The 60,948-nt window shown below is 36.9% G+C and overlaps 2 long non-coding RNA genes across 12 annotated transcripts; both read right to left on the bottom strand.

The window, feature by feature from the left end:
• Positions 1-1,643: 1,643 nt before the first annotated feature.
• On the bottom strand, positions 1,644-32,105 carry LOC123538457 (uncharacterized). Of its 9 annotated transcripts, none has more exons than XR_008368506.1 (11): positions 31,881-32,105; positions 27,539-27,683; positions 26,728-26,821; positions 26,124-26,184; positions 18,275-18,360; positions 17,504-17,578; positions 16,954-17,066; positions 14,325-14,424; positions 12,279-12,392; positions 4,637-4,769; positions 1,644-3,209 (listed from the first exon to the last, which is right to left on the bottom strand). It is a non-coding gene; the product is annotated as an uncharacterized LOC123538457 (long non-coding RNA). The 9 variants fall into 9 exon arrangements; XR_008368509.1 differs by lacking the exon at positions 12,279-12,392 and adding an exon at positions 3,568-3,711; XR_008368510.1 differs by lacking the exon at positions 12,279-12,392 and adding an exon at positions 3,322-3,458.
• A 6,991-nt stretch (positions 32,106-39,096) lies between these two features.
• On the bottom strand, positions 39,097-53,075 carry LOC123538430 (uncharacterized). 3 transcript variants are annotated; one of them, XR_008368272.1, is made up of 8 exons: positions 52,724-53,075; positions 51,981-52,066; positions 48,586-48,731; positions 47,225-47,393; positions 45,723-46,148; positions 43,884-43,988; positions 42,776-42,890; positions 39,097-41,292 (listed from the first exon to the last, which is right to left on the bottom strand). It is a non-coding gene; the product is annotated as an uncharacterized LOC123538430 (long non-coding RNA). The 3 variants fall into 3 exon arrangements; XR_006683712.2 differs by having other exon boundaries at positions 48,590-48,731; XR_006683713.2 differs by lacking the exon at positions 51,981-52,066 and having other exon boundaries at positions 48,590-48,733.
• Between the last annotated feature and the right edge of the window lie 7,873 nt (positions 53,076-60,948).

The following is a 60,948-nucleotide window of genomic DNA, read 5'->3' as shown; positions in this document are numbered from 1 at the left end:
GCCTCTAAATAAGGTGGGAGACACTCAAGAGCACCTCAGAAATTTCCAGTGTTTTGACTGGGATTCGAACCCAGGACCTCTGGATTGACAGTCAAGCATTCTGGTTCAGGTGGTTCTCAGGTTTTTAATCAGAAACAGCTTTCCATGTTCAGGCTCCTGTACCCTTGACCTTCGATCTACATACCCAAAAATGTTATGGCTCATATACTCTGTAAGCCCTGTCATCCTATGAAGATATAAGATTCAACGTCAAATATGGTTCTCCAGTTATTGAACAAAAATTAAGTGTGGCGAAGAGATGGTCACTGTGACCTTGACCTCTGATTAAGTGACCTCAAAACAGATAGAGGTCATTTACTCTGTAAGTCCTATCACCTTATGAAGTTGTAGGCTCTAGGTTAAATGGTTCCCAAGTTACTGACAGGAAATGGATTTCCATTTTCTGGCTGTTGTGACCTTGAGTTTTAATAGTGACCCCAAAATCAATAAGAGTCATCTATGCTACATGTCCAATCATCCTATGAAGTTTAAACATTCTTGGTCAAGCGGTTCTCAAATTAGTGATTGTAAATGGTTTCTATGTTCAGGCCCCTGTGACCTTGACCTTTAAATCTAAATGGGTCATCTGCTCTGCATGTCCAATCATCCTATGAAGTTTTGACATTATTTTGGTGGAAAAAAAAAACCTAGTATTTTCCTTGTTAAACCAGAACTTTCAACAAGAACTTGAAATGTACATGTACTTTCTAGTAACTCACTACAACATTGATATATACAGCAAATCTGTTACTTTTTCCAGTTTTCAATACTAAAATGTATACCATTTTAAAGACTGACTATCAGCTATTACATTAATTTTGACAAAATTTCTGACCTTTTGGTATAACACAGTTCAATACAATGCTTTCAAATAATAAAAGTATTCATGTATTTAATTTTGTATCATTGATTTAAAACATTTTGAAAAATTGCCTTATGTGATACAATAATTCAATTATATGTCTGAAAAAAATATACATGTCAAAAATTACAATACATAGTAATGATAATACAATCTTCTTCATCTTTTTATACAGTGCATCTTCTGTTTTCCTGAAAGTGAAAAATGTCTTTCTCTTTCTCCAAGATTATAATATAATGTTCCAGATATTTCTTTATCTTAAAATATATCGAGGGATTATTATGCCCTCCACACGCGAAATAATCTTAGAGGGATTATTATGTCCTCCACATGCAGAATTATTTTTGAGGGATTATTATGCCCTCCACACACGAAATCATTTTTGAGGCATTATTATGCCCTCCACACACAACATTATTTTTTAGGGATAATTATGCCCTCCACACGAGACTTTTTTGAGGGATTACTATGCCCTCCACACACAAAATTATTTTTAAAGGATTATATGCCCTCAACATGCTGAATTATTTTTGAGGGAGTATTATGCCCTCCACAAGCAATATTATTTTTGAGGGATTATTATGCCCTCCACACACGAAATCATTTGAGGCATTATTATGCCTCCACACACAACATTATTTTTAGGGATAATTATGCCTCCCACGAGACTTTTTTGAGGGATTACTATGCCCTCCACACACAAATTATTTTTAAAGATTATTGCCTCAACATGCTGATTATTTTTGAGGGAGTATTATGCCCTCCACAAGCAATATTATTTTTGAGGGATTATTATGCCCTCCACACACAGAATTATTTTTGAGGGATTATTATGCCCTCCACACACGAAATCATTTTGAGGGATTATTATGCCCTCCACATGCGAGAATATTTACGCTATTTGCCATATAAAATGCAATATTTCTGCATAACACATTACTGTTAATCACTGTTGTTAATTTCTAATGGGCATAACTTTGTAATGGGCTGTGTTTTTTCTTTACCATTTACTAAAATGTTTACTGCTCTCACATGAACATCGTGACTTGTATGAGCGTGTGTAACACAACCTAAAGGCAAATGTGCTCGACGCACGCCAGGTTATACCATAATAACGACTTCTCCAACTTTCAGATCTGGTCAAACTCTGTTCCATTTCTTGGAGGTACATAGGTTTGGCAACCACTCACGAATCCAACAACCCCAAAAGTTTCGCACTAACTCTTGAACTCGCACCATTTCTAGGGCTGAAATCATTTGTATCAAGGCTCTCAGGAGCGAACTCTCCTCCTATTTGTCCATCTTGGAAATGATTTGGAGTAAGAGGAATGCAATCAGCAGGGTTAGCTGACTGATAAATAAGCGGTTTCAAACTGATAAGAGCTTCTGCTCCTACAAATGCGGTCATAAATTCCTCATCTGACACTGAAGCATTCTGTAACATGTAATTCATGGCTCGTTTAGCACTTTTCACAATGATTTCATGTACACCTCCCCAATGTGGCGCTAATGTAGGAATGAAATGCCACTGAACTCCTTTATTTGCTGTCTTTTCTTTTATCTGATCATGATTCAGTGCGTTTACTAATTATCTGAGTTCCTTTTCACTATCGACAAAGTTTGTTCCATTATCCGACAGAACTGTTCCTGGAAGACCTCTACGACCAGCAAACTGATAAAATGAATTTGAAATGCATCAGTATCTATTCCAAATGAGATTTCAAGATGAACAGTCCATGTGTTCAGACAAGTAAACAGACATAAATATCTTATTTCAGACTGTTTTCCTCGACCTTGGACAGTAATGAAAGGTCCCACATAATCCAATGCTAAATGGACAAATGCTTTTAATGGCACACTACAACAAATACTAGTTAATGGTGCCATAATCTGTTCAGCAGGTCAAGCTCAGTCGTCGACTCGTTCAGGACAAGACAGTAACTTTTTTTTATGTGGTGGCCCAAAGGACCAGGAACTTTGCAAACTGCTGGTCCGACAAGATTTCAAGTGGTTCTACTGCCTGTTGAGCAATTTAAGTAAACTTAGTCATATTATTCAACTTTACTCAAGTATCATTCCATGTATATTTTTAGTAATTATTATTCAACAAGGTCCATCATAAGTCTATAAGCTCTGTTTTGACAGCAATGAAGTCTTGTCTGTGCATGTAGTCCTCATCATCAGTGGCATCGTCGTCATTGTCACCATCATCATCACATACACCTTTCCTAGCCACGTCAAGTTCTCCGGCAATTAGAAACACATCATCTGTGTCGATACTCAGACTGCGATTGGTGAATTTGGCAGGCTGTAATAAAAAGACAGTATTAATTATTAGATAGTTATTCCATTGTGTCCGTCTGTCAGAAATTTACATACAATATTCAGTGGCTGCATGAGGATAGTGTAAATTTCTTTACATTTACTTTTTTATCATTGTAGAATGGTCTCCTGGCCCTACTACCACTGGAATTCCATACTGAATGGATTAACATGGAATCACTCAGAGAGCTAGAACTAAGCAAAGACCTCCAGTCATTTTCATGTAATTTTCATCCTAAAAAATAGAGAAAATAAAACAATTTTATCTAAGTGCAATACAAGAAGACTAGGAGTATTTCAACTAATAATGACTAAAAAAGAAAGAACTTTAAACACTGAAATACCTTGAGAATCCTAGCTCTGCATCCACAGAGCTAGAAGGGAGAGTAAACAGCATTCAATTAAGGTGAATAGGTTTGGATATTTGGGCTGCATACAGTCCTACAGGTCTTGCCAGGTCAGTTTTTGCAATGGCATCAACTTTTCTGCTAAAAAAAACAACAACAACAAGAGGGCCATAATGGGATCCGAGATCTTATGGTGACACAAGATTTGTGCAAGTTTGATTAAATTCAAATCATAAATGAAGCTCTATTGTGCAGACAAGGTTAAAATAGCTAATTCTGGCCCTTTCAGGGGCCTTCACTCTGGAACCCAATATGGGATCTGGCCAGTTAAAGAAAGGAACCAAGATCTTATGGTGACACAAGTTTTGTGCAAGTTTGATTAATTTCAAATCATAAATGAAGCTGTTATTGTGCAGACAAGGTCAAAATAGCTAACTCTGGCCCTTTCAGGGGCCTTTACTCTGGAACCCATTATGGAATCTGGCCAGTTCAAGAAAGGAACCAAGATCTTATGGTGATACAAGTTTTGTGCAAGTCTGCTTAAAATAAAACCTTAAATAAAGCTGCAATTGTGCAGAAAAGGTCAAAATAGCTAGTTCTGGCCCTTTCCAGGGCCATAAATCTGGAACCCATAATGGAATGTGGCCATTTCAAAAAAGAGCCAAGATCTTATGGTGATACAAGTTGTGTGCAAGTTTGGTAAAAATCATATAAAAAATAAAGCTGCTATTGTGCAGACAAGGTCAAAGTAGCTAATTTTGGAACCGATAATGGGATCTGGCCAGTTCAAGAAAGGAACCAAGATCTTATGGTGATACAAGTTGTGTGTAAGTTTGGTTAAAATCATAAATGAAACCAGTATTGTGCAGACAAAAAAATGCTGATGCATGGATGGACGGACTGGCGACAGACAACAGATGAAGGGTGATCATGAAAGCTTACCATGTCACTATGTGACAGGGGAGCTAACAAAAATACATTTAATACAATTATTATAATACAGCTGAAGACTTAATGGATTATCATTTTATATTATAAATATATGTGTGTACATAAGTGATATTACCTGTGGTAAATTTCCCTCTTACACCTGATCCACTCTAATTGTATGGATTCAACCGCCAAATCGCTATCATATGCCTTGAGAGCAGGCTCACAACTCTGAGCTATGTCCACCAGCTCCATGTCTGGGAAATCTTCTAAAATTTTAAACAAGAGGGTCATGATGACCTTGGCTCACTCACCTGAGTAATATGAGCTACATCTTTCAAATGCCAAACTTATGATTTTTAGAAATTTTTTGAAAGATTTTCCGATGTACAATCAAGTAACCCCTGGGGTGGGACCAATTTTACCCCGGGGGTCATGATTTGAACAAAGTTTGTAGAAGTCTACTAGGCAATGTTACATATCAAATATCTAAGATCTGGGCCTTCTGGTTTTTTTTTTAGAAATTTATAAAGTTTTCCCTATGTACAATCAGGTAACCCCTGGGGCTGGGCCAATTTGACCATGGGTGGGGGTGGGGGTGTCAAGATTTGAACAAATTTTGTAGAGGTCCAATACGCAATGCTACATGTCAAATATCTAAGCTCTACACCTTCTGGTTTATTTTTAGAAAATTTTGAAGATTTTTCTATGTACAATCAAGTAACCCCATGGGGCGGGGTCATGATTTGAACAAATTTTGTAGAAGTCTACCTGGCAATGCTACATGTCAAATATCTAAGATCTTTTGTTTGTTTGTTTTGGGTTTAATGCCGTTTTTCAACAGTATTTCAGTCATGTAACGGCGGGCAGTTAACCTAACCAGTGTTCCTGGATTCTGTACCAGTACAAACCTGTTCTCCGCAAGTAACTACCAACTTCCCCACATGAATCAGAGGTGGAGGACTAATGATTTCAGACACAATGTCGTTTATCAAATAGTCACGGAGAACATACCGAGGATCGAACTCGCAACCCCAAGATCCGTAGACCAACGCTCTTACCTACTGAGCTAAGCGGGCGGGCTAATAATATCTAAGATCTAGACCTTCTGGTTTATTTTTAGAAAAAAATTGAAGATTTTCCGATGTAAAATCAAGTGACCCCTGGGGCGGGGTCAATTTTGACCCCGGAGGACATGATTTGAACAAATTTTGTGGAGGTCTACTAGGCAATGCTACATGTAAAATATCTAAGCTCAAGGCCTTCTGGTTTATTTTTAGAAAATTTTTGAAGATTTTTCCTACGTAAAATCAAGTGACCCCTTGGGCGGGGTCAATTTTGATGCAAGTGGTCATGATTTGAACAAATTTTGTAGAGGTCCACTAGGCAATACTACATGTCAAATATCTAAGCTCTACGCCTTCTGGTATATTTTTTTTGAATTTTTGAAGGTTTTCCTATAGAAATCTATGTAAAATCAAGTGACCGCTGGGGCGGGGTCAATTTTGACCCCAGGGTCATGATTTGAACAATTTTAGTAGAGGTCCACTAGGCAATGCTACATGTCAAATGTCTAAGCTCTAGGGCTTCTTGTTTTTTTAGAAGATTTTTAGTTTTTCCTTTCGGTTGCAAACCAGAATTCTGCATGGAATTCAATTCTTTGAACAAAGTAACATTCCTGTGAAGTTTGGATGAAATTGGCCTAGCGGTTTATGAGGCGATGTTGTTTAAAGTAAAAGTTTACAGATGACTGACGCCGGGTGTTTAGAATAACTCACCCTGAGCCTTTTTTGTGAGCTAAAAAATACAGAAGGCCATGTTTGCATTTCATCAGCATGTGTTTGCACTGACAAAAACACTTCTCTCTTTTAATTTGAATTAGGATTAAAGTATTTGATAATTACGACAGGAAGTTATTAGTAAATGTTTGTAAAAAAAAAATCTTTTTTTTTAGATGATAGAGCTACCTAATTCTTCATTAAGACTACTTGGAAAGTTCTTAAAACTGTCAAAGTGGTAATTGGGTGCAAGAGTTATGCACCTTGTGTCATATGATGAGGGTGATGATGTAGAACAACTACTTCAAGTTTGAATCAAATCCATTCAGTAATAACTGAAATATAGTGAAAATGCATCACCCACATCATATGACACAAGGTGCATCACTCTGGCACCAATTTCATAATAATTAGTGCCAGAGTTATGCACCTTGTGTCATATGATGTGGGTGATGATGTTGAACAACTACTTCAAGTATGAATCAAATCCATTCAGTAATAACAGAGATAGAGTAAAAGTGCATCAAAACTTTAACCTGAAATTCTAAGTAAAAAGGGGGAAGAATTCATGAAAATTTGTTCCAGAGTTATGAACCTTGTGTCATATGATGTTGGTGATGATGTTGAACAATTACTTTAAGTATGAATCAAATCCATTCAGTAATAACAGGGATAGAGTGAAAGTGCAGCACAACTTTAACCTGAAATTCTTAGGAAAAAGGGGGCATAATTCATGAAAAATTGGTGCCAGAGTTATGCACCTTGTGTCATATGATGTGGGTGATGACATTAAAAAATTATTTTAAGTCTGAATCAAATCCTTATTACTGACAGAGATAAGAGTGAAAATGCATCAAAACTTTTACCAACAATTCTAAGTAACAAGAGGGTAAAGATGACCCAGAATCGCTCACCTGAGTATACTGAACTGCATGTTTCAAATAGCAAACTGATGCTAAAATATTAGAAAGTAGATCAGTAGGTCACATTTATGGTCACTGAAAGACAGTTTAAAGATTGGTGTGCAAAACTGTACATGGCATCCAAAGTTCAAGGCTGGATCTTAAACTAGAGTGGTCACAAGCAAACATTTACCCACAGACACACGGACAACGTAGTCCAACTGACCTAGTTTTTGACCGCAGTTGACCCAGTTTCAAACTTGACCTAGATCTCATCAAGATGAATATTCAGACCAACTTTCATACAGACCCAATGAAAAATATCACTTCTAGAGGTCACAAGGTTTTTCTATTATTTGGCCTACTGACCTAGTTTTTGAAGGCACATGACCCAGTTTCAAAGCTGACCTAGATATCATCAAAGTGAACATTCTGACCAATTTTCATTAAGATCCATTGAAAAGTATGGACTCGAGAGAGGTCATAAGGTTTTTCTATTTTTAGACCTACTGACCTAGTTTTTTGACCGTATGTGACCCAGTTTCGAATCTGACCTTCTGACTAATTTTCATGAAGATCCATTGGAAAATATGGCCTCTAAGGGAGGTCAAAAGGTTTTTCTATTTTTAGACCAACTGACCTAGTTTTTGAACGCAGTTGATCCAGTTTTAGAACTGACCTAGATATCATCAAGATGAATATTCAGACCAACTTTCATACAGATCCCATAATAAATATCGCCTCTTGAGAGGTTACAAGGTTTTTCTACTATCTGACCTAATGACCTAGTTTTTGAAAGCATGTGACCCAGCTTCAATCTTATCCTAGACATCATCAAGGTGAACGTTTTGACCAATTTTCATGAAGATCCATTGAAAAGTATGGCCCCTAGAGAGGTCATAAAGTTTTTCTATTTTTAGACCTACCAACCTAGTTTTTGACCGCACGTGACCCAGTTTCAAACTTGACCTAGATATCATCAAGGTGAACATTCTGACCAATTTTCATGAAGATCCACTGAAAAATATGGCCTCTAGAGAGGTCACAAGGTTTTTCTATTTTTAGACCTACTGACCTAAATTTTGACCTCAGTTGACCCAGTTTCAAGCTTGACCTAGACATCATCCAGATGAACATTTTGACTAATTTTCATGACAATCAATTGAAAAATATGGCCTCTAGGGAGGTCAAAAGGTTTTAGACTTACTGACCTAGTTTTTGACCACAGTTGATCCGGTTTCAAATCTGACCTAGATAACATCAAGATGAATATTCAGACCAACTTTCACACAGATCCCATGATAAATATAGCCTCTAGAGAGGTCACAAGGTTTTCTACTATTTGACCTAATGACCTAGTTTTTGACAGCACGTGACCCAGTTTCGAACTTGACCTAGATATTATCATTTCTGACCAACTTTCATAAAGATCTCATGAAAAATGTGACCTCTAGAGTGATCACAAGCAAAAATTTACGGACGCACGGACGACGAACGCTGCGCAATCACAAAAGCTTTGTGACAGGTGAGCTAAAAAGGGGGAATAATTCATGAAAAATTTGTGTCTGAGTTATGCAGCTTGTGTCATATAATGTGGGTGATGATGCTGAACAACTATTTCAAGTTTGAATCAAATCCATTCAGTAATGACAGAGATAAAGTGAAAGTGCATCAAACCTATAACCTGAAAATCTAAGTGAAAATCATGAAATACTGAAGCAAGAGTTATGGCCCTATGTCAGATGATTGTGGATGACGATGAGGAATAACTATTTAAAGTTTGAATCAAATCCATCAAGTAACTAGAGATGCTTTTGAGAAAAGCGCATGTCTCCCACAACTGCCCCTTAGATGATGAAAAATGTTAGTTTCTCTAGATGTTTTAGACGAGTGGATCCAATTAGATGGTCTAGATGAGTGGATCCAATCAGTAATTCAAGGGCCATAAATGAAAAGTGCCTAGGCGGATTTGGCTAGTTATCGAACTTGGGTAAGGTCTTATGGCCAAACACACTTTGTTCAAGTTTGGTGAAGATAGGATGAGCAATGTTCGACTTAGAGAGTGGACAAGAGTAAACAGACGGATTTTTTCGGTAATTCAAGGGCCGTAACTCTAAAATGCCTGGACCGATTTGGCTAGTTATCGAACTTGGCCAAGGTCTCATGGTCAAACACATTTTGTTCAAGTTTGGTGAAGATCGGATGAGAAATGTTCGACTTACGTAGATTGCGGACAATAGTAAAAAGACCGATTTTTCGATAATTCAAGGGCCGTAACTCCAAAATACCTGGACCGATTTGGCTAGTTATCGAACTTGGCCAAGGTCTCATGGTCAAACACATTTTGTTCAAGTTTGGGGAAGATCGGATGAGCAATGTTCGATTAAGAGTGCAGACATGAGTAAAATTGCCAATTTTTCGATAATTCAAGGGCCGTAACTCCAAAATGCCTGGACCGATTTGGCTAGTTATCGAACTTGGCCTAGGTCTCATGGTCAAACACATTTTGTTTAAGTTTGGTGAAGATTGGATGAGAAATATTCGAATTAGAGTGCGGACAAGAGTAAAAAGACCGATTTTTGGTAATTCAAGGACCATAACTCCAAGACGCCTGAAACGATTTGGCTAGTTATCGAACTTGGCCGAGGTCTTATGGTCAAACACATTTTGTTCAAGTTTGGTGAAAATCGGATGAGAAAAGCCCGACTTACAGTGCGTACAAGCTTTGTGACAGACACACACACACACACAGACAGACTGGAGTAAATCAATATGTCTCCCACACCACTGTGTGGTGGGAGACATAATTACAGAGATATGATGAAACAAGAGTGCTAGAATGCCACAATATATGCCCGTCACAGCAAATTTCTTTACTCTAGCACCTGTATTTGCAAATGGAATTTTATTTTGTGGTTGTTTACAATGTTTTATTAGTAATTATTGTAATTCTTTTGTTTTTCTTAATCTACAATAAAACTCCTTACCAGGTAGAGATACCTTAAAATACACCTAAAATTTGAAAGGAACATCTATTTTGTACCATAGAAAAGTGGTCTTGGTTTTTCCCTATGGTCATTTATTAAAAAATTACAATGTAAGTTATTTATAGTAACAACTAAAGGAAGTTAATCTTTAAAAAAAAAGGAAAAAAAATCCCCCCGCCCCCACCCCACAAAAGTCCACACAAAAATCTTACCAGGTAGAGATAGGTCAAAATACACCTCAGAATGGGGTGTAACATGCATGTTGTACTACAGAAAAGTGGTCTTGACTTTTCCCTACGACTAGTAAAGAAAAAGTTACAATATAAGCTGTTTATAGTAACAACAAAGGGAAGTACACTCGAAACCCGTTATAACGCTTCTCGATATACCGCGGTCCTCGGTATAACGCTGTATGGCCTTGGCGCCCAAATTTTAGAGGGTAAAAAAAAAAAAAAAAAAATCCGCGGATGTTACTTAATTTGATCATAACCAGCGTTAAAACTACAAGTACCTGTGTACTTTAACACCTTTCCATGACAACTGTCACAAAAATCAATAATCGTCTGCTAGCTTACTTGTTTGCGTATCGCCTTTGTTTAAGTTTCAATACATGTAGACATGTGACAATTATGCAATCAGTACCGTGTCAATATTAGATTGTTTGAATAACAAGCGTGTAACATTGGTCAGTCAACTATCAAACCGTTTAAGTTTGCACCAATTAAGCAGATGACGAGATCACTTGAGTGAATAAAAAATCGAATTTTGTAATAAACTGCGACCGTTTTTCGTAATCATCACACTCAATTCATCGGAAATAACGAAGATTCGAGGCACTGAAAGCCTTACTGAGAATGTGCTCCCTTTTTAATATCGTATATCAACGACGCTGATTTAAAAAATTTCTATCTTATTTATCGATTTCCTTCATGTAAATCTATTCAAAATTATTTTTTTAAGACTGTCCGCGTTTCTCTTTTAGTTACATAAACCCCCAGTGCAATTGCAGTGCATATGTAATTCTCACGACCGCGCATTCCTCACACAGCGTTATATATGTTTACTTCCGGGATACACAAATCAAATTTTCTTTTATAATCACGACAAAATGAGAAGATGACACAGCGTTATAATTCTTTTAATGTATTTTTCAGTAGCATCTAAGGTAAATAAATGTCCCTTTTATACGATTCTTATTTCTTATTAACATAAAACAGCGTCCAAAATACGTTACCGGTGGGTGGGGTATTGCATATACCGCTGATATGATCAACCCGCGTTATAAATTTAACCCCGCTAGATCCGCGGGTCTCGAACCTTGAACCCCGACGACAGCGTTGTAACGGGGTCCCAGTGTAATTTTGAAGCCGGGACCTGCACATGACACTCCGTCTCATGATGGTGTACAATTGTGCCAAGTCAAAATCTCTCAATGAATGAAGAAGAAATGCTCCGGACAAAGTTATTGTTGTATCTGACCTTTGGCCTTAGACCTAGGGTCCTGGTTCTTGCACATGACACTTCGTCTTGTGGTGGTGAACATTTGTGTCAAGTTATATCAAAATCCCTCCATGCATGAAGAAGAAATGCACCGGACAAAGTTTTCATTCTTGTATCCTTTGACCTCTAAGTGTGACCTTGACCTTAAACCTAGGGACCTGGTTCTTGCTTATGACACTGCCTCATGATGGTGAACAATTGTGCCAAGCTACATCAAAATCCCTCCATGCAAGAAGATATGCGCCTGACAAAGTCATTCTTGAATTTGACCTTTGACCTCTAAGTGTGATCTTGACCTTAGACCTAGGGATCTGGTTCTTGGCATGACACTCCATCTTATGATGGTGAAGAATTGTGCCAAGTTTCGTAAAAATCTCTCCATGCATGAAGAAGACATGCTCCGGACAAAGTATGTGGACGCTGCCCGCCCATCTGCCCGCCCGCCAGGGGCGTTCCCATAATACGTCCCGTTTTTTAAACATGCGTATAAAAAGAGAAAGTGTAAAAAAACCAAGGTGGGGACACTGAAAGACCCCGACACCAGGTCAAATGGGATAGCTCTCTTTACACTTCATATAGCTGAGCTAAAAACTTAAGCATAAGTTACTTACATGTATGTGTTTGTGTGCTTGTTTTGGGTTTAACGCAGTTCTTCAATAGTTTTTCAGTTACGTGACGGCGGGCAGTTAACCTAACTGGATTCTGTACCAGTACAAACCTGTTCTCTGAAAGACAGGAGGAAAATGAAGGCCCTGTATCACTCACCTGACCTATTGACCTAAAGATCATCAAGATTAACATTCTGACCAAGTTTCATTAAGATATGGTCATAAATGTGGTCTCTAAAGTGTTAACTAGCTGTTTCTCTGATTTGACTCGGTGACCTACTTTTTGAACCCACATGACCCAGATTCAGACCTGACCTAAAGATCATCAACATTAACATTCTGACTAAGTTTCATGTAGATAAAGTTTTAAATGTGGCCTCTAGTGTTAAAAAGCTTTTCCTTTGATTTGACCTAGTAACCTAGTTTTTGACCTCACCTGACCCAGATTAAAACTTGACCTATAGATCATCAAGATTAACATTTTGACCAAGTTTCATTACCATACGGTCGTACAGTTTTAACTAGCTTTTCCTTTGATTTGACCTGGTGATCCTAAATGACCCAGATTCAAACCAGACCTCATGTGGGGAAGTTGGCAGTTACTTGCGGAGAACAGGTTTGTACTGATACAGAATCCAGGAACACTGGTTAGGTTAACTGCCCGCCGTTACATGACTGAAATACTGTTGAAAAACGGCGTTAAACCCAAAACAAACAAACAAACAAATCAAACCAGACCTTGAGACTATCAAGATTAACATTCTGACCAAGATTCATGAAGATACAGTCATAAATGTGGCCCCTACAGTGTTAAAAAGCTTTTCCTTTGATTTGACCTGGTGACCTAGTTTTTGACACGAGACGACCCAATATCAAACCCGTCAAAGATTTTATTGAGGATAACATTCTGACCAAGTTTCAATAAGATTAGGCCAAAATTGTGACCTCTAGAGTGTTAACAAGCTTTTCCTTTGAATTGTCCTTGTGACCTAGATTTTGACCCCAGATGACCCAATATCAAACTCATTCAAGATTTAAATGCGAATAATATTCTGACCAAGTTTCATTAAGATTGAGCCAAAATTGTGACCTCTAGAGTGTTAACAAGCTTTTCCTCTGATCTGACCTGGTGACCTAGTTTTTAACCAAAGATGACCCAATATCAAATTCGTCCAAGACTTAATTGAGAGTAACATTCTGACCAAGTTTCATTAAGATTGGGCCAAAATTAGGACCTCTAGAGTGTTAACAAGCTTTTCCTTTTATTTGACCTTGTGACCTAGTTTTTGACCCAAGATGACCAAATATCGAACTTGTCCAAGACTGTATTGAGGGTAACATTCAAACTAAGTTTCATTAAGATTGGGCCAAAATTGTGACCTCTAGAGTGTTAACCGTCAAATTGGTGATGACCGATGGACGACGACAGACACAGGGCGATCACAAAAGCTCACATTTGAGCACTTTGTGCTCAGGAGATCTAAAAATTGCTAATTTTCCCACATGAATATGAGGTGAAGTAAGAATGACTTCAGACACAATGTCTTTTATCAAATTGTCATGGAGAACATGCAAAAAGCCAGGGGACTGAACTTATAACCTCACTATACATAGATCTGCACTCTTCTTATTGAGCTAAGTGGGCAGCCATAACTTATTAAAAACCCAAAAGGGAGTTATGTTACCCGAGTTCCGCATGTCAGATTATCACAGTGAACAGTGTGCAAAGTATTATCAATTCCCAAATGTGACATCAGCTTACATATAAAATCTTCACTAAATCTAAGATATGGACACAGAAGCTGTCAAGTAAATTGATGGATAGGTCAGTGAAACAGCTTTATTGCCAAGCTAAAAACTAGTTGACTAACATATCAAATTAGCAAGAGGATTTTAGTGTTCTTTTTCAAAATTGGGTTACCTCCCTTCAATTGTAAAATGGGTTCTATATAAAATTTTACTTGTTTTTTTTTTTAAGTTTACTTTTTTCTTAGTGCAGATGAATTAGTGAAAAATGATTCTAAATACAAAATTTAATGATCTACTTACCTAATACATGTTTTCCAAAAATGCCATACACTGTTTCCCTCACCATGTAGGTCAAAGACCTGCATCTCATTACCATTACAACTGAACTTCATACATTTCACTTCAAAAGAAGAGACATTTTTTCCAGTGTTTATTAAAGCCTAAAAAGTTCTAGATGTACAGGGATAATGTGGGTACAGGGAATGATAATGTGGGTACAGGGAATGATAATGTGGTAATTATAGACAATGTCAAGGTTCTGTGTTACCACATTGTATATACATCCTTTGTAAATATTGTAATATATCAAGTACTGATATCTTTAGGCCAAAATGGAATATTAGATAATCCAAATGTGAAGCCTCATAAAAAAAGTTGTTATTATTATTAAAAACATAATAAACTAAAAGTAAAAAAACAAGAGCTGTCAGTTGACAGCACGCTAAACTATTCTCAGTGCTTGATAGTATAATATAAGCTATGAGTAAAACTTTAACATCACAATAAGCATATTCTAAGTTGAAAAGGGGCCATAATTCAGTCAAAATGCTTGGTAGAGTTGCCTCCTCCTTTTTACAGACTGGGGTCATGATGGCTAACAAGTATGACAAAGATATCCAATGACTTGAAAATATTTGGGGTGTACGCAAACTTTAACATTTATTCTAAGTGAAAAGGCCATAATTCAGTCAAAATGCTTGATAGAGTTGCCTCCTCCTTTTTACAGACTGGGGTCATGATGGTAAACAAGTATGCAAAATATCAAAGCAATATCTCAATGGACTTTGAAAATATTTGGGGTGGTACGCAAACTTTAACATTTATTCTAAGTGGAAAAGGGGCCATAATTCAGTCAAAATGCTTGATAGAGTTGTCTGCTCCTGTTTACAGACTGGGGTCATGATGGTAAACAAGTATGCAAAATATCAAAGCAATATCTCAATGGACTTTGAAAATATTTGGGGTGGTACGCAAACTTTAACATTTATTCTAAGCGAAAAGGGGCCATAATTCAGTCAAAATGTTTGATAGAGTTGCCTCCTCCTTTTTACAGACTGGGGTCATGATGGTAAATAAGTATGCAAAATATCAAAGCAATATCTCAATGGACTTTGAAAATATTTGGGGTGGTACGCAAACTTTAACATTTATTCTAAGTGGAAAAGGGGCCATAATTCAGTCAAAATGCTTGATAGAGTTGTCTGCTCCTGTTTACAGACTGGGGTCATGATGGTAAACAAGTATGCAAAATATAAAAGCAATATCTCAATGGACTTTGAAAATATTTGGGGTGGTACGCAAACTTTAACATTTATTCTAAGTCGAAAAGGGGCCATAATTCAGTCAAAATGCTTGAAAGAGTTGCCTCCTTCTGTTTACAGACTGGGGTCATGATGGTAAACAAGTATGCAAAATATAAAAGCAATATCTCAATGGACTTTGAAAATATTTGGGGTGGTACGTAAACTTTAACATTTGTGTGACGCTCACGCTAATGCTAACGCCGACGCTGGGGCGAGTAGGATAGCTCCCATATTCTTCGAATAGTCGAGCTAATACGAGAGCCACAGTTGACCTCTGTTGCTGACCTTGAATATATGTATGACATACTGAATCATAAATGGTAATAAATGTGTTTTGTATAAACCATTAGCCCCTAAAAGGGGCCAAGTGCCACTATTTAGATAAAGTTGGAAGAAGATCTATAATGACACTACAGACCAAGTTTCATGCGATCCACCAAACAGTTGAGGAAAAGAAATCATTTTAACACTTTTCTTTTTTTAGCTCTAGTGACCCTAAAGGGGATATGGACCCTATTTGAACAAACTTGAGAGAGGACCTTATTAAGATACTACAGACAAAGTTTTGATGAAGAGCCTTCAAGCTGTTAATGAAAAGATATTTCTATTTTTAGCTTTAGTGGTCCCCTAAAAAGGGCCTAGCACCTCATCCCCCATTTGAATAAATGTGGGAGAGGACCCTATCATGATGGTAAAGATCTGCCAAGCAGTACATGAGAAGAAGTCTTCTAAATGCATTTCTATCTTAAGCTCTGTATGGGTTGGGGTGGTTTGGGAGAATGGGGGTGGAGGGGGTGGGGAATGTGGGTGGAAGCTTGAAAGAATTTAGTAGTGGGTTACCCAAGGAACATTTCCGAGGACTTATTTCTAAATCATACCAGCAGTTTTTGGGTAAAAAAGATTTTAAAGCCTTTCCTTTTGGTTGCCATGGCAACAAAACTTCTCAAAGGCTGACTTAGATTTGAAGGAATCTGAAATGTGACAATCAAAGGAACATCAACCGCCTCGATAGCCTAGTGGTAGAGCGTCCGCTTCGAGTGCGGGAGGTTGTGGGTTCCATCCCCGGCCGCGTCATACCAAAGACGTGAAAAATGGTACCAGTGGCTCCCTTGCTTGGCGCTCAGCATTAAAAGGGCAGAAACTGGCCTCTTCTCTCATACCCTCGTGACGATGGATTCCATCAGGAATGAGGTGTCGAGAGTGATTAAGTTGTAAAACTTCCTTCACAATCGACCTAAAATAAATTATGTATAAACTAAAGGAACATTCTTGGGATGTATGGTTGAAATTGGCTTGGTGTCATAGATGTTCTTTAAAGAAATTATGGAGAACATAAATTTCAGTACCTGCAAAATTCATGTGAGCTTGAACTTAGATCCAGAGATGATGCTAACCTGGCTGTCCCCAAACCACACATAGAATTCTTTTGCAAATCCCTATCATACTCTGGACCTGTAATCTGGAATGTCATTCCAGCAAATATTTGAAATTCAGATACACTTCAAAAACTCATACCTTCAATGGAAGTACTCTCAAGTTGGGACTACCAATTTTAATATGTAATTTCATGGTTTAAGCAAAATTTTCTTAAGTTTGTAATATATATGTATATATGCATGCCTTTGCTGTTTCTTTTATTATCTTCTTGTGTTTTATGCTACATTTGTTCATTATTAAACTTTCTTTTCAAGTTTGTTTCTCAGCTGTACAGCTGTATATTTATCAATCATTACTGTTCTCTGATTTGTAAATTTTGTAATTAATTTTGTATTTTTTGTTTAATAATGTGGAACATATTGAAAATTGGTTAAACACCAAATATGTTATCCACATAAAATAAAGTCGTTCTTATTATTATCATTTTAGAACAAAATAAAAACTGACAAGGAATAATACCTTTTGCTTTGGTGTTCGCAGCTCAAACCTTTCGCCTCATGGAAGTATGAACATGTATTGTTAACTTCTAACCCTCTGAAATACAAGAACAGAAGAGTAAATCTATAACTGGATAATAATGCACCTGTCAATATTTTGCCCGTCCGGGGGGGCGGCGGGCTCACCCAGGGGAATTTGACATTTCAAAAATTTTGTTGTCTAAATCCCCACCCTAGAGACAACCTTTTTTGTCTAAATCCCACCCTAGAGCCTGGTTGGTACATCAAATGTTTGTCAAATTCCCGCCTGTCTAAAGTCTTCTGTCTAAAGTCCCGTGTATGCCCGCCGCTCCCCCGGGCGGGCAAAATATTGACAGGTGCATAATAATCTATATTTAAATCAAGATTTAGCAATAGACAAGAACGAAATACATTTTGTTGCTGGGGAACTTGTTACAACCATTGTTTGCAGTCAGATTATATTCTCAAGATTTACAGCAACATGTTGTAACAGCTAAACAGTATGCTAGACTTTCCAAAAACACTTTGGTTTTAGAATTGCCAAAAACACTTTGTAAACACTGTTTCAAAATTAACTAATATAGCTGCATAATTACAAATGTGTGTCTTTCTGCAACATACATCACGTCATATATATAATGATGTCACTTTTAATTAGTTTAGAACACCAAATAGGAAAATTGCACTGCAGTGAAAAATATTTCTGAAACACTGTATATTTCTCTGAAAAATTCATATTCTGATTAATGAAGCCATGAAATAATCAACCTACCTAAGTTTCTGGTATTTGTCTTCTTCAGAGTTCCATATGAATTTTACCCTTTTCACAACAAAGTATCAGATCAGATTTTCATCCCTCTGAAAATAAGACAGAAGTATATTTTTTGTAACAAAATATTGATTTTTAAGTGTTCACTTGAATAATTTCTATGTAAAAAAACAGTTCATTAAAAAGTCTAATAATTCACCAATCCAAATCTATGCAACAGTAAAAAGTGGCTAAGTATTTTTCCTTTAGTTTTACTTCATTTTGAATGTTTCTAAGTTTCTAACATTTAATGAAAATGACAGGAATTTGATGACATGTTGGATGTACTGGAAATTAACACAAGGAAAAGACAGCTAACAGAAGCTCCCAATCAAGACTTTAGATATTCACCTCCGTTTAGATTTTTTAGTTATACAACGCTAATGGTCTATTTGAAAATGACCACCATAAATGGTCTAATAGTACGTACCAGTATTTGAAAATGACCCAGATTCACCATAATGGCAAAAGTGTTAAATACCTTTTTAGGTCAATCAGTGTTTGTATATAGCTTTAAAAGTAAAGACAATAAGAGCTGTCCGTAAGACAGCCAATGCTCAACTATTGTTGTCCCAGCAGGAAAATGTTACCCCAAAAGTTAAAATATCTATAGAGTTTCAATCCAGTATCTGCAATAGTTTTGGAGATAGTAACTGCATGCAAAACTTAACAAGAATTTTTGTTCAAAAGGGGCCATAATTTGACCAAAATGTAGGTCAGAGTTATGGGACTTGATGCAATAAATTAGTTTTATAACCCCGAAGGCACATGTGAAGTTTCAATTAAACATCTGCATTGTTCTGCAGATAGTAACTTGCACGCAAAATTTAAACCAGAATTTTCTAATTCTAAAAGGGGGCATAATTTGCCCAAAATACACGTCAAGGTCATGGGACTTGATCTAGTGAAGTTGATAACTGATCTAGAAAAATAAAAAATAAGTTTCAAATATATATGCCTTTAAGTAAGTATGTACTTGCATGTAAAACTTTTAACCAGGATTTTCTAGTCCAAACGGGGCATAAATTGGCCAAAATGCAGGTCAGAGTTGTATGGGGTTTGGTGCTATCAGCTGGTCCTATAACCCCAAAGACACATGTGAAGTTTAAATTTAATATCTGCATTAGTTTTGGAGATAGTAACTTGCATGTAAAACTTTAACAAGGATTTACTACGTCCAAAAGTGGGTATAATTTGCCCAAAACACATGTCAGAGTTATGGGACTTGATCCAGTAAGGTTAGTAAACTGCTCCAGAAAAATAAAAAATAAGTTTCAAATATATATGCCTTTAAGTAATAACTGTATGTACTTGAACGCAAAACTTTAACCAGGATTTTCTAAGTCCAAAAGGGGCATAATTTGGCCAAAATGCTGGTCAGAGTTATGGGACTGGATGTTATCAACTAGTTTTATAGCCCTGAAGACGACATGTAAAGTTTCAATTCAATATCTGCATTAGTTTTGGAGATAGTAACTTGCATGTAAAACTTTAACCAGGATTTTCAAAGTCCAAAAGGAAAGGGTGTATAATTTGCCCAAAATACATGACAGAGCTATGGGACTTGACCCAGTGCGGTTGATAATTGATCCAAAAAAGAAAATTCAAATCTATATGTCTTTTAATAATGCACGCAAAACTTTTAACCAGGATTTTCTAAGAAGAGGGTCATAATGACCCCGGATCACTCACCTGAGTAATATGAGCTGCAAGTTTCAAATGTCAAACTGATGATAAAATACATGTATTAAGAAAGTCAGTAGTTCACATTCATGGTCAATGAAATTTAGCTTTTATTATTTGTGTGCAAAACTGTATGTCATCAAAATTTCAAGGGTGTATCTTAAACAAGAGGGTCATGATGACCCTGTATCGCTCACCTAAGTAATATAAGCTACATGTTTCAAATCTCAAACTGATGATAAAATATTAAGAAAGTCAGTAGGTCACATTCATGGTCAATGAAATTCAGTTTTACGATTTGTGTGCAAAACTATATGTCATCAAAATTTCAAGGCTGTATATTAAAAAAACAAGAAAGTAGGTCAGCAGGTCAACGTCAGTCAAGTGACATCATATTACTTGGGGTCATCAGATAATTATAATTAAACAGTTCTGGAAATAGGATCAGATGATTTAAGTATTTTTCCTATATAACTCATATAACAACTAAGTGACCCCAGGGCGGGGTTCTTTTAACCCCAGGGCCATAATTTGAACAATTTTGGTAGAGGACTACTAGACAATGCATCATACCAAATATCAAAAGCCTAGGTCGTATGGTTTCAGACAAGAAGATTTTCAAAGCTTTTTCCTATATAAGTCTATATAAAACTTGGGACCCCCAGGGCAGTGCCTCTTTTCACCCCAGGGGTACAATTTGAACAATTTTGGTTGAGGACCACAAGACAATGCAACAAACCAAATATCAAAGGTCTAAGTGTTGTGGTTTCAGACAAGAAGATTTTAAAACTTTTTTCCTATATAAGTCTATGTAAAACTTGGGACCCCGGGGGCGGGGCCATATTTGATCCTAGGGGGATAATTTGAACAATCTTGATAGAGGACCACTAGATGATGCTACATACCAAATATCAAAGCCCTAGGCCATGTGGTTTTGTACAAAAAGATTTTCAAAGTTTTCCCTATATAAGTCTATATAAACCATGTGACCCCCGGGGTGGGGCCATATTTCACCCTAGGGGGATAATTTGAACAATTTTGGTAGAGGACCACTAGATGATGCTACACACCAGATATCAAAGCCCTAGGCCCTGTGGTTTTGGACAAGAAGATTTTTAAAGTTTTTCCTTTCGGTTGCCATGGCAACCAGAGTTCTGCATAGAATTCAATTCTTTGAAAAATTTTGAAAGGGGGCCACCCAAGGATCATTCCTGTGAAGTTTGGTGTAATTCTGCCCAGTGGTTTTTAAGAAGAAGATTTTTTAAGAAATTTTCCTATATAAGTCTATGTAAAACTTGGGACCCCAGGGGCGGGGCCATATTTGATCCTTGGGGGATAATTTGAACAATCCTGGTAGAGGACCACTAGAGGCTGTTTTACCAAATATCAAAGCCCTAGGCCATGTGGTTTTGTACAAGAAGATTTTCAAAGTTTTCCCTATGTAAGTCTATATAAACCATGTGACCCCTCGGGCAGGGCCATATTTGACCCTAGGGGGATAATTTGAACAATTTTGGTAGAGGACCACTAGATGATGCTACACACCAGATATCAGAGCCCTAGGCCCTGTGGTTTTGGACAAGAAGATTTTTTAAGTTTTTTCTTTCGGTTGCCATGGCAACCAGAGTTCTGCATGGAATTCAATTCTTTGAATAATTTTGAAAGGGGGCCACCCAAGGATCATTCCTGTGAAGATTGGTGTAATTCTGCCCAGTGGTTTTTAAGAAGAAGATTTTTTAAGAAATTTTCCTATATAAGTCTATGTAAAACTTGGGACCCCAGGGGCGGGGCCATATTTGACCCTAGGGGGATAATTTGAACAATCTTGGAAGAGGACCACTAGATGCTGCTTCATACCAAATATCAAAGCCCTAGGCCATGTGGTTTTGTACAAGAAGATTTTCAAAGTTTTCCCTATATAAGTCTATATAAACCATGTGACCTCTGGGGCAGGGCCATATTTGACCCTAGGGGGATAATTTGAACAATTTTGGTAGAGGACCACTAGATGATGCTACACACCAGATATCAGAGCCCTAGGCCATGTGGTTTTGTACAAGAAGATTTTCAAAGTTTTCCCAATATAAGTCTATATAAACCATGTGACCCCTCGGGTGGGGCCATATTTGACCCTAGGGGGATAATTTGAACAATTTTGGTAGAGGACTACTAGATGATGCTACACACCAGATATCAGAGCCCTAGGCCCTGTAATTTTGGACAAGAAGATTTTTAAAGTTTTTTCTTTCGGTTGCCATGGCAACCACAGTTCTGCATGGAATTAATTCTTTGAATAATTTTGAAAGGGGGCCACCCAAGGATCATTCCTGTGAAGTTTGGTGTAATTCTGCCCAGTGGTTTTTAAGAAGAAGATTTTTTAAGAAATTTTCCTATATAAGTCTATGTAAAACTTGGGACCCCGGGGGCGGGGCCATATTTGACCCTAGGGGGATAATTTGAACAATCTTGGTAGAGGACCACTAGATGCTGCTTCATACCAAATATCAAAGCCCTAGGCCATGTGGTTTTGTACAAGAAGATTATCAAAGTTTTCCCTATATAAGTCTTTATAAACCATGTGACCCCTGGGGCGGGGCCATATTTGACCCTAGGGGGATAATTTGAACATCTTTGGTAGAGGACCATTAGATGATGCTACACACCAGATATCAAAGCCCTAGGGCCTGTAGTTTTGGACAAGAAGGTTTTTAAAGTTTTTCCTTTCGGTTGCCATGGCAACCAGTTCTGTATGGAATTCAATTCTTTTAAAAAATTTGAAAGGGGACCACCCAAGGATCATTCCTGTGAAGTTTGGTGTAATTCTGCCCAGTGGTTTTCAAGAAGAAGATTTTTTTAGAAATTGTTGACGGACGACTGACGATTGACGAAGGACATCAAGCGGTCACAATAGCTCACCTTGTCACTTCGTGATAGGTGAGCTAAAAACAAGAAGTAGGTCAGCAGGTCAAGGTCACAGTCAAGTGACATCATATTACTTGGGGTCATCAGGTAATTATAATCAAACAGTCTTGGAAATAGGATCAGATGATTTTTTAAGTATCTTTCCTATATCAGAGCTCCAGAAAAGGGCTGTATTTTTGTAATTACGAATTTGTTAGGGATCATATACAAATTTATTTTAAAATGTGGTTGCATCAGTACAACATGTAAACAGTATTACAAATTTCAAAGGAAGATCGAGCCGAATTGCATGTCTGCGCCAAGTTGCACTAATCAAGTAAATCAACGCTGTCCCGACTGTTGACAATTTGCACTGTGTCAAATGAGTGTGGAATACACGAAACACACGCCATTAGCACAATGTAAGCTCTGCCTACTTCAGGTACTTGTGAGATTTTCCCGAGAAGTGTGAAGCAAATCAAACTAGAAAATGCTTTTGTAAAAAAGCGCATGTCTCCCCCAATGCAAAGTCCTATAGGCAAGAAGTCAAAAGGGGTCAGGAGCAAAAGTCAAAGAGACACTGATGGTTGGCTGCAATAGGGATTATCTACTTGGCATGTCCAGTCATCCTGCTAAATTTCAACACTCTTGGCCTAGTGGTTCTCAAGTCACTGTTCAGGCTTCTGTGACCTTGACCTTTGATCAAGTGACTCAAAATAAATAGGGGTCATCTACTCCGCATGTCCAATCATCCTATTAAGTTTCAACATTGTAGGTCAAGTGGTTCTCAAGTTATTTCCAAAAAATGATTTTACATGAACAGGCCACTGTGACCTTGACCTTTAATAGACTGACCCCAAAATCAACAGGGGTCATCTACTCTGCATGTTCAATCATCCTATGAAGTTTCAACATTATGGGTCAAGTGGCTCTCAAGTTATTGATCGGAACTGGTTATCAATGTTCAGGCCCCTGCGACCTTGACCTTTAACGAAGAGACCCCCAAAACAACAGGGGTCATCTACTCTGCATGACCTATCATCCTATGAAGTTTCATCATTCTGGGTCAAGTGGTTCTCAAGTTACTGACCAGAAATGGTTTTCAATGTTCAGGCCCCTGTGACCTTGACCTTTCACAGAGTGACCCCAAAATTGTTAGGGGTCATCTACTCTGCATGACCAATCATCCTATTAAGTTTCAACATTCTGGGTCAAGTGGTTCTCAAGTTACTGACCGGAAATGGTTTTCAATGGTCAGGCCCCTGTGACCTTGACCTTTAATGGAGTGACCCCAAAATCGATAGGGGTCATCTACTCTTTATGACCAATCATCCTATGAAGTTTCAACATTCTGGGTCAAGTGGTTCTCTAGTTATTGATCGGAAATGGTTTTCAATGTTCAGGCCCCTGTGACCTTGACCTTTGACGGAGTGACCCCAAAAAAAATAGGGGTCGTCTACTCCAGCAGCCCTACAACCCTATGAAGTTTGAAGGTTCTAGGTCAAATGGTTCTCCAGTTATTGCTCGGAAATGAAGTGTGACGTACGGACGGACGGACGGACAGGACAAAAACAATATGTCTCCTGGGGGAGACATAATTATCCGATACACTACAGTTGATTGTATTCAGCCAATTAGCGCCGCGGTTACGTATTTGACATTTTGTTTAATTGTCAGCATGTCCGAGAGCAAAAAGAAACAATGTTTTATAACCGTGCGATTAATTGGAATATTGTACACATTTTTTGTCATATATGGTAAAAGAACGACATGTAATGCATTATTATGTTAAATCTAACTGACTTCCATCGATGAATTGATTTGAATATAATATGTCATTTTAGTTTACACAGTTTTACTTTCAGTTTTTATCTGGAGCTCTGTATATAACTGACATAATAACTAAGTGACCTCAGGGCGGGGCCTCTTTCAACCCCAGGGGCATAATTTGAACAATTTTGGTAGAGGACTACTAGACAATGCATCATACCAAATATCAAAAGCCTACGTTGTATGGTTTCAGACAAAAATATTTTTAAAGCTTTTTCCTATATAAGTCTATATAAAATTTGGGACCCCCAGGGCAGAGCCTCTTTTCACCCAAGTGGTAGAATTTGAACAATTTGGTTGAGGACCATAAGACAATGCTACAAACCAAATATCAAAGGTCTAAGTGTTGTGGTTTCAGACAAGAAGGTTTTTAAACTTTTTTTCATATATAAGTCTATGTAAAATCAAGTGACCCCTGGGGCGGGGCCACATTTGACCCCGGGGGAATAATTTGAACAATCTTGATAGAGGACCACTAGATGATGCTACATACCAAATATCAAAGCCCTAGGCCATGTGGTTTTGTAGAAGAAGATTTTCAAGTTTTCCCAATATAAGTCTATATAAACCATGTGACCCCCGGGTGGTGCCATATTTGACCCTATGGGGATAATTTGAACAATTTGGTAGAGGACCACTAGATGATGCTACACACCAGATATCAAAGCCCTAGGCCATGTGGTTTTGGACAAGAAGATTTTTAAAGTTTTTTCTTTCAGTTGCCATGGCAACCAGAGTTCGGCATGGAATTCAATTCTTTGAAAAATTTTGAAAGGGGGCCACCCAAGTATCATTCCTGTGAAGTTTGGTGTAATTCTGACTAGTGGTTTTCATAAAGAAAATTTTTTTAGAAATTGTTGACGGACGACGCACGGCGGACATCAAGCGGTCACAATAGCTCACCTTGTCACCTTGTGACAGGTGAGCTAAAAACATAAAAAGCTACCATCGTTCAATTTTTTACATCCTGGTTTGTTTACCTTGTCAAAAGTAACTATAAGAACTGATCCCCCAGGACGGTAAAGACCGACACTACTGGCTTATCAACTAACTTCTCTTACAAAATGTGTCTTATATTTAGGCCAAGATATATAATAGTCACTGATGTATGTCAGTTTATTGTAACCTTGAACTTCATGGTACAGCTCTGGGTTATGAACTTGAAAGGCACCTTGATATGGTCAAAATTTGTTCCAAGTTGTTTGAGAATTGGCCTTTGTCTTAGGATGTTACATATAGGACAAAAATATGGAGTCTGACAGAATGCTGGAAAAGTACCTGTGATCCTAATAATCTGTCTAGGAATTAGCAGGAGACTAACAAAACTGTAGCAGACTCACACAGAACAAATTACAATCACTTTTCTATCATATTTCATTCTAACTGTAACAACTCATACCTGAACTGCAGATTTTTATCCGCTTTCTCTCTTCTGTGTCTGTACTAACACCACTTACAACCTGAAAATACAATTTATAAAACCCCCACTTTCTTCATGTTAGGTTATTGTAGCAACATAATTTATCAAAAGTATTCACAGGATATTTGGTTGTTTCAGTGTAAGTTCAAAATATCTTTCATCAAGGGAACATCAGATATAATAGTTTTACAAGCAGTTACAAGCAAAAACTTAAGTTCTGATGTCCAAATGTTAAAGATATTTTGATGTAACACACGTGAAACAAACAAATTTCCTTTCGTTCCATTTTATTTTATTTTCCCAAGTGTGGTATACATACAGTATAATATTAAAAAATATATTCTATATTAATTTTGTCACCTAAAATGGAACAGCAGCAGTCATTCTATGAAGTCAAGCATCTTTCATTCAAGGAAACCATCAAGGATTTTTTAATTTATTTATAGATGACTGGACATGTAAGTATGTCCAAATGAGGCAGCTATAAAGCCAGACTGTTATCCTGTGACCTAAACTCGTACAGGAATTTAGATTTTCTGTTCACTAGCTTAAAACCTATTAGCAAAATATCAAGTCCACTTACCATATTCTTGTATAACATCCTCATGGAGCTTCCAGTTTATCATATCTCATTAACTTATGTCTGTTCTGTATCTTCATTGTTCTTTCCACCCAAGCTATAATGTATAATAACTACATGAGCCAGCCTATAACACATTCAAAGTTCATTTTATTTATTTATTTTGTTTGGTTTTAACGTTGCACCGACAAAATTACAGATCATATGTGGACTTTCTAGCTCTGATTGTGCATGAAAATCCTCTGTGCATTATTTCATCAAGAGTGGGCATCTGGGTAGAACCACTGACTTTCCGCAATCCACCTGGATAGCTTCCTCACATGAATTCAATGCTCCGAGTGAGGCTCGAACCAACATCGACGCGAGGTAAGTGATCTGAAGTCAGCAACCTTAACAACTCGGCCATGGAGACCCCTACATTCAAAGTTCAGAATATATCTAGAATATTATTCAGGGTGTTTAATTAGAGTATTCATGCTTTATTTGGCTATTACTGAAAGGACTTTTGTGTAACTTGACACTTCAGCACTTACTGACCCTTAAATTCCATTTGCGTTATAACCTTTAGCCTGCTGGCGTCAAGTGAATCTGCCTTTGTGACCAGTGCAATATATTTGCATACACTGACAAAAGCTCTGGAGGTTTCACATCAGTCTGATCCAGAACCACCTTCTTGCTTGGCATTTCAGCAGCAGAATGTTTCCATTCAGCATAATGCAGGAAGGAGAGGTGGCCAAGCTTTTTGGCAGTGCAGTCATACATTAGAATGCCTGATTAAGTGCTGGAGATCTAACAAAAATGCTTTACAAGTTACCTGATATTAGAGCTTCAACCATTGAATGCTTTGCTGGACACACACTTCCTGTCTTGTAAGGGATCTGGTCTGTTCTGGTGAAGGTACAGGCTGCCAATGTTACAAGTCTGATGTTCTACATGTATGTTCATCAATATTGATATATCTGTAAATGGATGCTAATGAGAAGTCTATAATGGAAATTCTTCTGTATATAAGGCACAGCAAAGCAGCTGTACGCACTGTGTATATAAATTTTTTTTTATATCTTTCTTCTTGACTGCTCCTTGGTACAATGTCAGACAGTTAAAAATTTCCTTCTCAGAATAACAATATGTCCTGTCTGAATTTAAAGACATGCATCCGTAATATTTCATTACAAGTTCTGCAGATTATTTACACTGTTTCGAAAGTATTGATCTCTGTATAGTAGTATTTTTTCCATAATTTGAGAAAGTTATTTTGTAAACATGAAATTATGTCGTAAGAAAATTCTGCCTCAGGGGTCGGCTTAACTCTGTTGAGCACTTGCCCATAGGGTAATTTTTGGGGATCTTTCAAACATTTCAAATATTTCACTTGTCTATTGGGCAACTGAGTTTAATTTTTTGCTTGCCCACACTCCACTTTTACCTGCCCAAGGCAATAAGGTGGTTCTCTAGTTAGTTTTTTTTATCAGCAACAGCTTTCCATGTTCAGGCCCTTGTGACCTTGACCTTTGATCTACTACCCTAAAAATATTACAGGCCCTATCACCCTATGAAGTTTTAAGGTTCTAGGTCAAACGGTTCTCCAGTTATTGAAAACAAGAGGGCCATGAAGGCCCTGTATCGCTCACCTGACCTACTGACCTAATGATCATCAAGATTAACATTCTGACCATGTTTCATTTAGATATGGTCATAAATGTGGCCTCTAAAGTGTTAACTAGCTATTCCTTTGATTTGACCCAGTGACCTAGTTTTTGACCCGACATGACCCAGATTCGATCTTGATCTAAAGATCATCAAGTTTAACATTCTGACCAAGTTTCATGAAGATACAGTCATAAATGTGGCCTCTAGAGTGTTAACAAGCTTTTCCTTTGACTTGACCTAGTGACCTAGTTTTTGACCCCACCTGACCCAGATTTAAACTTGACCTAAAGATCATCAAGATTAACATTCTTACCAAGTTTCATTAAGATATGGTCATAAATGTGGCCTCTAAAGTGTTAACTAGCTCTTCCTTTGATTTGACCCGGTGACCTAGTTTTTGACCCAACATTACCCAGATTCAAACCTCGTCACCTCAACGCAACAAAGTCGTATCTTATTATAAATTTATACAGAGATACGACTTTGTTGCGTTGAGGTGACGAGTCCTGTCCTAAAGATTATCAAGTAAACATTCTGACAAAGTTTCATGAAGATACAGTCATAAATATGGCCTCTAAGAGTGTTAACAAGCTTTTCCTTTGATTTGATCTAGTGACCTAGTTTTTGACCCCACCTAACCCAAATTTGAACTTGAGCTATAAATCATCAAGATTAACATTTTTACCAAGTTTCATTAAGATATGGTCATAAATGTGGCCTCTACAGTGTAAACTAGCTTTTCCTTTGATTTGACGGGGTGACCTAGTTTTTGATCCTACATGACCCAGATTCAAACTGGACCTTAAGCTCATCAATACATTTGTATTAACATTCTGACCAAGTTTTTGACCCAACATTACCCAGATTCAAACCTGTCCTAAAGATTATCAAGTTTAACAATCTGACAAAGTTTCATGAAGATACAGTCATAAATATGGCCTCTAAGAGTGTTAACAAGCTTTTCCTTTGATTTGATCTAGTGACCTAGTTTTTGACCCCACCTAACCCAAATTTGAACTTGAGCTATAAATCATCAAGATTAACATTTTGACCAAGTTTCATTAAGATATGGTCATAAATGCAGCCTCTACAGTGTTAACAAGCTTTTCCTTTGATTTGACCTGGTGACCTAGTTTTTGACCCCAGATAACCCAGTATCGAACTTGTCCAAGATTTTATTGAGGATAACACTCTGATCAAGTTTCATGAAGATTGGGCCGAAATTGTGACCTCTAGAGTGTTAATATGCTTTTCCTTCGATTTGACCTGGTGACCTAGTTTTCGACCCCAGATGACCCAATATCAAAGTCGTCCAAGTTTTTATTAAGGGTAACATTCTGACCAAGTTTCATTAAGATTGGGCCAAAAATGTGACCTCTACTATGTTAACAAGCTTTTCCTTTGATTTGACCCGGTGACTTACTTTTTAACCCCAGATGACCCAATATCAAACTCTTCCAAGATTTTATTGAGGGTAACATTCTGACTAAGTTTCATTAAGATTAGGCCAAAATTGTGACCTCTAGAGTGTTAACAAGCTTTTCCTTTGATTTGACCTGGTGACCTAGTTTTTGACCCCAGATGACCCAATATCAAACTCGTCCAAAATTTTATTGAGGGTAACATTCTGACCATGTTTCATTAAGATTGGACCAAAAATGTGACCTCTAGAGTGTTAACAGTCAAATTGTTGATGACAGACCGACAACGGACAACAGACACAGGGCGATCTAAAAATTAAGTGTGACAGAGAGATGGTCCCTGTGATGTTGACCTTTGACTGAGTGACCCCAAAAACAATAGAGGTCATTCACTCTGTAAGTCCTATCACCCTATGAAGTTTGAAGGTTCTAGGTCAAATGGTTCTCAAGTTACTGACAGGAAATGGATTTCCATATTCTAGCTGCTGTAACCTTAACCTGCAAGAGTCACCCCAAAATCAATAAGAGTTTGGGTTAGTTATTCTACATGTCCAATTCTTGGTCAAGTGGTTCTCAAATTATTGGTAAGAAATGTTTTTCCATGTTCAGGCCCCTGTGACCTTGACTTTAAACAGAGTGACTTCAAAATCAACAGGGGTCATCTGCTCTGCATGTCCAATCATTATATGCCATATGAAGTTATGACATTCTGGGTCAAGTGGTTCTCAAGTTATTGATTGGAAATGGTTTACCATTTTCAGGCTCCAGTGACCTTGACCTTTAATGGAGACCCCAAAAACAATAGGGACTGTATACTCCATAGCCCATCATCCTATAAAGTTTCAAGGTTCTAGGTGAAGTGGTTCCAGTTATTGGTAGGACAACAATCTCTCCCCCTTAAGGTTTAGGAGTATGCTGCTTTCTCCTTGATTCGAGCCTCTTAAATCTTTTAGGGTTGTGCATATTTTTGTAAACCTGTTCACTTAAATAATTTTTGTTTTTTGTTTAAAAAATATTTGCATTTAACAATGGGCAATAAGAATTACAATTTTATCATCTTTTATATGTATTTTTTTGCACGAGACTGAAGGAGGTCAAACTCCACATCATTTTAAAACTTTCTCATCGATTCGAGCCCTTTGTTTGGAAGGTCATTAAGTGTTAATGTTTGCATATTCTATTTCCATAAAGCAAATTTCTATCAAGATTGACTTCTTGTTCACTCGTTACAACAGTCGAAATATGCTCAGGACACTTTTAATTTGAAATTTGGGCTCACAATATTACCCACTATGTAATTTCCTTTTGAAATCAGCAATTTTTTATGCAAAAATATTAAAACAGGTATTTACTCATTTTTTCAGTGGTTTCATGACTAATATTTTCCAAGGAATTTTAAAATGTAAATGACACAAGTTTCTGATGGAAAAACATGCTCTATGAACATGAATTTTACTAAAACACAAGGGCTCGAATCGATGAGAAAGCTCGAATCGACGAGAAACAGGCATATATCACCAAAACACAGATATTTTTGATAAACGAACAACATCGTTACCAATATTTTACCTGACCATTACATGTTCTGCCATACTGTCCCGTACTTAAAATATTCTGAAAAAGGTGTCCCGCTTTGAAAATAATTGTCATTTGAAAAGAAATAAAAATAAACAATTGCTGAAACTGTGTTCCAGATAGTTATGTGAAAATTCAACACTCACACGCTATTGCAAATGCATCAAAACGAACATGTGAAACAGTTCCTTGAAAATGGCGAGTTTTTAAAGGAGTTTGACTGTCTAACAGCTCTTGGAAGTGTCTAGGGGTACGGATCCACAGCCTTACTCATTTGGCTTATTGGGATGACACATTTTATTTTCTGATTTTTTAGCAGTCATCTCTCAGGGGCAGTAAAAATCACGCTGTCCCAAAACATATTATTTGGACCAGGATCCGTAGCCCTAGACACTTCAGTAGCTCTAACCTTTCTTCGAATCGTTGCGGTAAAATTAACAAAAATAACTTTGGTGACATTTGTTTGTTCAAGTTTAAGATTGGCAGTTTTGAGACGTTTTCTTGCTATACCTTTTATGTGCGTCTTGCGACCCAGATTGACTCCAGCTATAGTTGTATCGCTATTTTACGCATATTTCTCGTTGTCAACCCGAATCGTCGGTTTTGATAGTAAGTATGGATTGTATTTTATTCATTTCAATCGCATTTACCTTTCCATATAGCATGTTTATCATAGAAATCAAGCTACAAAATATACGCGCGGACCTCAGCGCATTTGTTTATCCGGACGTGACGTCATACCTGCAAACTGCATGCAAATTTTATTTGAGCCGCGCCATGTGAACACCAACAGCGTTATTTGCGACAGCATGAATCCAGACCAGCCTGCGAGGATCCATGCTGTTCGCTAGTTTCTCTAATTTCTATAGGCTTTGAAAGCGAACAACATGGGTCCTGACCAATAGCGCGGATGCACAGGCTGGTGTTGATCCATATGCTGGTCGCAAGTTTACGAATTATGTTGGTTTTCCCATGGCGCGACTCATTTAAAATTGGTGCATATTATAGACAGAAAACACAAGTTACCGACATAATAGCTCTATTTATCGACATACAAGTCACTGTACCGGGCAGTTGCCATAGAATATAAACTCGCATGTGGAGCAAAGGGGTCCGACACGTGTTGGGTCACCTTAATATGGCATAATAGATAGTCCTTAGCCACTGGGGGCAAAAACATTGATCAATAGATTAGATATATAACTGTCACAGTTATATATCTATTGACCAATGTTTTTGCCCCAGTGGCTCAGGACTATCTATTATTAGTCACAGTTAAATATATATCTATTGACCAATGTTTTTGCCCCCAGTGGCTAAGGACTATCTATTATGCCATATTAATTAAGGTGACCAACACGTGTCGGACCCCTTTGATGTGGAGGTGCTTCCTACCCATTTTTAGCTCGTAGTGACAAGATACAAGAAACTTTAATTTTGAGTCGGTCTTTTAAATATATAACTTTAGATCTAGCAACATGACTGGCAATAAACTTAGGATAATAATGCACCTGTCAATATTTTGCCCGCCCAGGGGGGCGGCGGGCTGACCCAGGGGAATTTGACATTTCAAAAAAATTGTTGTCTAAATCCCCACCCTAGAGACATCCATTTTTGTCTAAATCCCACCCTAGAGCCTTGTTGATACATCAAATGTTTGTCTAATTCCCGCCTATCGGGAATGGCCTTCTGTCTAAAGTCCCGTGTATGCCCGCCGCTCCCCCGGGCGGGCAAAATATTGACAGGTGCATAATAGCCTAATAACATATAATGATGAGCTTTTGTGATCGCCGTTCGTCCGTCGTCCGTTCTTCCGCTCGCTCTCAGTATACACACGTGAACACGATAGAGACCACACTTTGCAATCAACTTAATCAAACTTGCACACAATTTGTATTGGCATAATATCTTGGTTACTTTTGAAAACTGGCCAGATCCCACCATGGGTTCCAGACTTAAATGCCCCTTAAATGGCCAAAATTTGCTCATGCCATGATAGGGCTTTGTAGAATACAGAGTTCATTTATGGTTTGATTTCATACAAATTTGCAAAATATCTTCAAACAACAATAAATCTTGGATTCCATGATGAATCTGTCAAATCCAGACATAGGTTCCAGAGTTATGACCCCTGACTGACCCCTGAAAGAGCCAAAATTTTACCCAATCTTGTTAGTCAAACATCCAATCTGGTACTTGATCGAGTGGTCTAAAAATCCGGTCAAAACTTTTCTTCAAGATCCATCTATATTGGTATCATTGAACTACAATATAAATTCAAACAAGAGATAATAAATATAAACTGGTTGAATGTGCCAGCTAATTTGTTTCCAATCTTAAAGATGCTATTCGAACATACTCGCCCGTCTTAGCTGTTCGTGTTGCGACTCTAGGTCCAGACTTACAGCTTGAACTGCGAGCAGCCTTGCCAGCGACACCAGACATTTTATTTGAGGGCAACAGCGGCAATATTTTCAAGTGCCTTGCCACTGAAATATACTCCGATTTCACTCTGAATTTTTTTTTTTATGTTGTTCTTGTCACTTCTCAGGGATAGTTTCTTCTTCTTTTCTTCTTTTATAATAATGGCAAACGTTCAGTGATGAAACATTATAGCCATGTGTGTGACCGTGCGTGTGTGTGTGTGTTTGGAAAGGGGCGGGGAGGGGGTAAAAAGTGAAAGAACCACCAGGTTTTCCAAGCTACCCAGTCCCAGTAGGCCTACTCGCTGGCAGTTGGTGATAAAAAAATGTGCAATACCTAAAGGGATCTTTAGGTCCCTGTCTTGATAAAAAGAAATGTACACACATACATAGGCCTACTGCTGCATTGTAAATGTTTTAACAGGAGTGAAAATATGTGTAAATTGATTCTCGCGCTCACGTGCTGTTAAAACAACTTTATATATACGCGCATTTCGTGGCAAAGCGTAAAAGCATTATTGCCACGAAACGGATAATTCAAAAGGAAATGACTTGACCAACGTTAAAGAACAACGCAGGTGTTCCCGCTTTAATGACGTTGAGGAATAATTTATTCTTTAATGCTAGAATAGCGATAACGCATGTTCATTTAATGTACTGTAACAACTTTAGAATCCCTCGGGACACGTTGACCAGTACCCTCGCCCCACCGGGCTCGGGCACCAACCAGTCCCTCGGGATTCTGCCGATGTTAAAACACGAAAAAAAAAAATGCGTTATATACAAGTGCGAGGTTGGCTAGCTGTAAATGAAATAACACCCTAGGAACAAAAAGGAGCAAAACACAACCGCTTCACACTGATACATATGTATCTTCACATTAGCTGTTATGTCCTACGATGTGCAGTGATGGAGGGTTATACCATTGGTCATAACATTGAAGTTAATCGATTTTGTCCCCCCCCCCCCCCCCCCCCCCCCCAAAAAAAACCTCAGCCACACTGTATTATGAACCTGCAAGAAAAAATAGTGACGGGTACAACCTTTTGTAATCATGTGCTCTATAATTAGTTTTATTCCGTCTTCAAAAGAATGTACGACGTGTATTTAAGAAATAAATTTTTTTACGGTGTTCATGCGAAATGACGGACAGAATAGGATCAGCAAATCCATGAATCACGAATCCCGGAACAACTACGACGTCATCTAAGAACGTTGAAACTGAATAATTTGATTAATACAATGATACATTCAATGGCGTTGTACATAATAAGGATAATAATAGTTATTATAACAATATTAATAATAATGACAATAATAATAACAGCCTTATTGTAATAAACAGTCCTGATCGCACCCCTCCCCTTGAGGACATTTTACCCCTATTGTCAATACCAGTGCTTAAATCATCTGGTAGGCCCAGACGGGCTGCACATAGAGGTTCAAATCTCCCGGTTAATGGTGTCATCATATACTATTTAAGAAAGAAATACTACACACTTCCCTACCAATACAGCCTTACCAACAAGTTTGTTTATTAAACAAACCTTCGAGATATAAATATTGAAATGTAAAACCTTTTACAAAAATTTAAGAACTATCACCTGCTGTTTTCGCATGATAAAGTTATCAAAAATTTAAAATGATGCCGCGAAATCTCTGAAATACAGTGTCTTAGGATTGTTTTCTTCACTGATCACACTGCAGCTGTCATATTTACTTGTTGTTGCCATCATTGCCAGCCTCTGGCGCTGGCTGTAGTGTTTCAAAAGTGTTGGACAGATCTTCGTAGCCTGGCGCTTGTTAACCATTACCCTGCTACATTTCTATAATGAACGCGTCCATCCTTCAGTTTGGACAGTACCAGTAACTGTTTAAAGGGGTGCTTACCAAAAACATACTTACTGAATTGAGAGCAGTGCACATGATAGACTGCACGTATGATCTACACTGGTCGCAAAGGAAGAATCACCTCGAGTTGTGACCTTGACCTTGAGCTGACATGGCTGACTCAAGGGTTCTGCACATCGTCTTGATGATGTCATCATTTGATCAAAGTTTCACGATTATCCTTCAAGGGTCAAAGAGTTATAAAAATAACTTCTTTGAAGGGGTTTAGGAGATACAGAGCGAACACGAAATGGAAGGCTCAAAACTTTGATCTCGAGTGTGTCCTTGACCTTGAGCCAACATGGCCGCCTCATGGGTTCTGCACATCGTCTTGATAAGGTGATCATTTGACCCAAGTTTCATGAAAATCCTTCAAGGGGTTTATGAGATACAGAGCGGACACAAAAAGGACGGAAGCTGGAAGGACGGACGAAGACCATTCCTATAACCCCCAACACTTTGTGTGTGTGGGGGGGGGGGGGGGTATTAACAAATTTGTTAGTTGACCACTAGGCAATACTAAATACCAAATATCTAAGGTCTGGGTCTTATGGCTCTGGACAAGATTTTTCCTATATAAGTCAATGTAAAACAAGGGACACCCTGGGCATGGCATATATTGACCCCAAGGTCATGATTTGAACAATCTTGGTAGAGAACCACTATAGCTTGCCACATACTAAGACTAAGCTCCGGGCCTTAAAGTTTTTCCCTATATAAGTCTATATAAACCATGTGCCCTGAGGGGCGGGGCCAGTTTTAACTTGAATGATACTGGTAAAGGACTACTACACGATGGTACATACCAAATATCAAAGCCCTACATCATGTGGTTTTGAACAAGATGATTTTCAATGTTTCCCAGGATGAGGCCATACTTTATCCTAGGGGTTAATTTGAACAATCTTGGTAGAGGACTATTAGATGATTTTTCAAACAAAATATAAAAGCCCTAAGCCCTTTGGTTTTGTTAGAACCAAATCTATTCAGTAACTAGAGCTATCACTAAAGGTGATGAATGTACCCCCCGCATGCACTGACACAGTACATTGCAATTTGATGCACACAAGATTGCATAATTATGTGGACTGTATGTATATAGACTGTATGTATACAGTATAGTAACAAAAAACAAAGTCCCATAACTATGCAGAATATTTATCTAAAAGAAAGTAACATGTACCATGCACAACTAGGGTTGGTACTGATTGCTTGTGTGAAGTTTCATTAAATTGTGTGCAAGAGTTCGGAAGATTAGGCGTGCACAAGATTGCATATGCAGACTGTATGTACATAGTATGTTAACAAGAAACAAAGTCCCATAACTGTGCAATTTTTGTCGTTGAAAGAACCTAACATGCCCCTTGCACAACTACTGTTGTTACTGATCACTTGTGTGAAGTTTCATTAAATTGTGTCAAGGGGATGAGGAGAGATGGTGCGCACAAGATTGTGTCTATGTATATAGTATAGTAACAAAAAACAAAGTCCCGTAACTCTGCAATTTTTTTTTCTGAAAGAACCTAACATGCCCCATGCGCAACTACTGTTGTTACTGATCACTTGTGAAGTTTCAATAAGTTGTGTCAAGGGGATGAGGAGAGATGGTGCGCACAAGATTGTGTCTACGGACGGACAGACAGACAGACAAGACAACCTGAAACCAGTATACCCCCCCCCCCCCCCCTTACAACTTTGTTGTTGGTGGGTACAATAACAGATATAGTGAAAATGCATCAAAATTAATCTGAAAGTCTAGGCAAAAGTGGGGGAGGTATCAATCGTGAAATATTGGTAGCAGAGTTATGGACCTTGTGTCATATCATGTGGGTGGAACAACTATTTTAAGTTTGAATCAAATCCATTTAGTAATAACTGAGGTAAGAGTGAAAGTGCATCAAAACATTAACCTGAAATTCTATGTAAAAGGGGGACATAACTCATGAAATTTTTGTACCAGAGTTATGGACCTTGTGTTATATGAATTCAATGATAAAGTGGAACAACTATTTCTCTCCATTTGCTAATAACTGAGAAGAGTGAAAGTGAATGAAAACTTTTAACCTGAAATTCTAAGTAAAAAGGGGAGATATTTAATAAAATATTGGTGCTAGTGTTATGGCCCTTATGCCAGATGATGTGGGTGATAATGAAGAAAAACTATTTTTAAGTTTAAAGCAAATCCATCAGGTAATTACAGAGATAAGGAGAAAAAAAGAGATAGTGTATAAAAAACTAACCAAGGTGGGAACGTGGAAAGTCGCCAACGCCAACCCCAATGGGAGTAGCATAGCTCTCCATATACTTTGTATAGTTCAGCTAAAAATGAGACTTTTTAGATTAATTAATAACCTGAGCTGCTTTTGAGAAAAGCACATGTCTCCCACAACTGCCTAATCATCTGAATATTAAGTCAGTTTTCATAAACAAATGTACTGTTTACTCACTACAAATATACTTTTTAAGAGTAAAAAGGCCAATTTTGGTAGTTCAAGAGCCATAATTATTAAGTGCCTGGAGGGATTTGGCTAGGAACTTGGCAGAGGACTTATTGGCAAATACATTTTGTTAAAGTTTGGTAAAAATCAGATGAGAAATGTTCAACTTATGAGTGCGGACAAGAGTAACAAGGCTGATTTTCAAGGGCCCTAATTCCAAAGTGGTTTGGCTAGCAATAGATAATAAATCAGCGATGTGGGAGGCATAATTTTTTGTCCATTACAACCACGCAAGAACAGTACCTTAATCATTCTCGCATACCAGAGGTCTACCGTGGTTCTCCGGATGAACCTCTGGCACATTTCGCTGATATTTGTGGTTTGGTTACATTACAGGTAAAACGTTTCAGCCAATCAGCGTTGTTTCGCGACAAAATGTAGCAAACCAATCAAAATAGTCCGTGAAAAGCGTGACCGCGTCCTTTCATATCGATGCCGACTTACGAGGAATATTATTATTTCTTCAGGTAAATTTCTTAACATCGAATAACAGAAATAAATCTTTATTAATCGCAATCATGGAATATCGCCTTTATCCATCGTTAGCAACTACCTTGCTTACATATTGTTTGAAATTTCAATTTGGCGTGCTAAATAGTGGCGAACATTGATTGGCTGAAACTTCTCCCGGTAGTAATTACGAGTGCGCATGCTCACCAAATAAATGACAGAAATAAATCAGAGGTTCGTCTCGGGATTTTGACGAACATCTGATGGATGAGAAAGTACCTTAATCAAATCGTGAGTATACTCTTCAAAAAGGAGGCGATTACTGGAAATTTTGATGAAAATGATGACTTAGTATTAGCAAAAGTAAACGGACTGGTAAATGGCTCACAAATCTCATGTCATTTTATTTGAACTAATTTTGCATCAGATTCTGTCAACTGTAAATATTGTAATAAATAAGAGAAATAATGTTTAAAGTTTATTTAGAGAAATCATCATAGACAAAACAAAACTACATTACAAAATCTGCAGCACAAAAGCATAATAAGTTTCATAAAGTACATTTGATTTAGAGGCTTCTTGCATTAAGAGACCACCTTTTCAGTTCCTTTTTTATGATATCAAAGAACAAACTATGTTGCATAAAGAGAACATGTTTTTTCCTTCCCTTTGGTGGTCTCTTAATGCAAGCTGTACTGTAGATTTTTACCCAGCTATATTCAGTTCAGTTCAGTTCAGTTTCTGCTTCAGATTCAGTTCAGTTTAGTTCCAGTTCAGAATTCAGTAACAGTCCAAAAGTCAGTTCAGTTTCTGTTTCAAACTCAGTTCAGTTCAGTTTGGTTCCAGTTTAGAATTCAGTTCAGTTTAGAATTCAGTTCAGTTCAGTTCAGTTTGGTTCCAGTTTAGAATTCAGTTCATTTTAGAATTCAGTTCAGTTCAGTTTGGTTCCAGTTTAGAATTCAGTTCAGTTCAATTCAATTCAATTTTATTCAGATATAAGATCCAATTATAACAGAAATACAAAGTGGTACAGAAATCAAAAATATTAGAATTAATAAATATGTAGTAAACCCTTATATGTTTGTACTTTACAAGTGTAATCAAGCTAATACATAAATATCAGGAAAAAATGACGATCTTTCTGCCTGGGATAAACCATGAAAGTAACAATATCACTTATTTCTAATGGAGTCCATTAGCTCTCAATAATATGTAAGTATAGTACAACCTCTTCAGAGCGGTCCTCAGAGCAAAAACCTCTCTATAACAACAACATCAAAATTTCCCTAAGCTGAAAAATATATTATCAAATTTACCTCTCAAGACAACAACCTCTACACAACAGTCAATATTTGTATCCCCAAAAGGGTGTTGCTCTTCAGTTGTACTGTATAGTGAAACAGGATTTACATGTACACTTATGAAGTAATTAAAATTTAACAGTTTTCTCTTATATAAATAATTAGGTAGCTTAAAAACATAAAAAAAAATCTTTATAAATATTGTCTTGTATACACCTGAATTAACTGTACAAAAATCTACAGATATAAAATTAAATGTCTAGTTATCACTGAGAAACTTATCACTAAGAAAAATATCACAAAGTTATTTTTTTACAAGAGTTGAAATGAAATTTTGTCTTCTTGCACCTTAAAAGTTTGGGGTTTATATACTTTACTTATAGTTTTAAATTATACATTTTTATTCAGAAAGTCATGAAATATTTACAAAAAATGTTTCAGGCATTGGACAGAAAGCTACATTAGCTTACAGTAAAGGTTGTCTTCTCCTTACTTTACTATTAAAAGATAACATTATACACCTTAACAAATTCTGAACAAAAGTATTTAACAATAATTAACAAACTTAAGCAAAATCAAAGAAAGTAATAACTTGTCAGCCTTGGAAAGTCTTGAGCTAGAGTTTTTGTTGTGTATTTTTAATCAAGGAAATGGCTAAATAATAAACAAGAACAACTAAAGTGTTTCTTTAGGCAGATTGTAAAAAGAGGGCATTAAGGCTTACAAGTCTGAATATATAAATTTTCTTAGAGTAAAATAACAGGATTCAAACTTCCAATTACAATTGTCATTTTCTACTTAAGATAATGAACATTTTGGTACCAAATTTATCATGAGTGTACATCATTGCTTGAATTTTTTTTAACATATGAAAACCCTTGGCAGGCCTTCCCAGTTTTTCATAGTAAATTTGTCTGTCTGTCAGTTATAGGCATTGTATCGGATACTAAGTAGTGTCATAGCAAGTACGATTGTTTAGGGTACAGTTTCTTGAACACTAGTAAAAGAATACTTTTTAGAAGAAACTCAGCTGAATAATGTCCTAGTTATTTTTATGCACAGTAGAGCTGAGACAAGAACTGGAAAATCAAATTATCTTCCATAACTGGCTAACAAAATCACTTTAGGATCTTTTCAAGCCAAGTACACAATTTCTCTACAGTCGACTTAATTCCAGGTACAGATGTGTTGGACTATTGTGCTTTTTATTGTCATCATGTCTGAATATTCCATGCAATCCTGGTGATCCTTTGTGCCTCTGGTGAAATTTCCTTTTTTAGGTGTGACATAGATATCTGTGCTACAGCGATTTGTTGTGGTATGCGGCTTTGTGTGACATGTGGCATCTTCCCATATTGAACTACATAAAAGAAATATCTCAATTTACTGTATATCACTCTAAAATAAACTATGAGTAAAACCAACAAGCACTTAGACAAAATGTATAAAATTCAAAACAGAAACAAGTTTTATTTCTTTCATTGCTTGAAAACCAATGAATTTCCATCAATTGAAAATCAATTACATGTATATAAAGCTATGAAACAAAATATTAAATGTTATCTTCACCAAAACACAATGCTACTAAAATAGTTATAGTATAAGCCCTAAAAGCTTTGACTATGACTAACACACTGCATATTCATTCATTTGATACTGTAATGAATGAAAACAAGAGGGCCATGATGGCCCTATATCGCCCACTTGAGTTAAGTTGCTTGCTTGAACAAATTTCTTTGCTAAAGCTTAAACAAGAGGGTCATGATGACCCTGAATCGCTCACTTGAGTAATATGAGCCACATATTGAAAATGGCAAACTGATGCTAAAATATTAGAAAGTAGGTCAGTAGGTCACATTCATGGTCACTGAAAGTCAGTTTTAAAATCGGTGTGCAAAACTGTAAATGTCATCAAAATTTCAAGGTTTATCTTCCCTTTATAAGTCTATGTTAAATTTGGGACCCCAGGGCAGGGCCTCTTTTCACCCTAGGGGCATAATTTGAACAATTTTGATAGAGGAACACTAGGCAAGGCAACACACCAAATATCAAAAGCCTATGCCTTGCAGTATAAGGCAAGAAGATTTTCAATTTTTTTCCTATATATTAAGTCTATGTAAAACTTGGGACCCCGCTGGGTAGGGCCTCTTTTCAACTTGGGGTCATAATTTGAATAATCTTGGTAGAGGACTACTAGACAATGCAACATACCAAATATCAAAAGCCTATGCCTTGCAATTTCAGACGAGAAGAATTTTAAAGTCTTCTCCTATATATGTCTATGTAAAAACTAGGGACCTTCATGGCAGGACCTCTTTTCACTCCAAAGTAATAATTTGAACAATATTGGTAGAGAACCACAAGACACTGCAACATACCAAATATCAAAAGCCTAGGCCTTATGGTTTTGGACAAGTAGATTTTCAAAGTTTTACCCTATATAAGTCTATATAAACGATTTGACCCCTGGGGTGGGGCCATATTTGACCCTAGGGGGATAACTTGAACAATCTTGGTAGAGGCCGACTAGATGATGCTACATACCAAATTTCAAAGACCTAGGCCATGTGGTTTTGAACAACAAAATTTTTGAAGTTTTTCCTTTCGGTTGCCATGGCAACCAGAGTTCTGTATGGAATTCAATTGTTTGAACAATTTTTAAAGAAGACCTTCCAAGGATCATCCCTGTGAAGTTTCATCAAAATTGGTTTGGTGGTTTAGGAGGAGATGTAGTTTAAAGGAAAGTGTGAACAGATGGACGACGGGCGGACGCCGGACAGTGAGCAAACACAAAAGCTCAACCTCTGGCTCAGGTGAGCTAAAAAGCATCAGAAGCAACTTACTTAGGTCAATAGTTTCTAGGTCAACAGTGATAATTGTTGCCTCCCCATATAAATCTGTAGGACTGAAGTTGCTACGAGAAAGTTGTATCAGTATCAACATCCTTTTTGGCAATTCCTGTAAAGGAAATTGAAGAAAATATATTATGTTGCAATAATCAATTTCTGTATGCTCCACTTCAGAAAATTTACCAGCTATATCTTGTTAGTTGCAATCTTTGTAAAAAACAAAAAGCCTAAGAAAAGATGATACAGATCTACTCCAGAGAAATCTGCCCTTTGCAGAGATCAGTTTTCTCTACATGGATGTTGTTAACATTGGTGATACTATAACACCAGTCCTTACATAAAGTGTAGGTCAACAGTTTAATGTTGTATGACCAGTCTGTATTCATTACATGAATACTGGGCAAATACAATGTAAGTCAAAACTTTAGGAATTTAAGTGTGAAAATTTATTTCTGGCAATAGTTTTGACTATTGACTGGTAAGCCATTAATTAAGTACAGACTATAATTCTCCTCATACAAATCACTGGTCAACAGTTCGTAGAAAAAAAAACCAAAACTTATTTCTGAAGTCATGTGATAAAACACACTTAACAAGTGGCCAGGCAGTAAACAGTCAAAACTGTTGCCCTCGGTCTTTCAAACTTGACTATTGACCAGCCAGCCATTAACCCTTATCCTGCTGGACACAAATCTGCTTTAGCTACCAGTGTAGATAATGATGAACCTGTATATCTGTGCAGTCTGATCAATATCTGAACTGTTTGCCATTCAGTCAGAAACTTTTTGGTTAGCACCCCTTTTAACAGTAAATAGCACTGTTCAAAACTAAACGCTTGACAAGTTCATTATAGAAATTTAGCAGGGTAAGGGTTAAACAAGTTTATATTGTATATTCAGCTGTCCAGTATTTCTCTTTTTACTGACCTATCCTCTGTAGCAGACGACAATTTTCTCATATGATGCTATATAGCTAAGAAATGACTGGAGACATATTTCTTTCAGTCAAATTCATATGTAGAACATTCCCATCTAAATTTCTAGGCTTGATTTAAACTCAACATTTGCACAATGATGTAAGGAAGTTATGTTTAAAAAATCACCTGACTGATAAGAAATTTCTTCTAAAGTCCACTGTGTGCGCTGGTATGTGATCGTCTCCATTTCATGTTTTTCCCCACACATGGCAGTGCAACTTTAAAGTTAACCTAAGAGACAAATGGGTAAATGTCAACACAAACTTAAAAGCCGAATACTGTTACTTATCTAAATTAAAATATAAAACTATTATGAACATAAATATTACTTGTTTTTACTTTTTTCCTATTATGAATGCTGAATAAACATCCAGTCTGCATGATGCTATCTTACGATGGTAATACCACTAAATGCTTCCATACACAATAGTTATAGTTCTGTTCTAGCTTTTTAAAAAACTTCTACAAAGACTTGTATTGGGAAGGATAAATTCAGGAACTGCAACAAACTGCAGTATAAAACTGGAGCAAATTGCTGGAACAAACTGCAGGACACAACCTGAAAGAGCTGCTCGACTCAACTGGAACAAACTGCTGAACACAACTTGAACAAGCTGCTGGACACAACTGGAACAAACTGCTGAACACAACTTAAACAAGCTGCTGGACACAACTGGACCAAACTGCAAACACAACCGAAACAAACTGCAGGACACAACCAGAACAAGCTGCTGGACACAATTGGACCAAACTGCAGGACACAACCAGAACGGGCTGCTAGACACAACTGGAACAAACTGCTGGACACAACCGGAACAAGTTGCTGTACACAACTGGACCAAACTGCAGGACACAACCAGAACAAGCTGCTGGACACAACTGGAACAAGCTACTGGACACAACTACAACAAGATGCTGGACACAAATGGAACAAACTGCAGGGCACACCTGGAACAAACTGCAGGGCACACCTGGAACAAACTGCAGGGCACAACCAGAACAAGCTGCTTGACACAACTGGAACAAGATGCTGGACACAACTGGAACAAACTGCGGGACACACTTGAAACAATCTGCAGGACACAACTGGAACAATCTGCTGAATAAAACTGGTAACACCTGCCAAGCAAGAAGAAAAACCTAAACAAAAAACCAAAACCAAACAAGTCAACAACATGAGCTGTCACTAATGGTGACAAATGCCCCCACAGCACCTTGATCTTTGACCTGGTGACCTTGACCTTTGATCTGGTGACCCCAAAGTCAGCAGGGGTGGTGTACTCAATAAGTACTATCAGCATGTGAAGTTTGAAGGTCCTGGGTGAAGTGGTTTGCGAATAAAACGACTTCATACAAAAAATTAACGTTGACCCCTGTGACCTTGACCTTTCACCTGGTGATCCCAACGTCAGTAGGAGTGGTGTACTCAATAAGTACTATCAGCATGTGAAATTGAAGGTCCTGGGTGCAGTGGTTCACGAGTAAAGTGCCTTCATGCAAAAATTTAACATTGTGACGAACGAACGAACGGACGGACTGCTGAAAACTAATATGCCTCCCTTCGGGGGCATAACAAAATTAAAGTAACAAAACTGAGGTGAAAATATTTTATATTCTACAGAGGTACATTGTGTTGTCCCTATCCCCCACGATATATTCAAAAGGGGTACACTGAGTTGTCCCCATCCCCCACAATATATTCTACAGGAGTACATGGAGTTGTCCCCATCCCCCACGATATATTCAAAAGGGGTACATTGAGTTGTCCCCATCCCCCACAATATATTCTACAGGAGTACATGGAGTTGTCCCCATCCCCCACAATATATTCTACAGGGGTACATTGCGTTGTCCCCATCCCCCCACAATACATTCTACAGGGGTACACTGAGTTGTCCCATCCCCCACAATACATTCTACAGGGGTATATATTTGTGTCTGCTAAATAACCTTTACATCACTCACCCTTTCCATTAGACAAGCACCATGGTGATCGTTTCATACACATTTATTGTCCAACTGTCTGACCAGGTCCATTTCTCCACCACTAATTGTATGTACCACTTGTCCAACTGTCTGACCAGGTCCATTTCTCCACCACTAAATGTATGTACCACATGTCCAATGGCTAACCAGGTCCATTTCTCCACCACTAATTGTATGTACCACATGTCCAACTGTCTGACCAGGTCCATTTCTCCACCACTAATTGTATGTACCCCATGTCCAATGGCTAACCAGGTCCATTTCTCCACCACTAATTGTATGTACCACATGTCCAATGGCTAACCAGGTCCATTTCTCCACCACTAATTGTATGTACCACATTTCCAATGGCTAACGACAACTTTCCTACTGTATTATACACCTTACTCATATAGAAGGTGTGAGCTGTAAAAGTTTGAAAATTTAATAGCCATATAAGAAAATGTCACCACACCTTATATAGTTAGGCTTAAAAAAAAAAGATCTTTGTTTCCAGTAACATGCTAAAAAAATTTAGGGAATGTAGGTCGGAAAAAAAATTTTTGGAATTATTTTTTATTAAGGGAGACTTTTCGGAAATCATTTTTGTGTTAAAAAATGAATACAAATAAAGGGGTTATGCCTTTAGAGCATCAGTAAGGTGACTTTTAACACCACTGACCATGTTTAAAGCATTAAAAGTACCTTTTTGCACCTTTTTGTCAAATAGTTGAAAAAAAAAATTCTCCAAGGCGCTAAAATCATTTAGGGTCGGACCAAAAATTTAGGGTCGGTCGTAATACCAGAAACAAACATTTTTTTTTACGCCTTATCATCAACAGTCCTGTTTTACTGCTATAAACTACTACGTAGTGATTCTATATTCAAGTTACTTTCAATAGAACAAAGTATATTAAATTGTTTGTTGCAACATAATTACTTTAACAGAGCGCATCAAGAACCGTCTCTTGGTTCCCGAAACATTTTAAAATAAAATCCGTATCACGTCAAATCTTAAATACAAAAAACAGGAGCTATCAGAGGACAGCAATTCTTGACTGTTCAACAGCCTTGTCAAAATGCAAAACAGGATTATGGAACCCATACAATGCATATCAACTCATGAAAAAAGGCAAGTGTGTGATGTTTAGATCAATTACCATTAGTAGGTACCGAGATAACAGCTTACATACCAAACATTCACCAAATTTTTTCTAAAGTCAAAAAAGGGGCATAATTTTGTAAAAAGTAAAACAGAGTTATGAAACCTGTGCAATGTAAGTCAGTTTATCATAGTGAACAAGTGTGTAAAGTTTATATTATTCCCACACCTTGTTTATATTATACCAACTTGCATACAAAAACTTAACTAATTGGGATGCCAATGCAGTCAAACGGCTGTGTTCAAAAGCTATACCTTTTCTTTGAATAGCTAAGCTAATAAGTGCACTTGCTAACATATATAGTAATTTAATAGGTTACAATACAAAAATGATACGTACAAGTTAAACTTTCAAATCCACAATTCTGCAGTGTCCACAGCACAAAACATTCCACTCCTTTTCCAAGAATGAGTATTTCGGTGTCAGACATTCTCTAACTTTGCCACTTGGGGTAAATGACTACCTGGCTGATGAATGTCACATATTTCCTAGTATTGCTTCTTGTGTGCTGTAAACATGAATTTATCTATTGTTGATTGGTGTTGTACAACTTTTTCATTAGTATTTCAGCTCTACAATGGCCATCTGTTACAGTTAAAGGTGGTTAATCAGATTTTGGTCAATTAATGAATTCATTCAAAACTTTATCAGGTGATCATTTATACTTATTTGTGTTCAGCGAGTTCTTAATACACATCACCTTGTCACTGGAAGTATTCATAAGATTTGATTTCCTTATCCTGGTTGCCATACCAAGATAGCATTATTTTAGTGTAAGTATAAATTAAATAAACATTTTTGCCTAAGGAATCATATGAATATAAGCACAATTATTACCACAATTTGTCTATCTCAGTTGCGCAAGACTAGAAATTATGTTGAAATCAAACAAAATAAATGACTTTTTAAATACTTTTATATAAATGGGAGGTAATTACAAATTTTCACAAAAAGTAATAAAATATACATTTCTAATAGGGATCTATGTCTATGTAATAGGTCTTTTTATTCCTAAAATAAATCTCTAACAGAATATATGAAAAATGTAAAATACCATAAAATGTTGCTCAAATGTGATTGACCACCTTGGACTCTGAATATGAGCATGTAACTGACAAGTTCCCCACATAAACTGATTTTTAAAAACTTTAATAAAATAGAAAAAGTAGAAAAACACTGGTCGTGCGTCTTGACACAAACTAAAATGTTGCAGACTCTGAGTCTACACTGTGAGTGCTACTGTCCACACCCTCTAGCCCTGTGTGAGCAGAACTCAACATTTACACATGCTACAATTTTCTTTTAATCTGAACAAAGAATTTATTCCACAGAGAATTTCATGAGCTTCAAAAAATGTGCAAGCTGGCATTAGATTTAATAATCTTACAATTTTAATCCTTACCATGCTGGCACAAATGATTCTGCCTTAGTGACCAGTGTAGATAATGACCAGGCTGCACATCCATGCAGTCTGATCATGATCTGCACTATTTGCCATTCAGTCAGTATCTTTTTGGTAAGCAACCCTTTAAAAAGATAATGAATGGTACTGTCCGAATTGAAATATGCACAAGTTCATTATAGAAATTTAGCAGGGTAATGGCTAATGCGAAAAAATCAAATTCTGAAACAGCAGTCAAAAAACAAAAAAAACAACAAAAAAAACAACTTGACAAACAGTATCTTAATCATTTTGCTACCTACCAGACGGATACATTGGCTGGAATACTGGAATCAATGACTGCTTGTTGATGGCCACTATTAAAAGTTTTCCACAGTTTTCTATAGTTCTTCACCATCATCATTGTCTGTCCAGTCATTGTCAGTCTCTATTTGCAACTTCAACCTCTGAAGAAAAAAAATTCATGTACATACACACAGTAAAATACACATATGTAGCTTGTAAAATGGATTCCATCAAAATAAACATATAATACACTAATAAAACTTGCTAGGATTTTATCATATTTAAGGTTTAGGAGTATATCATCAAAACACAGAAATATCTGATAAACCAACAACATCTTTTCCAATATTTTACCTCACAATTACATGTTATGCCATACTGTCTTATGCGATGGATACTTAAAATATTCTGAAAAAATTGGCCCCCTTTGAAAATGAATGCCATTTGTAAAGAAATAAAAATAAACAATTGCTGAAAACTGTGTTCCATCTAGTTATGAAATTTCACCAGTTGCATGCTATTGCAAATGCATTAAAACAAACATAATTATGTAACAGTTCTTTGAAAATGGTGAGTTTTTAAAGGTGTTTGACTGTCTGGAAGTGGGACCCCTTTGGGCAGTTCTCTTCTGGAATTCATGTTTATATTAGTATACTGACACTTGTTTCTTGGAGTAATATACACGTCATGTTTTACTTGCTATTCAGTTTTAATTAATTTTGAAACAACTCTTTCCTTCTATGATTTGGTGTTGTTTGATTTTTCCCGCCTCAAAACGTAATGCTAAGCCTCAATACATTCAGAACAAATTTAGACAAGAGGGTCATATACTGACCCCGAAGTGCTCACCTGTGTACAAGGCTTCAAGTGTGTTTGTATAACGTGTAATTTCTTCTATGTTAGCCTATATTGTATACATGTCACACACTTTTTGGAACTTAGGGCAATAATTTGAACAATACTTATGGATTCAGAGAAAAAAATCCAAAGTTTCTTATATATAAGCCTTTAGTAAGTACATGTCATACACAGGAGCCTGCCATTTTTGACCTTTGGGCATTAATTCGGACAATTACTGTAGAAAGTCAAATCCTTATGACACATGCCAAATATCAAAGCTCCAGTGGAAAAAAAAAATAAAATCTGATAGCTGAAAACCTATTTTTAACCAAAAAGACCCATATGTTCTATGAATCAGAACCATTTAAACAACATTGAAAATGGGTTACCCAAAGATCATTTGTGTAGTTTCATGAAAATCCATTTAGTGGTTTTGGAGGAGAAGTTGTTACAAGAAGCTGTTGATCAAAAGTACCTAACCACACCCTATGGCTGCCATGCTTTTGACTAATCAGAAAAATTTTAACACTATTTGTAGAAGGTCACACAAAGACAATTTGTGTGAAATTATTTCAAAATCGGGCTAACAGTTTTATACAAGACTTTCTAAGTTTCTACAATATACATATAGAGAAAAGTGACCAAGCCCCCTGTCAGCGATGTTTTTTGATGAATCAGAATAATTTGAACAATCTTGGTAGAGGGTCACACAAGGATTATTTGTGTAAAGTTATTTCAAAATCAGGCCAGCAGTTTCACACAACAAGATTTTTTATGTTTCCACTATATACATATAGGGAAAAGTGACCACGCCCCCTGACGGCTATGTTTCTTGACGAATCAAAATAATTTGAAAAATCTTGGTAGAGGGTCACTTAAGGTTCATTTGTGTCAAATTACTTCTAAATCAGACCATCGGTTTAGAAGGAGATGTCATTTGATGATTCTTCTATGTTTAGCTAGGGACCCAATGTGCGACCAAGCGGAACTGTTTGAACAACTTTGGTAGAGGACCACCCAAGCAACATCCAGGCAAAGTTTCATTAAAATCCTTTCAGTGGTTTTGGAGGAGAATTTCTTTAAACATAATTTTCGAGGACAGATGACTTGACGCATGCACACACACAAACAATGGACACAGTGTGATCACAATACCTCACCATGAGCACTTTGTGCTCCAGTGAGCTAAAACATAGGACTGGGATGATTACTAGTTGAAACCAGTTTCAATTATGCTAAATCCGTAATTGCTCTCAAACAACAGACATCAGGAGTTGCCCCTCCGTGCATTATTTCATCACAAGTGGGCACCTGGGTAGAACCACCCACCTTCCATAAGCCAGCTGGATGGCTTCCTCACATGAAGAATTCAACTCCCCGAGTGAGGCTCAAACCCACATCGATGAGGGGCAAGTGATTTGAAGTCAACGACCTTAACCACTCGGCCACGGAGGCCCCATACATTTCTTTGACCAGCACATAGATCCACGGTATATTTCCACTAAACACATCAACTGAACATAATCAATAGTCTCGGATTTGTATTTAAAAGAAGATTCACCAAAATATAACTTATTGTCACACTGCTAAAGTTTCTTATGAAGTCAGCTACTGGAAGTACCTTGATACAGTTTTCAGGAAAGGAAACAGTATTTTTAATATAGTGGCTGATTAACCAGTTCATACCATTTCAAACAAATGATTAACAGGTTTCAAAATTTTTAAATCATCACAGCCCTACTCAAACAAGGCAGTCTGAAAGACAGCTAAATCCCCCGCCACTGCTATGGGATAGTGAAAGTGTAAACCCTTGACCTTTAGCTGTGACCTTGTCCTTGAACTTACATGGCTGACTCATGAATTCTGCACAAGAGATACTGAGCTCTAACCTTTGACCTTGAGTTGTGACCTTGACCTTAAGTTGACATGGCTGACTCATGAGTTCTTGATGAGGTGATCATTTGACCCAAGTTTCATGAAAATCCTTTAAGGCGTTTAGGAAATACTGAGCTCTAACCTTTGACCTTGAGTTGTGACCTTGACCTTGACTTGACGTGCTGACTCGTGAGTTCTTGATGAGGTTATCATTTGACCCAAGTTTGATGAAAATCCTTCAAGAGGTTTAGGAGATATAGAGCGGACACAAAAAAGAAGGCTCAAACCTTTCACCCGAAGTTGTGACCTTGACCTTGAGCCAGCATGGCTGACTTATGGGTTCTGCACATCGTCTTGATGAGGTGATCATTTGACCCAAGTTTTATAAAATTCCTTCAAGAGGTTTAGGAGATATAGAGCGGACACAAAATGGAAGGCTCAAACCTTTGACCTTGAGTTGTGACCTTGACCTTGAGCTGACAAGGCTGACTCATGGGTTCTGCACATTGTCTTGATGAGGTGATTATTTGACCCAAGTTTCATGAAAATCCTTCAAGGGGTTTAGGAAATATGGAACGGACACGAAAGTGTTACAGACAGACGGAAGGACGGACAGAGACCATTCCTATAACCCACCACCACTTGTGGCGGGGGATTAAAAAACACTGAAGAACATCAAAATTTCATATGTACCTAAGAGATGAAGATTTGTCTGGCCACGGGCATACTCCATGAACTTCCATAATGTCGACCATGCCATTATGTGCTTCTGAAGATTCCTGGATAGAAAATACCTCAATGAAACAAAATATAACAGCATATATAAACCTCAGTAAAACAAAATAGATTACTGAAAAATCATTTAAATTCGTGAGCATGGACTTTAGTGGTTTTGGTCAAAACTGCAATATTGTGGAGATATAAACTTGGGTCAACCAGTGTTCCTGGATTCTGTACCAGTACAAACCTGTTCTTCGCAAGTAACTGCCAACTTCTCCAAATGAATCAGCGGTGGAGGATGAATAATTTCAGACACAGTGTCTTTTATCAAATCATCACAGACAACATATGCACCGCCCAGGTATCAAACTAACAACCCTGTAATCAATCTATATCTATGCTCTCCCTATTGAGCTTAGCGGGCGGTGTGGTGGGGGGGGGGCCTGGGGGGGGCTTTCAAGTGGAACAGCATCTAATCATTTACTAGGTATGCTTCATGAAATATTTCTGCAAGAAGGTTGAGAAAAATAGCATCATGAATTGACCTGAAATTCTAAGAAAAAAAGTGGGGCATAATTCATAATATATTAAAGCCAGATTTATGGATCTTGTGTCGAATGATCTGGGTGATGATATGGAACAGTTCTTTGAAGTTTGAATCAAGTAGGATTGCTCTCCATATACTTCATAATAGTTGAGCTAAAAACAAATCATACCATGTGTTTCAAGCTGGAAACAGCTGAACTTCATTGCGCTTTTCCCACTGATGTAGTATGTATTGAAATCTGCCAGTTACACTCCCACTGATGTGTATACAGTCAAACCCGTGTTAAAGACCACCTCTGAACAGAGACCACCTGGCTCTAAAGAACGCATGTTTTGTTTCCCATTTTAACATTTACAATATATTTTAACCTGTGAATAATGGCCACCTCCCAATAAAGACCACATTTTGGCTCTCCCAAGGGAGGTCTTTATAGACAGGTTTGACTGTACTGCAATCTGCTCACTCCACACCCCTTCAGCTCTTCTACCGAAGTTCATTGGCAGTTGTAGAATCATGTTGTAGATCACCTTTGAACAAGTGAATGAAGTATTGCCATGCAATACAAAGTCCCCTACTGGAGGGCACCTAATTTTCTCTACTGCAGTATAACATAATGAACTGATATCTGTCAATGATGTATAAACAATATTGTACTATATATACAATATGTTATAACAAAACACTTGGATTAAAATTTATATATATAAAAACCTATAGTTGTTTTCATATTGAATTTTTTTGGCTGATTATAAAAATGTTATCATGTAAGTTATTTATAGTAACAACAAACGGAAATTAATCTTTAAAAAAAGAAAAAAAAAAAAAATCTATATAATATAAGTCCACAAGAAACTCTTTACCAGGTAGAGATAGGTCAAAATACACCTAAAAATTGGATGTAACATGCATGCTACCACAGAAAAGTGGTCACGATTTTTCTCTACCGCCAGTAATAAAAAAGTTACAATAAAATCTATTTATAGTAACAACAAAGGGACGTAATTCTAAAAACAAGGGTGCCTCATGGTGGTGAACATTTGGTCCAAGTTACATCAAAATCCCTCCATGCATGAAGAAGAAATGTTCCGTACAAAGTCATTCTTGAATTTGACCTTTGACCTCTAAATATGACCTTGACCTTAGACCTAGGGACCTGGTTCTTGCGCATGACATGTTGTTTCATCCAGGGGAATTTTTGTGCCAATTGATATCTAAATCCTACTTTGCATGACAAAGTTATAGACCGGACAGGAAAAAAATCCTCTTGACCTTTGATCTCAAAGTGTGACCTTGACCTTTAAGCTAGGGTACTGGGTGTTGCGCATGACACGTCGTCTCATCATGGGAAACATTTATGCCAAGTAATATTGTAATCCCTTGATGGATGACAGAGTTCTGGATCGGACAGGGAAAAAACCTTATTGACCTTTGACCCCCAATTGTGACCTTGATCTTTCAGCTAGGGGTCTGGGATTTGCGCACGACATGTCGTCTCATCATGGGGAACACTTGTGCTAAGTGATATTAAAATTCCTTAATGAATGTCAGAGTTATGGACCGGACACGAAACAGACCCTGTTCATGCTATGTTAACATTTGACTGCTAAGTGTGACCTTGACCTTTGAGCTAGGGGTTTGAAAGTTGTGCATGACACATCGTCTTATTATGAGGTACATTTGTGCCAAGTAATATTAAAATCCCTTCATGGATGGGAGAGTTATGGACCGGACAGGAAAAAAGCCCTGTTGACCTTTGACCTCCAACTGTGACCTTGACCTTTGAGCTAGGGGTCCAGGTTTTGCGCATGACACGTCGTCTCATCATGGGGAACATTTATGCCAAGTAATATTAAAATCCCTTCATGGATGGGAGAGTTATGGACCGGACAGGAAAAAAGCCCTGTTGACCTTTGACCTCCAATTGTGACCTTGACCTTTGAGCTAGGGGTCCGGGTTTTGCGCATGACATGTCGTCTCATCATGGGGAACATTTATGCCAAGTAATATTAAAATCCCTTCATGGATGACAGAGTTATGGACCGGACACGAAATTGCGGACGGACGGACGGACGGACGGACGGACGGACGGAATGACGGAAAAGCCGTTCCTATAGTCCCCGAAACTGGTTTTCAACCAGTAGGGGACTAATAAACCAGAAAATATTGCTGTTTCTTTCGTATGCTCAAATAATATTTCTAAATTGTGACCTTATTGCATCACACAATTTAAGCTTGCAGTGCAACATTATACTCAAGTAAGTAAGTCACGCCTTTATTTCCAAGGGCTTCAGATTGAGTTTATATATAGTATATACACAACATTAAACAAACATTATCAAGCATAGAATATCAGTAATACAAAATGGACAATTCAGGATTTAAACAAGCATGCCAAAGAAAAAAGATATAAAATGAGGTGAAGTTATAATCCAAAACCAACAACAAAAATTAACGGATGATGTCACAACAATGAACTCTGGACTTATAAATAGATTAACACTTCATAGGGAAATAAAATCAGCATGGTTTTTTAATGGAGCAGTATATGGGGAAACATTGACTGGCAAACGCGTAAAATTTGACGTGTACGACAATATAGATGAGACATTGAGAAAGGCTCGCGAGAAGAAAGAAGTGGACAGAAGAAGGGGATTAGAGGGGCAGAGCGCTTCTAGAAGTTAATCAATTAAATATGACTGAGAAGAATTTTGTGTTGGGACTGTTTTGAATATGTAAATTTACTTTGGTGGTAAAATATGCTAAAAGCTGCAAATTTAGTAAGATTTAAACTTATGTGTAAATGTATGCTTTAAAGAATATGCAGAGATATGAATTTTTCATGTCTTGATATGTGCTGATGTCTGGTATTTCAACAATGAACTCTCCCATTCTGTAGAAACTTTTAAAGGTTTTTTGGATGAACTTGGTCATTTTGTTGTAAGATCTATTAATTATGCATTTTACAATTGGTTCCCTATCTGTTACCTCAAAAACAGGAATAAATAACATGTATCCAAAAGAAAATAAACCCAGAAAATTTTTAAAAAACTTAGAACCTCTTGACAATTGTTAAATGTTATTCATAAGTTAGCCCTCTGGATCTATTGCAAATAGATGAGTCTGTATTACCAAAACTAATAATCATGACCAGACAGGTTTTTACCAGGGTAGTTACATAGAGAAACGTTACCCTTCGCTTACTGTATTTTTTTTTTTTGTTTTTTGGATTATTTTAATAAATATCATCACATGAATAGAAAGATTCCTGGACTATTTATACAGTAGATTATGAGAAAGATTTTGATACATTATCCTTCAATATTTCATTGAATAAAGCTTTCGATTTTTTTAATTTTGGAACACGTTCAAGGATTTTGGCTAGATTGTTCTACATAATACTATGACTTCAGTACAACTTAATGGATTTTATCAGATTTCTTCAAAGTGGAAACTTGGCTGCGCAAGGAGATCCAATTAGTCCTTATTTTTTTATAGTGTGTGCCGAAATAAATTGCTATTTTAAAATAAGAAATTCTGAGAAAAATAAAGGTATAACTATTGATGATGTTGAGTATAAAATTTCTTCAATTTGTGATGGTACTTACCACTCTTGTGGATGGATCGGAAGAGTCTTTCGTGCTACCCTGATATGCTACATATATTTTCATTTTATTCTGGTCTAAAAGTTAATTTTGAGAGACTAATGTTATTTGGATAGTGCAATGAAATTACAGTACCCATCTATAAAGAACAAAGTACAAACTATCATTGGGGTACTACAAGGTTTAAAATACTTGTATTAATTTTTGATGTAGATCTTGAAAATATGATAATGCTTAATTTCAATGATAAGTTAGAATATGTTAAAAGGATGATATCCTACTGGAACAGAAGATTACTTATTCCTATGGAAAAATACTGTGGAAAAGCATTGTTAGTTCCTCTCTTTACAAATTTGTTTTATAATTTTGCCAACACCACCTAACATATTTATGGATAATTTAAACAATTGTTTTATGACTTTGTTTGGAATGGCCCATTTATAAGAAAGTGCTCTGTTCTGTTTGTGCAAGAATTATGAAGAAGGAGGGCTTAAACGTGGATATTATAAATATGAACATAGTATGAAAAATGTCATGGATAAGAAAAGCTTTTATGGAACTGAAAGGGTTATGTGTGTTAAAATTCAATATTTGACTTACATAGGAATTGTTAATCTGCGAAATTTGTATTGCGAAAATATAATGAAAAGGCTAGGAACAAATTCTGGTTGATGTGTTTTAGAAGGTTTTATCCTCTTATATGGATAAAGATGCCTGTTGGAAACTGATAGATGAACTTCTTTGCCATTGCCCATTATTTTATAACAGCTGTTTTAAAATTGGTAACAAAGGTTTATTTGAATAAAAAGTAGGTTTGACAGAGGTTTTTGATTTGTTTAAAGATTTATATCAGGACACAGGTGAATTTGTTAGATATATCTTACTTAGAAACAGTGTATTTGGTAAAAGGTTAAATAAGTTTGTATTTTATGATGGTTTAAAAAAAGTACTATAAAGTCTATTTAAGAAACATGTTATATTAGAATAAGGGTTAATTGTAGCTGCTATGACCTGTTGTCTCTTGTATGTTTCAAAAGTTTTATTTTCAAAATATGGACTAATAAGCATGTGTTTAATGTACTGATTGCAAAGTGTCAATGATTACCTTCTAGTCATAGTTAAATGGGAAACCAATGTTTTAATAATATTGAATGGAAGAATTGCCTATATATCTGTATTTCTCATGACATGAGATTCTTACAATTCAGTGGGTACAATTACGAATACTCCACCTGATTTATTGGTTCTAAGTCTTTATTATAGCATATGAATATTGTACTGATAATCTTTGTACTTTTTGTAAAAGAAGAGGGAAGTTACAATTACACATCTGTTCTGAGTCTTGTATTGTATTAAAAATTATTGCAAGAAGTGAAAAATGTTTTTTTGATAATGGAATAACCCTTATTCAAATAAGAGCATGATAGACTTTATTATAGGAAATTGTGAAAAAAGAATTGAAAAATTTTACGGTTTTGTTCTTACAAATTAAGAATATATGTTCGCTTGTAAAAGAAAAGAGATTGTTACCTAGTTTTTATGGTTTAAAAGGTTATATGAATTGTGCCTGGCAGTATACGACGCACCAATATAAAAGAAATAGAAGAGATAAACTTGGGCAGTTGTACAGCATTTTTATTAGTCAGTCCACATTATTAATCAACATTAATATTATATTATGTTGCCATTAGGATTAGTAATTGTTTTTCAATTATTTAGAATAATCAATACAGCTTAATCATTTCTTATTTCTATGTACTTCTTTTGTATGTTTCATAACCTGATAGTACTTATTAAAGAGGTTTCTTTATCCTTTTAAAGTAAGGTTGAACTACGTTTTCTGGAAAAAGATATGGACATCTTAATCTGTGATGTTATAAATGTTAAAGTAGGAAAAAAAAATACTTTGAATTTATATGTTATATGTGAAAATTTTAATGTTGTATATGTTATTTATTGAAATGTAAATGTAAATTTTGTGATGAATTAACGGGCCTTAACGTTGTTCAAAAAAAAAAAAAAAAATTAACAACAAAAATTAAAAGAGCTGTCCGTAAGGAAGTCAAGCTCGACTATTAATATTATTGTCACAGAAGCAGGAAAATAATACCCAAATGTTAAATATCAAAAGGTTTTAAGTTCTGATAAGGGGACATGAATATGACAAATGCATATCAGAGTGGACTTGATGCTATCAACTAGTTTTATGACCGAAGCTCCCTGTGCCTTTTCCCCTTTAATTCAATATCAGCATTAGTTTTGGAGTTTGACCTGTGAAAGGTTGACAAGATTTTTTTATTTTTAGGTCTGGCGGCCATTTTGCGCAGCGAAGCGAAACATAGCAACTAAGATCGTTCTTGTGATGTTTTGTTGAATTCCAGCAGCACTTCGACCTGTGAAAGCGGCAGTTTTCTGTTTTAAGCAATATGCATTGTGCGCTTGTTTCTGATCACTCCTTTTGAAGTTCCATCAAAATCTGGCAGCAGTTTGACCTGTGAACCCACGGACAAAATTATCGCAGATGGATGGGACATACAGGCGTGAAGACAAAACAGTAAGCCATTCCTGACCTATCTATGGGGAGACATAGTAAATCAGGATGAGGAAATGGATTAACTTAAATGTTTTGATATAATACTCACAACTTTGGTTTAAGCAAGACTGGGTAAATCTGCAGCATTCATAAACCAGTCCTTTCTGTGACATATCTCATGATTTGTCGAGTTACTGGCTGGAGTCATTTCCCTTATTGATGTTTAACTTGTGATCAAAACTAAACCCACATTTGTCTCTTTTACTCTGCCAATTTTCCTTGATCATCTTCTGAAACAATTTCACAAATTTATATCACACATGGTTCAGTACCTGTGCTTTAACTCATTCTTGTATTAAATGATCTCCCTATTCTTAGGCGGTATGTTATCTACATTTGGCCAGTGCAGCTGCTTAAATGCGTCATTACAGCAGTAGTCTACATTCACAGCAGACAGTAAATTAGTCTCTCAATTCTGAGTGATAACTTCAGTCATCACATTTCATTGCTCTTATAATAAACTCTTTTTAGTTGGACAAGAGATCGAGAACACGAATTGCCTTCTTGAGGGCATTCGGTGATTTCAGAAAGTAAAAGAAAATATTTTGTCACTTTTTCACAAAGATTCTTACTACTCTGTTTCAATGTGACCTTGGACCATTGACCTACTGACCTCAAAATCAATAGGGGTAACCAGGTGGTCATGATTTAATCTCCCTATTCAGTTTCAAAGCACAAGCTTTCTCAAGTTATCGGGAAATGGGTTTAACAGTTCAATGTGACTTGGACTCATTTTACTGACTCAAAATCAATAAGGTCTTATGCTGGTCCATGTCATCCTCCTACCAACTTCATGATCCTAAGACTGAGCATTCTTGAGTTATCTTCGGGAAACTGGATTGATCTAACTTCGAAGGGGGCATTATAAATAAATAAATTTTATATCAAGATTACACTTCAATGAGTTCAAACATAATTACTGCACATATGTAAACATGTATATTATGCATCATACGTAATGGAATTCGCAGCATTATTTACTTTTTCTTACGAATGAACATTGTCACATCATTTTGTTGTGTATTTTTCGCTGTGATGATGCACACAACATTACCAGGTCAGAATAGTAGAATTGCTGATTATATCATTAGAAGTCTAGAATGTGTCTGAAGGACACAGGGTGTGCCCCACTGGTAAATGTGTCACAAAATAAGGGGCTATAAATTCTGTAAATTGTTTGCAGTCTTAATGGGGTATTGCCTAACCATACATTTTATGAAAAAGGATTCATTTTTCTAGGTCATATACTTTTTGAGCTATGAGCATTACAAACAAAAAATCCTCTATTATTGGCTATTTCAAGGGCCATAACTTTGTAATAAGACAAAGATCTCCAAAAAGAATGCAGTGTGCAATGTCATCATCATGATAAAGACTCGTGCAAGGTTTCAGTGAATTACTTAATTTGTGAAAAGTGCATTTTATTTTTCTATTTTTTAGGGGCCATAATTGAGTAAATCCACAAAATTTAATTCATTGAACAAGTAAATTCCATTAATTTTTAAGTTCAGAAGTTGAAATACCACGTATTCATATCCCCACCTAATGTAGTTTTGACCAAAACCAATGAAATTAAATATTTTTACAGTACAAAATCCTTGTTAAATGATACCAGACTTACCTTTTCATAACTATATCCAAATTGTCAATCAGACCCCTCCCCAATGGTTCTTTGTGCTGTTCCTTTCTCCGACTCTTTGGCTGCAGGTGTTACATTATACATTCTTCTTTGCAGGAAACCAGCCTATCCATGTCTGAAGTAATGTTTTTTTTTGTTCATATCAAGTTTTTTGTCAGGGAAAGAAGATAATGTTTGAGTAACTTGCCTAGCATTTCATTGTCCTTACCAAAAAAACAGAATAGGTATCATCAACACCCTATTTTTACATAAAGTACTGCAACCACAATTTTTAAATGAGTGTCATTGTCGTTAAATTCAGCGCTATCAGTACAACCTGTCTAAGCAGCCAGCCAAGAGAGTGGAATATAAGTTGCTGTTTAGGCATGTGGCTGTTAATGATGTCATTTATAGAATGAAAGGAAATGAGACACTGACTGCTTAAGATCAGGTCGGCTGCTTATAGAGGCAACAGCAGGTTTTAATGTATGCTAATTGTTAGCTATGGCTGATGTTCATGTAAACTTCTGCTCAAGTGATTTGGGTCCGGCCGGCTGTCGGCGTGAGTGGCCAATGGCGCA

The sequence above is a fragment of the Mercenaria mercenaria genome, chromosome 18, assembly GCF_021730395.1.
Source record: "Mercenaria mercenaria strain notata chromosome 18, MADL_Memer_1, whole genome shotgun sequence".
In the NCBI taxonomy this organism is placed as follows: domain Eukaryota; kingdom Metazoa; phylum Mollusca; class Bivalvia; order Venerida; family Veneridae; genus Mercenaria; species Mercenaria mercenaria.
The sequence above is the reverse complement of the archived record's forward strand: the minus strand, read 5'-3'. Positions and strand labels throughout refer to the sequence as shown.